The 72,089-nt window shown below is 38.7% G+C and overlaps 1 long non-coding RNA gene across 3 annotated transcripts; it reads right to left on the bottom strand.

Moving 5' to 3' along the window:
• Positions 1 to 18,456: 18,456 nt before the first annotated feature.
• LOC134158701 (uncharacterized) lies at positions 18,457 to 65,548 on the bottom strand. 3 transcript variants are annotated; one of them, XR_009962873.1, is made up of 4 exons: positions 39,386 to 40,192; positions 37,212 to 37,553; positions 35,383 to 36,556; positions 18,457 to 18,534 (listed from the first exon to the last, which is right to left on the bottom strand). It is a non-coding gene; the product is annotated as an uncharacterized LOC134158701 (long non-coding RNA). The 3 variants fall into 3 exon arrangements; XR_009962871.1 differs by lacking the exons at positions 18,457 to 18,534; positions 39,386 to 40,192 and adding an exon at positions 65,424 to 65,548 and having other exon boundaries at positions 36,267 to 36,556; XR_009962872.1 differs by lacking the exons at positions 18,457 to 18,534; positions 39,386 to 40,192 and adding an exon at positions 45,210 to 45,276 and having other exon boundaries at positions 36,267 to 36,556.
• Positions 65,549 to 72,089: the final 6,541 nt, after the last annotated feature.

The following is a 72,089-nucleotide window of genomic DNA, read 5'->3' as shown; positions in this document are numbered from 1 at the left end:
TATTCAGAAACCACAGGCTTTTGTCTGGCAAGATCTAGTTTCCATTTTATACAAACCATCATAGCTCAGAGAACAGGCAAGGTCAACTCCCTCATGAATTCCAAGATCAATTTGTATATCTCAGTCAACTACAGAATCATGCTCACTCTCAGATATTCTTTAAAGCATTTCTTCTTTAGATTTGAAGCATTAAACTAAGATAGTGGGAAAAATTCTGTTTCCAGTAATCTTAATATAAATTTAAAGGACCTGTACTTGTACTAATGAAAAATAAGATAGATGGCTTTTTTCTTCTGTTTGTGACAGGGATTCTAACACAGTTTGAAAAGCTGCAAAATGAAATTTACTCAGCTTATCTAATTGATTAACCTAATTCTTCAAATAACTTGTACCGAGAACACAAGTAAAATTTTTTTTTTCCTGGAAAACACAGATCAAGTAGTTAGAAATTACAAATATATCATCAACATCTCAATACACAGCCTGTATTTCAGTGCTTTGTAGATGAAGTCCTCCAATACTTGGCCCTGCGCACATGAAGGAAAGTGTGCAATTGTCAAATTTTCCTTGTCTTGAATTTGAGAACCTTAACCATAAAGATGGCTTGTCATAGCCTGTTAAGTCCCCAAGATAAACTAGCTGGTTTATACATAGGGTAAATCAGTTAGTGATTTCATAGCCATTTCACTTCCAGAAGTGTCAGATATGCAAGTGGGTGAGGCCACCCACATGGTCCAGTGTTGTGGTCTGATTGCTCTGTTGGAAAAAGTGGTATAAAGTCATTTTTTTGGCTTCTGCCAGTGCATCCAGATGATTTCAATTTGTTAGGATTCCACTAGAGTGGTCAGCATTACTTTGATGAAGCTGTGCCAACAGACAACTCTTTCTGCAGGCTTAAGAACCTCAGTACACTTTGGGACCAGGCAGAGGTACAAACCTATCTGCTTTATAGTCTATTACCCATATGGCTTCTTGAATTTGCATCCATTAAGTAGCTCACATATATATGAGTGTTTATTATGTGGCTTACACGCAATAAACACTTGACTGATCTTGAATTTCTGCTGATGGAGTAAGGAAAAATTATGACAATATCCATACCTTAGGGAACCATATATTGAACTCACTTTTAAGTACAATTCAGGCTCCTGAAACAAAGAATAAGACATTAGACTGAACTTGTTCATTATTAGTCAAATCAGTAAATGCCAAAAAAAAAAATTTGACACTACAATTTTTATGCTCGTTTCTAAATAACTGACATTTTATATGTAAGACACCAGTACCACAGAGGTCATTCTCATTTTCAGCTTATGTTTGGCAACTCGGACTACAAGGACTCAAAGTTATTTGGATCATATAAGATTATCTGCTGATCACGATACAGTTAAATTATTCAAAAGGTGCTCCTTGAATTTTCTGATGAAGTTTTACTATGCAGTAAAAGAGAGGAAATAGTCTTGGCACTTCTTATGTTCCTGATGTTCAACAAGTTAACCATCAGCATGAGTCCAACCTCACATTGGCAAGAATCTCATGTTCTCAGAATTTCCATCTACTAGTTTCTATTAATGAAATAATCTCTATTTCATTAGAGAGATGGTGTGTGGAGAGCAAATGGGTTCTCTTTCTAGACATTCAGACAGTTGTATAGGTTGTTAAATAATCAGAGGAATTAAGTGTTTTAAAAGTCTTTGGGACTAAGACTGCAGTGCATAACATATAAGAAACATTTCTTAGCTAAGTACTGTATGTACTTGGAAAAGCAGATAACATTGCTGATGCCACTGATTAACTCATTACGTGCAACAGAATTTCCAGTTTTGAAACCAGGCCCCAAGCCGCAGTTTACTACTTGGAATTGACAGGAAATCTTTTTCCTTTTACTTCCTCACTTTGCCATTCTACGTTCACTGAACTGTAATGATGACTTAGAGAAAATGAAATGTATCGATAACAAAGCGTAATACACAAGTTGAGTTCCTGGACAGAGACAAATACAATTTCATAACACAATTTCCAGCATTCAGGGAACAAACCCATCAACTAACAGTAACCCAACTGGTAGGCACACACATACTTTCTTGATTTTTACTGAATTTATAGGCTTCCTGAACCAATTAAGATTATTATGTGTACAGGACTGCTAAAGGCTTGGCAGATTTTACAGACCTTAACACTGAATTGATATTCTACCCAAGTTAATAAAAGTCTGTTGCATAATGTAAGTGGATTTTCCTATCCAGTTACAACTTGGCTCATTTAACAATAGGAAGTCAGGATCGTCTCAATGGCTTTGCCTGTTTCTTTTGGAAGATACAGACAACAAGTAACAAGTACTGTCCTGCTGGACAGTAGCGAAGGGGAAAGGCACCTGGGGGTCCTGGTGAATAGGAGGGTGACCATGAGCCAACAATGTGCCCTTGTGGCCAAGAAGGCCAATGGCATCCTAGGGTGCATTAGAAAGGGTGTGGTTAGTAGGTCAAGAGAGGTTCTCCTCCCCCTCTACTCTGCCTTGGTGAGGCGGCATCTGGAATATTGTGTCCAGTTCTGGGCCCCACAGTTCAAGAAGGACAGGGAATTGCTTGAAAGAGTCCAGCGCAGAGCCACAAAGATGATCAAGGGAATGGAATATCTCCCTTATGAGGAGAGGCTGTGGGAGCTGGGACTCTTTAGCTTGGAGAAGAGGAGACTGAGGGGTGACCTCATCAGTGTTTACAAATATGTAAAGGGTGAGTGTCAGCATGATGGAGCTAGGGTTTTTTTAGTGATGTCCAGTGATAGGACAAGGGGCAATGGGTGTAAACTGGAGCATAGGAGGTTCCATGTGAACATCAGGAAAAATTTCTTTACTGTGAGAGTGACAGATCACTGGAACAGGTTGCCCGGGGGGGTGTGAAGTCTCCTACATTGGAGATATTCAAGGCCCACCTGGACAAGTGCCTGTGTGATGTACTCTAGGTTACCCTGCTCTTGTAGGGGGGTTGGACTAGATGATCTTTTGAGGTCTCTTCCAACCCTTGGGATTCTGTGATTCTGTGAAATAGTCATGAATTGACTGTTGTATGCTGCAGCAGAAAGGACCAAACAGATAGTACTTCAGCTCAATATGGAGCTGAAGTCCAAACAGAGCATTAACAGGCAAAACTATTATAGTAGTTCAGTTTCGTGAACAGTTAGCTTCTGTGGTATCTTCTCAAAATTAAGTGGGGAAATAATTGGTTTCACAATCGGAAATTCTGCTACTTGCAGGAGATATGCAAAGACCAAAACTCAATCCCCCATCTTAAACAAATATGAGAAAGCCATAGGCTACAAAGTCAAAAATATTCTCCTTCTGGCAGTGTAAAAATCCATATAGAAAAAAAGTAAAAGCCATGCTCCTATCCAATAACTTAAAAACATAAAACCAGTATTAGTCTTCACATATATGTAGAAACTAATAGATCTGCAGATCAAGTCACCAAAACAAACAGTAAGTTCTTCTCAGAGCTGAAGCTGTAACTCTTAAGCACTTAGTATCTACAATACACTGTTAAATTCTCTGAAGTCCCAAGAGACTCATGAGAGGTCCCAAGTACCTCTGTGTTCAAAGAAGGCAAAGGTCTTCATCCTTTCTGAAGTCATTCAGCATTTACCTATGCTTACAGTGTTCAAACTGTTCAGTAAAAAGATATAAATTATGATCTGTTTATTTCAAACAAATGGACAAAGTCAGCCTATGTTTCATTAGCAAGGAATGATTTCCTGAGAAGTGTTCTCATCTCAAACTAAAGAGCTGCCAGCTGTACAGAAAACCTTGCTTAAAGAAATATCATTTGGGGAAAACTTAAAATATCCCTATACCCCTTCCACCTCCTTACGTGTATTTAAATGAGAAGCAACATACCAAATCTGAACTCCTAAAAGTCTGAACAATGTAATTTCTATATTTAGCATACTAGTAGTTTGATGCCAAGATTTAGTCTTTGGAATATTTGCTGCATATGTACCACATACATGTTGCTACATGTATGTAACAAATATGTAACATCTGACATTTTTTGTGTTCCAGTCTTGAAACATGAAAAGTAAACGCAGCAATTTTACACAATGCTTAATAGTAGTACATCTAGGCTTAGTTCAGGAAGTGATCTAATTGCTAGCACAGGCTATTCCCCCGTCTCGTGAACACAGGACTTTTTGAAAGCGCTGAGCCCCAGATCTTAGTTTAGCCAAGCCTGTCTGATCTGTTTTTGCAGCAGCAAGCTCCTAGGACAGTGGACTTTGCTACTTTTTGCTCACAGGGGACAAATCTTTCTCTTCTTAAAGGTCCATCCAACAGTTTTAGTATTTGTACCAACAGAATTGTTAGTTTTAGTTCCCATTAAATGTCATTCTATTCAAAGAGAAAAGGAAAAAAAGATATTTTAAAGTATCTAGTCTTCACCTAACAGTGCCTGGACTTTAAAAAAGATCATGAAAGTGCTATGCCAGTGTCTTTAATATGACATCCTGCAAAATACCTTTTTCTAAGCTTTCTATTTTTCTCTTCCATAGGATGAGGAAGGTACAGATGCTGTCATCAGGAAGTGAAGTAAGGACAGATAAGGCAGAAGGATCTGAATCTCAAAAAAGTGTGTTCAGATGGCAAACACAAGAGACTTCAAAACCAACATAGTCAGTACATCCATCACTAGGATTCAAAAAGAGAACTGATAAGAATGATTAATTTCTGATTTGATAATTTCAATTAGAAATTATTGAAAGCATAAAGGAGACAAACTAAATCCAAATAGAATTTACAAAGAAGATCATAAAGTGTTTAAAATTGCACCTTTGTCTAAAAGTTATAGCACTGGCTACTGCCTAATGGAATGTGCACATTAAGCTTGTTTTCCAGTTTTGGAGGTTTTAGTGTTCAGCTTTTTTTTGTGGGTTTGGATTTATTTTTTTGTTGTTGTTTGGGTTTGTTTTGGTTTTTTGTGGGTTTTTTTTTGGTTGGTGGTTTTACGTTTTTTTTGTTGTTGTTGTTGTTTTGTGTTTTTTTTCAAGCCAATCACAAGCTTTATTATCAATACTGTATATTTGGAGCTGATTGGAAAAATTCTGTGTGACTTCTTGCCGGATACAAATCATATGCCTTGAATAAGGATTAGCTGGATAACTCACAAGTTCCCTAGGGAAAATATGTTGTACAGACTACCCCTTGTAAGAGGGGATTAATATCAAATCCCACAGGAAGTCATGTACTGCAGTGTTTGTTTTCATTTCATTTTATATTTACTGGCAGTTTATACTGTTCTTTCAGCTTGTGTTTAACAGACATTGCAGCATGACAGATTTTTCAGCACATGTAACATCATGTCTCACATCTTGGCCATCTGATAATATTTACTAGGTATAATTATTGTCCGGTGGGTCTTACAAAATTGAAGATGGCATGAACTCAATTTTTCCACACGGAATGTGCTCCTTACAGACTTTTTATGCTTAAAACACTTTCAAACTTAATATAGTATTGACGTGGCAACTGTGGCCACTGCTCACCATTAATCTCATTGCTGATGTTCTCACCCTCACACAGTCTTCACTCATTTTTTTTTCTTGTATTTCTTGATTCTTTCCCTGTATCTGTAAGATTCCCTATCTCTTTAGCTTAAAGCTTAGTTTATGCTAGTTCTGGCCAGCTCTCATTACCTTTCCCCACATCTTCAGAACTCAGTTTTTCTTACCTATCCCATCACCAGCCTGTCCTTTGAAATTAGAAAACAAGTTATCATTAATATAGCTGTGAAAAGGAAAGCATATCATTCAAACCATTGTTCAGTAAATCTCAGCACCGATAGTACAAAATCACAGAATCATAGAATCATAGAATAGTTAGAGTTGGAAAGGACCTTAAGATCATCTAGGTCCAGGCCCCCTGGCATGGGCAGGGACACCTCACACTAAACCACGTCACCCAAGGCTCTGTCCAACCTGGCCTTGAACACCACCAGGGATGGAGCATTCACAACTTCTCTGGGCAACCTATTCCAGTGCCTCACCACCCTCACAGTAAAGAACTTCCTCCTTATATCCAATCTAAACTTCCCCTGTTTAAGTTTTAACCTGTTACCCCTTGTCCTGTCACTATAGTCCCTAATGAAGAGTCCCTACCCAGCATCCCTATAGACCCCCTTCAGATACTGGAAGGCTGCTATGAGGTCTCCACACAGCCTTCTCTTCTCCAGGCTGAACAGCCCCAACTTTCTCAGCTCATCACGCTCTTAGCATTCAAACTGGAGGAATTCTTTGAGATATCTAATCCAGTATTCTATTATCAGCTAATTTTAGATACTTCTGTCATTAGCATAAAACCAAACAATCCAATAGCAGGCAATTTCTACTAACAGTTTCCTCATAACTCTTAAATGAAACCTGACTGGGTGTGGTTTGCACTAGCCTGATCTAGTATTCCACTCTGCTTTGAGTGGAAAGACGATGCAAAGTGGCTGACCTCAGGAGATCCCTTCTTTTCTATGAGTCTATTAATTAACTACAACCTCCCTAATACACTGTATTGTATCTCAAATCATAAATTTATGATTATAGTCATAGCAAGATCCTTTTATTTAGTGTCTTGGGTAAGACATAAGAACAGATGCATAAACCAGACTGCTTATTACTGAGGTTAAATGAAAGTCAAACATTACCCTTCAGAGCTTCTCAAGAAAGGGAAGAGGATAAAGTGATTGTGCTACTGGTACTTCCTGTGTACAATATTTTGACATGGAAACCTTTGTAAAAAAAGCAGCAGTAGGGAGTGTAGAAGATCTGTTCATCTACTTCTGAAAACTACAGCGTTTGTGAATGGATAGTACCAACTACTTTACCTACTAATAAATGCCAGTGTGGTAGACAAATACTCCATCATGTTACCTGAGGCTCAATGTTTATAAGTGCCCATTTGACTTACTAGTCTTATATTTATGAAATACTCATATGCATCAATGTTATAACATTGTATAGACCACCTGTGTCTGCACACACATTTATCATTTGGATTCTTCTAAGTTTACTTTAGTGATCTTTCCAAATTCTCTCTTTCGCAGTAATCTGTCTTGCCTCATTTGTGAAAGGCTATTGGTATGCTTTACAGGAATCTGTTACTGCACATTTTGTATATCTTGCTCTTTCAGTCTCTCCAGGAAAAGATCACTGAGCGATGGTATAAACTGAAATATATTTGATTGATAAATGATGTTGTGCCAACATACAGAAAATGCCCTTGTACAAAACTAAAAGTGTAGCTGTGCACGGAGTATTACAACAACAGGCAAAAACCCTGTGCCTAGAAAAGTAAAATTTAGGTCATGGTAGTTCACCTCTGCTAACTTAATGTAAGTAGCATACGCAAAGGAGAGCAAAGGCAGTGACAGACTCCAGTATATGCTAACATGTCCTTAAAACTTTGCAAGCACAAGCTAAAACATTGCATGCAAGTGCAAAACATGGTAGAAACCTTAAAAAAAATTTCCTGCTCAGTAAGATCTCTTGTGAATTTAACCTGCAGTGTCCTTCATTCCATGACTGCTTGAAAACCTTTGTAATATTTTAGTCAATAATTTATCTTTTATTACAATATTTTTATTGCAAACAATAAGAAATCCTTTGTGATCACCAGAGTTGGTCATCTTTGAGTCTTTCTCAGAGTTGGTCATGATAAGTCATTCTCTCATCAGTGTGGCAAGCACCCACACTGCTTCAAATTATGTTCATTAGCCATACTTAAGGGGATAAAGGAGGGGGGCAAGGAGGACGCAAAGGAAACACAGCACCTTTTTGAGCAGTGGTTTGCATCTAAAATATTAAATGTTGCCTGTGACCCATCAATATTAACGTTACAGCCACCTACAAGTAGAGACAGTTTTTATTTGCTCCTTGCAGGTCTGAAGTGGAGATTTGCTTTTTAATTGCTTTTTCACAGTTAGATTTTCCAGTAGCAATTTTAACTACTACCCTTAGACATCATAAAACAATTGGATAGAGTTGAGAAAATACACCTATTCATCTATAAATTGCCAAAATACCTTGGCTACTTATAAAGACAGGTAACAATATTCAGGCCTTGAAATTGATTATGAAGTAGTCAGCATTTAATTTGTTCTGTTCAGATTTTAATTATATACCATGTGCCTTCCTGAGAGAACACTACCAAAAAGTATAGCTGTCAGATGGAAATTAATTTCCTAGTAGATGACCACATACTTCATGAATTATACATGAAACTTTGTCTCATGGTGGCTGTTGCCAAAAGACTCTTTCATCACTCTTATGTTTAAACAAACCACAATAGTTTTTAAAGAAGTCTGATCCACAGTAAGAAGATTATGATAAAGTGCTAAGAATGACTTTTAAAATTGTATTTGAGGCACATTTCATATTGATGTGCTTTGCTGCAATTTGGGTCATGTTCCTCTGCTCTTAGTTGTTAGCAGAATGATGGGCAGACCATTGCATTTGCTTTCAAATACAACACTGATAGCTGGATTTACATTTCTTTTTAAGACTCAGCTTTTGCAAACAAGCCTTAGATTTCAGACATAATTCTGTTATTCAAATGGGAGAAGAGTTTGATAGCTATGCTAATCACTTTTATCTGAGAAAACATAACTAATAGCTTGGTTTACATTTGCCTGCATTTACGAGCATAATTTTAGCACATAATTTTATTGCACTATAAAATATAATACTGCATTAGCCTGCTCTTAAAAAAAAAAAAGTTACCTTAGAGTGATTTGCACTTAAACCTTCATACTACATTTAATAACACTATCATTTTAAAATTCTGAAGTTTTATTTTTTTTTTTTTAATTCTTTATAACAATTAATCCTAAAAGGCTACTTTCTGTAGAAATAATATTCAGTGAATGTATTTAAGGTAGTCACATTGATAACAGGACTGTTTTGAGTCATTTATTCTCATGTATAAATTGGACTGAATTAAGAAAATTTGTTCTTACATTGCATCAAAAGGACCTCTAAGTTGTTCATTGCTGTATGCATTAACAAAGTGTGTGGAAGAAAAGAGGAATGATCCACACAATTACTTTTATGTACTTTCAGTATTTTCAGCATTGGAAACTTCAAAGGAAATAATGCCTTATATTTTAAGAGGGTCAGTTATTACTTTCAGTGGTGCACAAACATAAAGGAAACATGCGTAGAAGAGCTCCATTTTGTAGTATTCTACAGTCCTGGGTTCAGCAGTAGCAGTTATTTTTCTCCTTCTTAGTAGATGGCACAGTGCTGTGGTTTTGACTTTTGGCCTGGGAACAGCACCGATAACACCGATGTTTTCAGTTGCTGCTCAGTAATGTTTACTCTGACCAAGGACTTTGTGATTCTCACGCTCTGCCAGGGAGGGGGGGAAGCCAGGAGGAAGCAGAGACAGGACACCTGACCCAAACTAACCAAAGAGGTATTCCATACCACAGCACGTCATGCCCACTATATAAACTGGGGGCAGTTACCAAGAAAGGCTAGATCAGTGCTCGAGTTGGGCTGGGTTACTGGTCAGCAGGTGGTGAGCGGTTGTATTCTCTTCCGTTGTTATTTCCCTTATCATTATTATTATTATTGGTGGTGTGATTTGTGTTATACCTTAGTTACTGGACTGTTCTTATCTCAGCACGTGGGAGTTACATTCTTTCGATTCTCCTCCCCATCCCTCCAGGAGTGGGGTGGAGGAAGGGGGAGGAGTGGGAGAGAGAGAGACTGCGTGGCTGACCGAGTTTAAACCACAACATCTACTTAATGTTTTCTTTTGGAATAGTCATAGCTAGTAATGATATGAGAACTATATTCTGGGACACAACTATGCCAATTGGCACAAATCAACAATATTAATAATACTTTGCACATACACAGCATGTTTCCTCTCAGAATTTGAAAATACATTTTCAGATTTAACCTTCCCATTCTGGGGGGTGGGGGCTGGGGGGTGGGGGTGGTGTGAGAAAATAAAATAACACCAAGGTACAGAAATGCCAGACTCCCTGTGATACCAAGAAACAACCTATGACAGCACCTGGATTTTCACATACTTCTCGTTTTCTAGCTAGTCATAGACCTTGTCTAAGAAAGGACTTAAAGAGTCAACAATTGGTCTTGTAATTGCCTGCAGTATGCAATGCATTTTGTTCCTCACCAAGCCCCTTCTCCCTCAGAATAGGTTTTCTCCTGCAATACAGATTATTACCACATTAATATACCTGTTCAAATAAACAGATATCCAGAAGGTTAACCTTAACTATATGAGTAAGCCCACATACATTGTATCTCAAACAAAGGCATGGTAAGGGGATGTTTTGTCTTCCCTAATATTACAGAAAAGTTGTTTTGAAATGGCTTGCTTGCTTACTGACTGCAAATTAATTTATAATACTAAGCTATATTTTTTTTTACTTGGTTTGATAAGGTTTTTTTTATTTGTTCTTTTATTTTAGATGATGTTGGTGCTCATTGAATACTTCATATGATATATTGCATTGACTATAATACTAATATGGCTCAATTGTAGAATTATTCCATGACATTCACAGGCAGATAGAAACATCAAGAAATCTGCATGCAGAAATAAGCATTAAACAGAACCTTTTTACATTGTACCAGAGCACAATGAATTCACAGTAATGAACAGGAAAAATTTAGACATATTATTATAGTTTAAGTACAAGCCCCCCCCCAAGTGAATTAGGCAAGTTAAAACACTAAGAATTTCTAACCCAGAAAATACAAACTGTATTTTCTGCAAATACAGCTTTTGATTCATTTCATTAAATAACACTACCAAATCTCAACTTTAGGTAGATCTTCACTGCTTCTGAAGATAGTGTGGCCTAGCTGTAGATGTCCAAAACTTAACTGCTTAGATCCTGCTAATGGTCTATTCAGCCCATATTGCTAAAAAATATGGCACTCACCAGTGATGTTTCTGCCTCAATCAACTGTAGAGTTCAACAAGACTAGGTATTTAACTAAAGTCATATCAATTAAGATGAAATCCACCAATCTTTTCCTTTCAAATGCCATTTCTTGTTCACATCATTTCACAAAATCCCATTTTTGGGGTTGGTTTTTTTTTGTTTTGCTTTGTTGTTTTTTTTTTTTTTAAGAAGAAGAACAAAGTTCATAGCTTCACAATTTTTAAAAAGAGCCTTGAAAACATGACCAAAAGCCAATTAACCAGCACAGAATGAAGAAAGGTAATAGAAATACTAATAAATAATTCAAATAAAAAAGCATAATTTTAATCTTACAGTATGACTTCTGGCATTCAAACCCAAATACCTGGAATACTAAATCTTATTTCAAATCTGTTACTGATAATAACGTCAAAACTGTGAAAAGCAGGTGAAGAGTAGCCCCGAGTATCATAGCACAGGTCAAAAAGGTTAACAAAAAGGACAGCAGGAAATATCTATTTTTAGTGGCTCAGAGGTGAAAAAACTAAAAGGTTTTTCTCTCCATAAAGTAGCATGAGATTCTCTAAAAACTTCAAGACAGTGCAAAATAATTTTAAAATTAGTACAGATGTGTGTGGAGTATAGATTTACTTCTGGTCCTTTACTTTTCCCTATTACACCTGCAGGAAGGTAGGAAAAATGGAATAAAAATCTTATTCCTCTGAAACAACATTAGCATGCCCTCTTTCTCCAAACTGGCTAGAGAGACCGGTTAAACTGTTGGTGGAGCAACCACTCTGTCATGAACAATTTCTTGAGTTACATCATAACACAGCCTACAGAATTGGTCTTTATCCGCAATATGCTAGACAGGATTGTGATGGCTTCCATGTAAATTTGACTTAAGACGATGCTGGGACTCAATTATTGCATTTGCACAAATTTGTTCATATTCCTTCATATCTAATACTAGACCTGTGGTAGGTAAGAATCAGACAGTAGTCTTTTCCTTCTGTGGTCAGTCTGTAGTGGCCAACGTGGTTAATGACCTCAGGCACAAAGGCACTATTAAATCTTCCACCAATAGGAAAGATACAATGCAAAAGTGCATGTCTAGAAGAAGGGCTCATTTACTGACTGTCATAGTTTAAGGCCAGCCAGTAACTCAGAACCACACAGCCACTAGCTCATTCCCCTCCCACTCCTGAAGGGATGGGGAGGAGAATCGAAACAATGTAAATCCCACAGATTGAGATAAGAGCAGTCCAGTAACTAAGGTTACATAAACCACTACTGCTACCACCAGTAATAATAATGATAAGGGAAATAACACAGGAAGAGAATATAAAACTAAAAGGGGAAAGGAAAAGACAACAAACACAAGTGATGTACAATACAATTGCTCACCACCTGCTGACCAATACCTAGCCTGACTGGAGCAGCGATCTGACTTTCCAGGTAACTCCCCCTAGTTTATATACTATGCATGATATGCTGTGGTATGGAATACCCCTTTGGCTAGTTTTGGTCAGGTGTCCTGTCTCTGCTTCCTCCTGGCTTCCTGTGCCCCTCCTCACTGGCAGAGCATGAGACTGAAAAGTCCTTGATCAAGGTAAGCATTACTTAGCAACAACTAAAACAACTGGTGTGTTATCAGCATTGTTCCCAGACTAAAGTCAAAAACACAGCACTGCACCTGCTACTAAGGAGAAAAATAACTGTTACAGCTGAACCCAGGACACAGACACAATAAGCATATCCTTCACATACATACATACACACACAAACCACATTATATTTTTATATATTTATATATAAAAATACAGACACCCTTTTGAATTCCTGAAAATTCCCAAACAAACAGATTCTTATACTTCACTAAAACCTTCAGTTTAAAGCCTATGTTTCCCCACCATTTAAAAAGGAGCAACTGGATTTTTTAGATGGGGAGGGTTTGCTGACACCAGTATACACCCTCTTTTGAGTTGTTGGAAACCTTTTATTCACTTACTACCCCCAAAGAATTAATGTTTGAAAATCAAGCATGTGAGTCATCACGTGTCAGCAGAAAGTCACAAAATTCCAATTCAAGATTGATGTTCCAGTGTTAATTCAGGTAACTGTGTACACTGTGGTGCTGAGGGGATTACAACAGGAAAAAAGCCAAAAATGATGGCAAAAATATCATCCTTAAATTTCAGTTCCATAGCTACCGTTACCTTAAGCAAGTCCTGTATCAATTCCAAAGTCAACAAAATTGCGTTTGCTCTGTGCTGTGAATGACACTGCCTCAGTATGTCATTAACAATTAGCTTTATTTCCTCCTTAGGCATTTTATTTGACTGAAGACTGGTATCCTTTAAAAATAGAAATGATCATTCTTTTCCATGAACAATGCTTCTCAGAGATACAATCTTTTAGCATCACTGGATTTTTTAAATATCCATAATTATATGCTTAAAATTGGTCATTGTTAATTAAGACATTTTCAATATTTATTTCTAATGCCGGAATCCAACAAGAAGCAACCTCACCAACCAATTTCCACAAATAATAAAATCAAATTACTTAATTATCACATAAATGCCTTTAAACTGAGAACTTTGGTGACACCATCTAGCACTGAAACTATAGGAGCTTGGGATGGGGCAGACAACTCTACTTTTTATATGGTGGAATCACTAGCTTAGAAAAACAGCCTGCTGTTGCAGCAACTTGTTCAGCAAGTCTTTTAAAGGTCTCATTCAGTAGTTCCTGGAAAAATTTATTACACAAAGACTTTCAGTTTCTAGGCCAGAGTCTTAGCACTGTCCTTAGTGAGCATTATCTATCCATCTATCACTCTGAAATAGCTTTAACATATGAACTTTGATCAACACTTTACCAAAATGAGGGTCTCAAGCATAATAAATTAACTTAGTGCTGACTGATACTTGGAGAGGTCAGATGTCAGTGCCCCAGATAATTGTAGTTTCACACTCATATTCACCTGAGAAAATAAAACTGTTCTATGAAAACGAGGCATGGAGTTATAAAAGACTTGCAGCAAAATTACACAGGAAGTCTATCAGATTTGGGAGCAAAGCCTCAACTAAAGCAAAGTTTCCAGAAACACATTCCTTTAAGGTTGCATTTGTCCATTTAATTCCCATCCCCCCCCCCCCAAATTATCTCCTAGACTCAGTTTGGTGTATAAAATAATTTTTATCACTTAAAATAATCAGACTCTTTAAGATAATAAAGCCAGCATGTTTCCTGTCATCCTGATTTTTTCCTATACTAAATTTGATAAGTATGACAAAACCTTTTAGAATCTTCAAACTTCAAAATGTAGATATTGCTACCTTCAACATAACAGGATGATATAATATGGACAGGATAATATCTAGCTAAGTAGCTGTTCACTTAGCAGTTAATAGTTCATTCATTTCTATAAGAACTAGGTTTATTTCCAGATGATTATAAAGCTTCCAGTCAGAGAAAAGTGAATAGCAGCTGAGGTATAAGAATATAAGAAAGTTAGAAAAAGGGGAAACTGGGAAAGCCATTTTTGCTGTGATGGGCCAGCTAATTATTTCCTAAATGGGAAAATGCTTTTGCCATAACTGGCTGGCCACTGTGCACATTTGGTATGAAAAATGCTTCCTAACATCTGTTCTGAATTTTCGTCTTGCTTCCACGTATGCTCCTTTGTCCTGTCGTTTGTGTCAGCCTGCAAACAAGAACGTGAAATGACAGGTTCTAATCACCTAAATATTGAAAATTGTCCTTTTTCCTTTTTTTTTTTTTTTTTTAAGACTAGGTTTCAGTAGCATACTGTTTTCTCTCAGTTAAGTGTCTTCTAATTGCTGTCATGTGACAAAGTTCAGTTTGTGACAGGATTAAACAAAGGTTTCTAACTGAGAAAATATGGTCTGCAAGACACAAAGAGTGAAATTCAGATTTCCCAAATGGAAATTGGGCTCAATGGAAACACAGATTACCCACCCCTTTCCACCAGACAAAACACTTCCTAGCATGAATACTTATTTGTGGGTCTCTTGCATATCTAAATTGCCAATTACTACTATTACTATCACTCCTGGCACTGACACAAAGAGACTACATAGCCTGAAGAGAGGCTAAAGTTGCAGAGGATAAGTCTCATAACTCAAAGTCTTCCTGCATTAACTTCATACTAACACAGGCCAATGCCAGGAGATAAAACTGTGATGCCTTCAAAACTCTCAGAGCTCAAAACATACCCGGTTTAGTTCATGTCTCTGTGAGAACCAGGAGACTGAAAGAAGCTAACAAGCATACGGATTGCTCCTAGTATTTTAAAATAGGAAGGATTCCAAATGCTGGTTATTTCTGTGACAAAAAGGTAAGGTTTGCAGTCAGTCTGTTTTGAAGACTCTATTGAGAGTCTCTTGCTAGGTGAACCATAAGAAGAATGAGGCACAAATATCCAGATCATTTTCGCAGGCTTGGGCAATTAGATTTCCAGTTCATGCTAATATATGGAGATGTGGATAATAGAACTAAACAGCCACATTCCCTTATGAAGACAAGACTTGACTTAAATGAGCAAGTATTTTTCTGAACCAAGACTGGCATGCAGGTCAGCTTGCCATGATGTTTCACCAAAAAACTCGAGATAAGCCTGACAAACCTAAGGTCAGGATTTGATTCCAGCCCTGTCCCCCCCCCTCCCCCTTCATAAAAAGTCCAAATAAACTTAACATGAGACCTGGTGACTACTACAAATTCAGATAATCTACTTGGTTGCAAAGTAGTCATTAAAATATTTACACTGTTCTTTAGTATATCCTATTCAGTATGTGCTATTTGTTAATCTCACAAGTAAAATCTGCATAAGCATCTCTAGCCCCAATTCAATGAAAAGTAAGTTTCAGACACAGTCTATAAATTATCTTCTGTCCAGTAGCCAACAGCATAATTATTTTACTTCCCACAAATGAAATATGGATACCTGAAAGTTTTCTTTTTTAATCTGCAAGAAAACCAGTATTATGTTCGTAGCTGGAATTTCCATCTGGCATAACAACAGCTATCATTGTGTGGCTCTGTTGCAGTAAGCATATTCTGAAGGAGACCAAGCATTCCCCTTTCATCTTCTTCTTGCATCCTCTCCCACCCTAAGTCTTAGGCCCCAGTCCTGAGGAAAGAAATGTACTGACTGATCTCTTCCCCCTCATCCCGCAGAGGTCTGTAGGGTTTTATGTGCATGTATCTCCCAGTTTGAGTTTCTAATTGAAGAAGGCCATAGTAAGGGTTTTTGTTCTCTACCAGAGTTGGCCCATGTTTTTTGGTAAGTTTAGCAGTCGAGCTTGCAGGTTTCCACTTACAACAACTTCAGGCCTGGCAGAAATAAACTGATTCGTAAGTGTTGGGTATAGAATGATCAGCACTGCAAGACATGATGTCTGTGTCTGTTGTTGTAGAGTTGGCAGGGTACATTATGGAACCGTTGCTGCTATAACAGCAACATAACATATTGGGCATAGCTGGAGGCCATATTTGATGATCTACTGTGGTTAGACATACTTCTCTAAATACATTAAGACATTAAGACTCAAAGACTTGAAAGGCTTTTTGGTTTGTTTCTTTTAATACCCAATATAAGAGATCCTTTGGCAAGAGTTTATGAAGCTGAAAATGGTGATGCAGAAAGATGTATGATTAAAAAGCAAAGCAGGAAGGTTGACTCATAAAGTGACTTATAAGAGCAGCTAAGGTGTGTCAAAATGTGTTCGTTTCAAAACTAGATAGTCTTTACCTAAAATACCTGAACTGCTTTGGTTGTATTGCAATTTCTGATTATTAAAAAACAATTTATTTAACTTCATATTAATTAAAAAATAATTCCTTTTGCTGAACAGCATGGACAAAGTACAGCTTTGACCCAGCTTTAAATGGAAATTAGCATCTCAATTTTTTGGTTTGCTCAAAATCCTACAGTATGCAGCAGGTGAGTTTTCGCAAACCTGAGTTTTGGATCAGGCCCAAAAATATGATTTTTTTTCTTCTCTCTCATTATGATACAGCTTTTGAGTGATCTTTTGGTGTTTCAGGAAGGAGCCATTTTTCAGTAGAAGAAAGGACGAGGGAAACAGTTTCATTAACTGCAAAATCAACCTAAGTCTTTGATGCAGGCTTCACTTTTGTCACGAATTTACACATTTATAGAGCACAGTCCCCAGAGAACAGAAATAGACGGTGTCTAAGTTGCTCCTGAGTTAAGACCTTAGTCATAAACATAATACTGTGAAAAATTCAGTCTGTAGGTAACAATGAAAAGTTAATACAAATGATCATTGACTTCATCATAGAACTCTTTGGGAGCAACTTTTCCAGACTCACGTTGAGCCTTGAGAGGGAAATGTTTCAGCACAGAACCACACAGCCTTTCATATGAATGAAAATGAGTGCAAACAGAATGCTGAGATGGTTTTAAGATCACCTCTTTTTTCTTGTACAGAATACCCACCATAATTACATTTTCTTTGTCAGTTCATAAATTTTGCTTATTACAAAACAGGCATTATTGATTACTTTTTAAAAGTACTAAAACTAAGCTAAAAGCAGCAGATCTCTCAGCAAATTCAAAACATACTATCTTCCAAGATAATCACTGGCAAAGGGACTGTGGAAAAACCATCCAAGTTTATTGTAAGCCTAATGCAAAAAATTGAAGTTACCATGAGTTTTAGGTTAGTAACTTGGCTTTGGGTTTAGCATGCTTCAAGCCACAATGAAAAAAAAAAGATAAACTTATTTGGCAAAGCGAGACACTTTTAAAGCCCACATCCTGTAATTGTTTCCTCATTTGGACTGGCAGCTTAAGCAAAAAGAGAAAAGAAAAAAGGAAAGGGGGCAGGGGACGGGAGGAGGGAAGGGAGGGGAGGGAAGGAAAAAAAAAAAAAAAAGGAAGAGGGGAAAGAAAATAGTAAAAATGCAAAACATTTTGAGAAAAAAATGGAGGGGAACAAATAAATCAACGTATTTGTCTCATTTGTAGCAAATGAATATATAAATTATGTATTTGCTTCTTTTGTTCCCCTCTTAGGTAACATTCAACAATATAAATGAAGGAAACTCACTAGTCTTGTCAGAAAAGCTTGAATTGAGTAGAATTAGTGCAAACAGTGAATTTTCTAACACAGAAGAGCCAGAGCAATAGCAGGCAGCATAAGAGGACTCAGCCTCTTTGAGATCAGTTGATTAAACATCTCCAAGTGAGATTAATATACACTGGGAATATCCGTATCTAGAACCAGTTAGAAATAAATGCTATCAGAAGGGATTTAGAACTGCCATTCTTATTAAAATAAGGTTAGAGGCTGACACCTACAAATAGTTATAGGAGAGGGAAAGGAAATCTTGCAAAAATGAAATTAACAATGTTTGCTATTGGATTAGATCTAAACAATCTCTGAGCATACTTAAGCTTTTACTTCTTTTAACTGCTGTATTGTTGCAAATCCTGAACTAGTACTGAAAAAAATCCATATGGTAGCTACTGATCTGGGCTGGGAAACAATGTCCTATTCAAAGTTGGTATCTGCTCTAAGTATCAAGCAACAAAACTAACTGTCCTCTGTAAAGAGGAGGAGAAAAAGAGAACATTTATGTCAGTGTCAAGCCAGAAAAACAGGTTTCTACCAACCTAAGTTAATAAAATAGAATACATGAAAGTATTTTTAAAGTGGAAATAATTTAAGAATGTTAACAGTGCACTTGGCTACACTTTGATTTAGGAAGCAATATTTTACCTGCAGCAGTAGGTTATTATTTTTATTTTTATTTTTTTTACAGCTTTAAATCCAAAGAGGCTGCGCTCCATCAAGAAATGACAACAGCAACCTTAATGCCACTGTGAAAGTCCCAGATGAAATTTGGAAGTAGCCAGAAAGCGGCCAGATAATAAGGCTATGACTCAACAGGTACTGTGAGGGAAGCTGTGTTCAAAACAGTTGCAGACATATGGTCCCAGTGTCAGATGAGAGACAGCTGGAAAAGCCTTTGTTCATGATGCTTTTAAAGACAGCACAGCAACTATGCAATTATCTATGAAACATATTGCAAGAACAAAACATATGCAAAATGCTTTTGCAGCACCAGTCAGGGGAAGAAAAGAAAAGAATGAAAAAAGGAAGACTTAGTTTCACGCTACTGTCCTTTGCACTCTTCTGGTGATCTAAAGAGAATACCATGGTGGTACCATTATACTGTAACAGATAACTGTAATAAAGGTAAATGACCTACTGATATACTGGAATCGAAAATAAACTCTCCATATTTTCCACATTAGCAATTCAAGAACAGAAAATTACTAATATGTAGCCTAGTAAGAAGCTTATTTTTCTCAGAATAAACCATGAACTATGTATCTGGACTGAGAATAAAGACTACCCTAGAAATAAATAGCAGGAGTATGTTGAGAAGTGAGTCAAGGTCTGCTTCTCTGTGTGCTGTGCTCCTGAATTTCCTCTCCCTAGTAACTGAGTCACAAGGAACAGAAACTCACATGTGCCCAGAAAGCTCAGGTGTTCAGAGATCTGTCCTTTCCTTTGCCTTTAACTTGGCATCTGCCCTCAAGGAGACAGAGGTGGTAGAAGAAATCAGTTCTGTCCCCTATGAAGACCCTTAAGCTACAGAATGACAGACAAAACAAACTGGAAATTTAACTAGTTTTTTTATGCACTTTGGGGCAACAAAGTAGAACAAAGAGTTGACAGACTGCTAGGTTATCTGCCAGGTTGCCTTTTAAGTGTATGGGCCACATTCATTGGTAAACTGCTGCTGCATGTTGTTGGAAATTAGCCTGCCCTTGGGACAATGTCCTGGCCAAAGGATTCATTAGGTAAGGTGGTTTCCCAAACTGGCAGTTCTAGCTTTCATACAAATTGGTATTTTCTATTATTTCACATGGTGTCTACCAGTCTTACAATTATGATACATAGTTGTATCTTTGTCCTGAGTTCAGCAGTAGCAGTCATTTTTTTTCTCATTCTTAGTAGCTGGTGCAGTGCTGTGTTTTTTACTTTCGGCCTGGGAACAGCACTGATAACACCGATGTTTTTAGTTACTGCTCAGATGTTTACTCTGACCAAGGACTTTGTGAGTCTCATGCTCTGCCAGGGAGGAGGGGAAGCCGGGAGGAAGCAGAGACAGGACACCTGACCCAAACTAACCAAAGAGGTATTCCATACCACAGCACGTCATGCCCACTATATAAACTGGGGGCAGTTACCCAGAAGGGCTAGATCACTGCTGGGTGGGGTGAGGTATTGGTCTGCAGGTGGTGAGGTGTTGTATTCTATTCCCTTGTTATTTCCTTTATCATTATTATTATTAGTGGTAGCAGTAGTGGTTTGTGTTATACCTTAGTTACTAAACTGTTCTTATCTCAACCCGTGGGAGTCACATTCTTCTCACTTCTCCTTCCCATCCCTCCAGGACTGGGGGGAAGAAAGGGCTGGGGCAGGCGGGGAGGGGGGAGTAGACTGTGTGGTTCTGATTTACAGCCTGGGCTTAAACCACGATAGTGGTTTATATAACAGTCCTCCATCTTGTGCCGTATCATAATGCCAATAAGATTAGATGTACCAGTGATGGTGTTTTTAGTCTGGGAAGGCAGTTAAATCACCAGTTAAAATCAGCAGTTAAAGATGCAAGGTTAGCCTGTTGCAGTCTTATTTTCTATTAATGTTGGTAACTAACCTTTCCTCAAAAATTTGTGCATGCCAGCATAACAGACCAGATGCTCCAAAGACTATCACCACCATCTTACATACCATGCCATTCTCCAGCCATCTGGTGCCATTCATAGGCATGTTAAAAACTCTTGAAACAAGATTTTTAATTCTTTCAGTGTTCTAGATGGAAGAAATCTAGTTCCCCAAATCTAAGCATATTCAGCTCTTCCAATTTTAGTTGCACCTTGGTTAATTTCTATTTCCATTATATTACTCCCTAGTCATTTTGCCTTTATTTCTGTATTAAACAGCTTCAAATTATTATCACTCCCAACTTGACAAATCTTGTCTTAAATAGATTATATTAGAATATATTATTGTAGGAATTAATTATAAATATGCAGCCATTACCCATGTTACGTGAAAGAACTCTGTGGCTACTAAAAGAACTACGGAACAGCTTTGCAGTGAACAGTGAGAAAAAACACTGAAGACATTTTTCTGTCTTGAATATTACCTGCCAACGGAACAAGTTAATCTGATCCAGGTAAGTAAAACTTAGACTGCCAATACCACAAGGATCTACACAATCCAGCAAATGTTTGAGAGTTTAGAGAGCAGACTTTAGCCTCTTCAGGAACCTGCTTAGTAAGGTTTCATGGGATATAGCCCTAGAGGGCAGGGGGGCCCAAGACTGTTGGATGATATTCAAGGATCACCTGCTACAAGCTCAGGACTGTTGCATCCCAACTAGAAGGAAGTGCAGCAGGAGGGCCAGGAGACCTCCTTGGATGGATTAGTCGCTCCTGAGGAAATTTAGAGGGAACAAAGAGGCTCATATAAGGCAAAAGTGGGGACAGGCAGCCTCAGAAGAATACAGAGGTGTTGTCCAGAAAGCTAGGGACTGGGTTATTAAAGCTAAGGGCCAGTTAGAATTAAACTTGGCTAGGGATATGAAAGATAACAGGAAGGGATTCTACAGGTACATAGCAAATAAAAAACAGACTAGGGAGAACGTAGGCCCCCTCCGGAAGGTATCGGGAGAGCTGGCTGCACAGGATTTGGAGAAGGCTGAGGTTCTGAATGATTTCTTTGCCTCGGTCTTCACTGGCAAAGGCTCTGACCGCACCACCCAAGTCTTGGAAGGCAGGTGCAGGGACTGTGAGAATGAAGACATTGGGCCCACTGTAGGAGAGGATCTGGTTCAAGACCATCTTAAAAACCTGAACGTACACAAGTCTGTGGGACCTGCTGAAATCCATCCATGGGTCCTGAAGGAGCTGGTGAATGAAGTTGCTAAGCCGCTGGCCGTCATATTTGAAAAATCATGGCAGTCAGGTGAAGTTCCCGATGGAAAAAGGGAAATATAACCCCCATTTTCAAGAAGGGGAAAATGGATGACCCAGGGAATTACAGACCAGTCAGTCTCACCCCTGTGCCTGCCAAAATCTTGGAGCAGATTCTGCTGGAAGGCATGCTAAGGCACATGAAAAACAACAAGGTGCTTGGTGACAGCCAGCATGGCTTCACTAAGGGGAAATCCTGCCTGACCAATTTGGTGGCCTTCTATGATGGGGCTACAGAACTGATGGACAGGGGTAGAGCAGTTGATGTCATCTACCTGGACTTGTGCAAAGCGTTCGACACTGTCCCACACGACATCTTTGTCTCTAAATTGGAGAGACATCAATTTGATGGATGGACCACTCGGTGGATAAAGAATTGGCTGGATGGCTGCATTCAAAGAGTTGTGGTCAATGGCTCAATGTCCATCTGGAGACCAGTAACGAGTGGTGTCCCTCAGGGATTGGTGTTGGGACCGGTCTTGTTCAACATCTTTGTCGCTGATGTGGACAGTGGGATTGAGTGTGCCCTCAGCAAGTTTGCCGATGACACCCAGCTGTGTGGTTCGGTTGATACACTGGAGGGAAGGAATGCCATCCAGAGGGACCTCGACACGCTTGTGAGGTGGGCTGATGCCAGCCTTATGAAGTTTAACCATGACAAGTGCAAGGTCCTACATCTGGGTCGGAGGAATCCCAGGCACAGCTACAGGCTGGGCAGAGAAGAGATTCAGAGCAGCCCTGCACAGAAGGACTTGGGGGTGCTGATCGATGAGAAAATGAACATGAGCTGGCAGTGTGCGCTTGCAGCCCAGAAAGCCAACCATATCCTGGGCTGCATCAAAAGGAGTGTGACCAGCAGGTCGAAGGAGGTGATCCTGCCCCTCTACTCTGCTCTTCTGAGACCTCACTTGGAACACTGTGTGCAGTTCTGGTGTCCTCAACATAAAAAGGACATGGAACTGTTGGAACAAGTCCAGAGAAGGGCCACGAGGATGATCAGGGGACTGGAGCACCTCCCATATGAAGACAGGCTGAGGAAGTTGGGGCTGTTCAGCCTGGAGAAGAGAAGGCTGCGTGGAGACCTCATAGCAGCCTTCCAGTATCTGAAGAGGGCCTATAGGGATGCTGGGGATGGACTCTTCATTAGGGACTGTAGTGATAGGACAAGTGGTAATGGGTTAAAACTGAACCAGGGGAAGTTTAGATTGGATATAAGGAAGAAGTTCTTTCCTGTTAGGGTGGTGAGGCACTGGAATGGGTTGCCCAGGGAGGTTGTGAATGCTCCATCCCTGGTGGTGTTCAAGGCCAGGTTGGACAGAGCCTTGGGTGACATGGTTTAGTGTGAGGTGTCTCTGCCCATGGCAGGGGGTTTGGAACTAGATGATCTTAAGGTCCTTTCCAACCCTAACTATTCTATGATTGTATAAAATGTGTCATAACTGCAGTAGTTTTCTGGTTTTGTTTGCATGCATCTATGTATCAGACATCTTCATTTCCCTGCAGCTTCCACATCACGTTACTGTGCTCAAGTCAGTATTCTGGGAGACTCTAGGCAACATACGTTCAGAATGTTCTTGGCTGCTTAGAATACAGCAGAGGAGTGCGATTTTTTTACTTGGGGACAGTATAGGATTATTTTGTACAGAGATGAATCCTGTTACAGTTTCATTGTTACCAGCTTGGTTAAAATATATATTCAATACAGTTAAATACTTAGCATGAAATCTGCACGTTAATTCCGTAGTGTACATAGGGTCTTATGCCACTCTCAAGTTGCATTATTAGCAAAAATCCTCTGTTGCTTTAACTGTGTTGAAAACGCAAAACGTTTTGAATGTCAGCCACAACCTCTTTCACAGCAATTTTCCAACACAGTGTTTCAGTAGAGGATTAGTAGGATCAGCTATGTTACTTTTCATTACAAAGCTGTTAGAGGACTCATCTGTGCAAAAGTTTACCTCAAGTAAATCCTACAAAGTGTATCACAGAAAGAAATACCATGTAACACCAGTATATTTAGTTACTTTGACTAAAGCCCGAAGTACAAATATACTTGATGGTAATAGAAAAAAACCTGAAAGCTGAAAAATAACTCCTTTTACAAAAGGAAAGGATTCCCCTCCTCCATTTTGAGGATCTTCTCAATAAAGAAGCCTGTTCTTAACTGAGACTGTAGCTGACTAAATTAAAATCTAGGCACTGGCCTCTGGATAAGCAGAATGAAATATTTGGGAATTTAAGTCTGTGGGTTTTTATTACCAAGCTTTGAGGTCAGAAGCCAAAGATGAAAATCCTGTTCTTAAAAAAAAAAGGGGAGTAAGGACAAAAAACAAAAACAGCAAACACTACACTAGAGAAAAAGAGTGTGGTGTCATCAGGCTGTCTTAGAAGGCCTGTAGGATTTCCCATGGAACAGGACTGAATTCCAAGGCTTCATGCATTTTGTAAAAAAAGTCTATGGTAACCCCCATAGAGCAGAACTAAAAATCCAATAAATAAACTCAGAAGAAAGGCACGCAGGTGGGCAGTGATGGCAACTCTTTTTGCTATCAAAAAGATTGCCAAGCTAGTAAAATAGAAATAAAGATATCTTATAGGGAAAAAGAAAAAATCTTACCACAGTGTGTATTTTGACAGTTTATTGCAAGACTTTAAAGCAGCCAGACTATACTATTGGGAGTTGGTGTCCCATAGAAAAGTAATCACAATGTTACACCATGACAAATCTCTAAATTTTCTGCGAAGATACCGGGTTTGCTGTTTCAGGGGGTGTTGAACTGAATTCCCATAAATTGAAGTGGAAGAAGCAAGATCTGGCCTAATCCATGGTTCAGGAATAGGCTATGCTTGCAACAGAACACAGGGATGACAGGGCTCAGTTCTCAGGCTGGTGAAAGGCTGTTCTGGTTGACAGATTATGCTAGCAGCTTCTGTGCTGAGAGTCTGTCAAAAGGCTTCAGGGAAACTGTCTTTTTGCTTTCATTCATATTTTATATAAGTTATATATATACACACAGAGAATGCTGCATGTATTAGCCTGTAATTTTCTCTCACAATCATGGTCATCACACTATGTATGTGAGTAGTCATTGCTAAGAAGGGATATCTCAGATCTTATTTAATAGTCTCTATTCTTGCATTCTGGCAAGGAGATGTGAGAAACATTACCTTACAATGTTAAGCAGTGTTCCCTCTCGTGCAGCAGATACCACTTCCAGTGCAAATACATGTGCTTACAAGTTTAATGTTAACTGTCAGTAGGTACTCAAGCATGAAAAGTTAACATTTGCTTTCTATCAGGATTCACGTGACCAGTGTTCAGTGGCTTGAGTGTCGGGAGAAAAGCAAGCACAGAAAGTCCTTGACACTAGAGTAATAAAACTTTTAGATTTAAAATAAAGTTTTACAGATGTTTTGGCATCTCCCCAGTACAATCTAAAGACAATAACAACAAAACCAAGCAAATAGGCAGGTGGTTGACTAATTAGAAATGTTTTTCAGTTGCATTTCAGTTTAAACTTCACTCATCTGGTAGTTGACTGAAAGCCAGAAATAGCCGATGTTGAATACTGTGATACTGAGGGCGTTGCTCACTAGCAGTCCCCCCAGAAAGTCCGAAAGGACCCAAGGCTGTTTCTATACTTATTTACAATAGCAGAATTTTAGGAGTGTATAAAAAAACCCCTGGCTGATCCAACGTATAGATGATCCATCTTGGATTCAAAAGTTGCCTTCCATTATTCACAAATATATCCAACGTCAGATCAAATCTAACATTTAAGCCACAGAAACTCACAATAAATTCCCATGTTGAACCAGCTTTCCTTTTCAATTGCTTAGAAATTTTTTATGTTGCAAACTCTTGAAAAAAAGTTTTTACTTCCAAATTGAATGCAAAAAGTTTTCAAAGTTTCAAAATGTTAAAAATTAAAAAAAGGCATTCTAGGTTAGACTGGCAACCAGATGTAAAATGCAGGACTGTGAGCTGACTACGTGTACTCAACTGGAAGTCAGAAAATTTACAGAGAATGGAGTTATATAAATATTAGCTCAGTAGCAGTCAAAAAAGGAAATTAAAGGTTAGAAATGTTGAAGCTGAAAGGGTAGTGGTCCGTACTTCAAAGACTAATGGCAGCTGGTTATGAGGAGTTTTCCTCAGGTGCTGCTACCTGGGTAATTGTTTAATGTCTCCATCAGTGACTAACTCTAAAATAGAGAACACCCTCACCAGCTTCACAAATGACACCACACTGTGGGGAGCAGTAGATAAACTGAAGACAGGGCTGCCATTCAGGAACACCTCAAACAGCTCAAGGAGAGGGCCAGCGTGAGCCTCATGAAAACTAAAAAGACAATGCAAATTCTGGAAGAAAGACCCCAGTGCAAAAGTAGAGGCTAGGAAGCATTTGACTAAAAATAGCTCTGCAGAAAGGGAGTTGGGGGTCAAGTTTAAATGAGTTCCTGTGGCAAAGAAGGTCAACAACCTACTTGTTTGCATTAGCAAGAATATAGCCAGCTGGTCAAGAGAAGGTGCTCAGCACTTGAGAGGCTACACCTGGAATACTGTGTCCAGTCTTCCACAAACTCCTGAGAGTGCAGAAGAAGGGCCCTAATATGGGTAGGGGCTGGAGGAAATGATACAACACAGGCTGAAGGATCAGTATTTAGCCAGAAGTCTCTAGAGGGATCTAACTGCAGTCATCCAGAGTGCCTGTGGAACCTCTACCTTAGGAATTTTTTATAACTCAGCTTGATAAGGCCCTGAACGACCTGATCTTTATGTTAGCCCGCATTTAACAGGTCAGACTGGATGACTGCAGTTGTCCCATCCTAAGATTTTCTTAAATATTGCTGCAGGACAGGGCAAGTGACCGCATTCAAACCCCTCCGTATAAATTCATTTACTTATTCCTCAACTACACTGTGCTATTTGGCTTTCAGTATTGAAAATGATACTTTAGAAGTATCTCCTTCTATATAGAAGGAAGAGACTGATTACAGTAGGACTGTTCAGCATGAAAGACAGTGTTTAGAAGGTGGTATGATAAGGCTACAACATCATGAGTGGCATGAAAAAAGTGGATAAGAATAATATGTTGACTTTTTCCTAATACAAGTACAAGGGACTACCAAACAAAGCTAGAAAACAAAGTTTATTAAAGAAAAAAGCAGGGGGAGGGAGACATGACAAAAAACAGCAAACAAGATAGTAGACCAGCTGAATGTTTTTCAAGCAAGAGCACACCAGCACCTTACACTTAAAAGAAGAAATACACTGCAAGTTACTAAACAAACACACAACGTGAGACTCAGAAATTCTGAGCTGAAAAATAGAGGCTAGTGGAAGGCTGGGTTAAAAATATCCTACATATTATTCCTGTTCTTAATCTATGCTGTGGCTTATTAGCATTGTTGAATAAATGATGCTTGGCCTTAATCGGTGCTGTCACTCTTGCAAGGTTCCTAAGCACGTGTTGGCCATCCACTTGTAATCCTGCAACTTTTGAGTTCTAGCCATTACTAAAAAGAATTATCTTCATATGATGGTCAGAGCCCTTTGAGTTCTTCATGAGAGATTTCAGTAATGCATACATGCACAGCAACCGGGCATCTTACGAAGAGCTTAAGACACGAGTAGTATTCTGGCACCATGTTCTGTGATACCAGACCATATAAAATGACAGAAATACTCACAAAACGTGAAACACCAGAAGATGAAGCCACATGAGTAAGTTCGATAGAGATATGCTGATTTATATAAGACAGAGATCTATCTGAGTGATGGTTTAGATCAATAAACCCACCACTGTTTTATCGTAAATGCTCTGCCACAGAAGTAAAAATTACAATACAGTGTGAAACCAACAAACCTTATAGATAGACAGATGATGAAACATGATTAAACACATGAAGCAAGTAAAAAAGGTCACACCAAGTATCGAATGTATGCAAAACCAGAGGTCATGTCAGTTGTGTTAATATACAAACTGTTGCCACTTGTATTTTACATAATAGGGTGATCAGGCAAAGTTAGTTCTTACAGATGAATAGAACTGATTGTCATTGATTACAGACACACTACTTAACTCAATTTGTTCCAAAACTCTATTAATAATCATTACAAAGATTTGGGCAGCCACATGCAATTTGGCATAGTTTTAATCACCAGAGAGAACTGCAGCAGTCCCTTCAAAGAATAATGAAGGGACAGGAAAAATGCCCAAGAAAAACAAACCTTTGGCAGACAACAAGTGTGCTTAAAATAGGCCACTTTTCAACTTAAGCAGCTTGCTAATCACGTTAAGCATCCTGACAATTTAGGCAATGAGGATTTAGAATTCATCCCATAAAACAATGTTTAAATGAGAGGTGTGAAACTGTGCCAGAGCTATTTTATATAAAAGCTAGGGAGGCCATGTTTGTGCTTTGTTGGGGAAAAAAAGAAAACAAACAAACACCCCACCCCACAAAAAAAATATCCCTCACCCAAAAACCACCAAACTAAAAACTTGCCCAGATATATACTGTCCTGGTTTAAGTGAGCAAAAGCTGCCATTGAGAATCAGTCATAAGTCTGGAAATACCTTTTCTTTACCCATAAAAGGACTGACAATATAGGCACAGTCAGGGGTTAAACAGGGAATGACTGCCGTTATATGATAGCTAGAGTTATGCCAGCATTTACTTTTCAAACACTCATAAGCCAGAGACTTATAGTAGAACCATGAACATTCTGTCTATCCCAAGACTAAGCTTTGCCTTGAGATCTTATCTCTTTTGCCATTTCTGGACCAACACACGCACACACTGTTCAGTTATGCATGTCTGAAGAGAAAATGGAATTTGCTGCACTGAAAAGCTTTTACAGATTTTTATCTTGAGGGGTGGAGATGGGGGTGCATGAAGAGGAGGGGTGGTAGTGGTAAGGGGAATAGTTCCGGCATGAAAAAAAGGCCCTTGGCAAGACATTAGTCCATAGTCTCCTCTACTATCTGCTAGCATTTCCAAAGAGAAGCAAAGTCTAGTTAAGCTACTGAGATTTCTATAATCACAGTAACATTTTCCTCTCAAAGCTTTCAGGGGGATTTCACAACCCAGGGTAGATATAATTATTACTCTCAAAAACACTTACTTTTTTTAAACTGTCTATACAGAGATTTGCATGAGCACTCACTTCCACTCTATCAAACCTAGGTATTCTATCTCAGAATTTAGTAAACCAAATAAGGTTTGACCTAGTGTTCATGACAAATAAGTTCTGAGCCAGATATAAATTGAATAGGCTGATCCTGTAAAGATTCTTGAAATAAATAAAGACAAGAAAGCAAATGGCTATAATGTAAAGGTATTTTTACTGCATGTTGTCTTTATTTGATTTTCACACTAGTTTGACCCAGGTATAACTCTAGGTACTACAACAGATCTGCACTGGGCCTTGGGAAATCAACTGTTTCTGCAGTACCCTTTTACACTCTAGGTTATCACATGGGAGAAACAAACCACAATAAAAATAAACCCACCATGCAAAATCCCCTTCTCTTTCACTCACCTACAGAACCATGTCCTGAATCTGCCAACTTCTTTTTAAAGTATGCCTTTTCTGATGAAATTACACCAAAATAAGAGACAATAAGTGGTAAGTACAGCTGATATTAAGCTATTAACGGGACACAGGGCTGAAGAATCTCACTGAATAAAAAGCAGGAATAAGATGCAATGACCAGTGAACTTAATAGGTTAAATCACATGGAAAATACAGAAGACACCAAAATCTGTGTCTGCTGGATAACTTACTAAGTTCCCGCTGCTTAATAATGAAAGCAACTTTGGGTATGGAGCACACCACTTGTGCAAGACCTCACCAAGTCTGTCCTTTCACATGTCTAGCCTTGTAGCTTTACTGCATAGGGCCATATTATTTGGCATCTTGGAAAATTAAGCCTATTTGTGAGAAGCTGCTTTTACCCTTCATCCACAGAAGGGTGAGGTAAATAACAGAGAGGATGCAAGTTGACAAAAGATACTCTTGGTTGACCAGTAAAATGTACCCAGAACAATGTATTACACTTTCAGAAAACAGACAAGATGAAAGCATAATTAAGAAAGAGGTGAAGAGCAGATGCTCTATGCCATTTCCCCTTCATCTCCAACTGCTATGCCTACGAACCACTCAACGTCATCTATTCTTTAGAACAGCAACCAGAAGTCACGCAGGTTCTGAAAATCCTACAGAAGGAAATAGAGAACATTTCCAAGCAGTTTTCTTGCATATTGGATGCAGAGTAATTCCTCTCTTAGCAATGATGGATGTGGGCAGTCCTTGAACTTTCTAGGAGGTGCTAAGAAAAGACTCTGCTGCATCTTCATCAAAATTACAGCAAGAAGCATAGCTAAACAGCAATCTTTGCTTTTGTCATAATCATTATTCCATTCCTTTTCACATGTGAGAGGACAGCACAGATGCCTGCGTGACTTCCCCTGGTTTACAAACTTGCTGGCCTGAATCTTTTTTCCAGCCTACGGATTATCAGTCCATTTTAGGTTCACTCAGTCTTACTGTAATTCTGAGCAGTTGATGGTCTGTCCAGCCAGCTTTTCTGTGCAGTTCTGATGTCATCAGCATAAAAATATCATGGAACTGTTGGAACAAGTCCAGAGAAGGGCCACAAGGCTGATAAAGGGGCTCAAGCGCCTCCCGTATGAAGACAGGCTGAGGAAGTTGGGGCTGTTCAGTCTGGAGAAGAGAAGGCTGTGTGGAGACCTCATAGCAGCCTTCCAGTATCTGAAGGGGGGCCTATAGGGATGCTGGAGAGGGACTCTTCCTTAGGGAATTGTAGTGATAGGACAAGGGGTCATGGGTTAAAACTTAAACAGGGGAAGTTTAGATTGGATATAAGGAAGAAGTTCTTTCCTGTTAGGGTGGTGAGGCACTGGAATGGGTTGCCCAAGGAAGTTGTGAATGTTCCACCCCTGGGAGTGTTCAAGGCCAGGTTGGATAGAGCCTTGGGTGACATGGTTTAGTGTGAAGTGTCCCTGCCCATGGCAGGGGCTTGGTCCTTTCCTACCCTAACTATTCTATGATTCTATGATTCTGGCAATTATTAAAAATCTTCTAAACAAACCAATGTATGCTTATTGTGACCCATTATTAATGGGCTTTGAATTTCATTCAGTCTCTGTGAACTATAATAAATAGGAGGAACAAAAAGCAACCAAATCCAAAACAGTACAGTGTTTAGGGCCAGCTGGCAACCCAGAACCACACAGCCACTTGCTCACTCCCCCGCTTTCGTTCCCCTGCTCCCGGAGGGATTGAGAGGAGAACTGAAAAATGTAAGTCCCACAGGCTGAAATAAGAACAGCCCAGTGACTAAGGTATAACACAAACCACTACTGCAACCACCAGTAATAATAAAAAGGGAAATAACAAGGGAAGAGAATACAACCGCTCACCACCCGCCGACTGATACCCAGCCCGACCTGAGCACTGATCTTGCCCTTCTGGGTAACCGCCCCCAGTTTAAATAGTGGGCATGACGTGCTGTGGTATGGAATACCTCTTTGGTTAGTTTGGGTCAGGTGTTCTGTCTCTGCTTCCTTCCGGCTTCCCCCCCCCTCCCTGGCAGAGCATGAGACTCACAAAGTCCTTGGTCAGAGTAAACATTACTGAGCAACAACTAAAAACATCGGTGTTATCAGTGCTGTTCCCAGGCTGAAAGTCAAAAACACAGCACTGCACCAGCTACTGAGAAGCAGAAAAATGACTGCTACTGCTGAACCCAGGACATACAGACTACAGAGGAATTTTGAGATAGAAGCCCAATAGGTGCCAGATACCATTCAGACATAAAAGAGGAACGGGTGGTCCCTGTGTGGTTTGGGGCCTAACCATCCCCAAAATGTAGATGTCACAGAGTTGGAATGCAGCTGTCTAATTCAAGAGAAGACAGTTTAAAACTGGAAAAGAGAAAAAACACTGTGCCAATGGTGACTGCAGGGCAGCTTAGACAAGCAAATGTAATCAATTGTAAATTCGGCTGGAATACCAGCATGAAATGCCTCAGCGCTTACAGAGTGCCAAAGGATCCAGAGTTCACTCAGAGGCCTGGTTTCACATGTGTTCATCACCATATGAAAATGCAGTGAAGAAACGTGTATAATTACTTGTGACCACTCATTTCAGTGACTTAGACAACAAAAAACCTCAATCTGGAAAACTAACAATAATGCATAAATATATAGATGCATAATCTTAAGGGAAACAACAGATTTTCACAGAATACTGGGTTCTTCTTTGTACCAATGGTCAGGATTAGAATTTTACATCTTCCCTAGGCAGCTTTTCCTTACACTTTCTTTGATTTTCAAAGTTGCTGACAGAATATTCCAAGTAAAAGCTGGAAATTAAAGAACTCTGTTCTTATAAATATTAAAAATCTTTTTTAATACTTTTAAAAAGTTTTACAACAAAAGGTAATTGCACTTAATTTGTCTGCCACACTACTGGAGCTAAGTTAATGTCAAAAAACATCTGATTTCCTCCACCCTCAGTAATGGTTTATTACACATCCTTGTCTGGCATGAAATAATTCTGTAAAAAATAAACCAAGCATGAATCTTATTTGGGTTACAGAAAGGTCTGAATCGTTTATAACTGAATTAATTGCTAGTAAGGCTTATGAGCAGCCAATTAGTAATATTTGTATTTGGATCTGCCAGTTGGCCCAGAACTGAAAATTAATATTAGTTTCAACATAAAGACTGTAGTGTTCACAGATAAAAAACATTCAATAAAAAAAATCAAGAATATCCTTGAGAATTACTGTCTTGAATGGAACATGTCTGATAACTGGCCAGATAATTCTATTAGCCAAAACTGCCTAAGATCTTTCCCAACTGCTGATTCAAAAACTGATTCTGTATTCCTCATACAACATAATAAATTCTTGGTGCTACACCTGAAACCTGTATAGATGCTAGTCACTTGTGTCCATTAGACTTCCACATGACTCTGAGGACTGAATTTTCCCCACTGATGTCCTGCAGAAGCATCCTTTCAAAGACTATTAAGGAAAACTCATGTTCCGTCATCACTGCTTACAAGATGGAAACACAGGCTAAGATGTGGCTATACCACAGCTAATGGCTTCCAGGGGGACAATAACACTCTTCAGTTATTCTTTGCTCCACATCCTCTTCTCAAGCTGAATGTAACCCAGCAGAATGGGGCACCAGAGAAAACTGCAATTTCTGGAAAAGAAATGTATTTTTGAGCTTCCTTATGACTGAGCAAAGACTGCTCTCTGTGAACCTTGTTTCCTTTAGCTTGTCATCTTCCCATCACCCAAGTCTGATAAGACTCAGCCCAAAATTAAATATGAGCAGAGAAATAAATAGATGGAGAAGCACAGAAAAGAAGCTACCACAAAATAAAAGAGGAAGGATAAATATTGACAAAGCATTCACTCCAATCAGAAACTTGTGTGTTAGGCAAGCATCTCTTAAGTTATTCTGTAGCTCCTGATCAGAATATGTATATCGTGAGTCATGGCAATTTAAAAATTTTTCACTTAATGGAAAAGTAAATAATTGTATAACATGTCAAGGCACAATTCTGGGTGTCCTCAGGCACTTAAGCTCCTGGACTGTGTTTTTCCTCTTCCTTGAATGATCTTTAGCAGTGAACTGTTTTTTAATGTATTCTGTGTTCTTTACTACATACTGTGCTCTCTTTTAGGTTACAAACTTGAGAAGTTGTATAGCCAAAGGGGTTTTTCAGAAATTCAAAGTAACATATTTTGCCCATGAAGAATGCATTCACACTTTCTTGAAGTAAATTACAACAAAATCCTATATAATTAGAGCATAAACTTTAATGTATTAGTACCAGTAAGGAATGTTAGAAAAGGAAGACAGTGGAACACTCTGTAATGCTTAGAGGGGTATTTGAAAGCTTTTAAGCTAAGCATCATTTAAAACAGATTGTAATTAAGGATTTTTCTTTTTTTTTTATTACATATTAAGGTCTCTAAGACCATAACTTCCATAAATAGTCAAGAATAAACTACATTCAGACGTACATATAAGCACATTTCTTGGCACAGAGAAATGAAAACTGTGATTGCTGACATCTCTTTGAAGGAAGATTTTTCCCTTTTTTTTTTTCTTCATCCCAGCCCTTGTTTTATTTATATGGCTCTGCACACTTTTTATTTTTAATTATCCTAAGGAAAAGAAGGGGTGGAGAGAAAGAGATCTTTGTTTTCCAACTGAGACAGTGAAATACATTCCAAAGCTGCTTTTGTTTTTAATTTACAGAAGCCCTCATGTCTAATCTACTAAGCCAACGAATAATCTGTTTGCTAGGTTTTACATGACAGTCATGAAAAGTGCATACAGTTGCTGACTTCATTCTTTTTTAGGATATGGATTCATTCTCTGCCACAGACTTGAAAAAGATTCTTTTGGAGAACTTTTCACAATTAATTTATTTTTAATTATGCATTTTGTTTCTCAGGAGTTACTTCTTTTTTACCCAGTTGCTTGATATCTTTGGCTCTCTTTTCCTTAATACAACAAAAGGAGTGTGTGCCTATCTGAAAGATAATATAGCTAGGTCTGTACCCTTCCCCAACAAAAGCAGCTGTTTAAAAGCAAAAAGAAGGGTACTGAGAAATGTGTTCCCCTCAAAAAAAAGGTACAGAGCAGATGAGCATTCCCACATATTTCCATACACAGGGAAAATTGCAATTTTCATCCTTCTGTCCTTTCAGAATAACTCTATATCCTACTTTTCCTAATACTTAAGGTGAATCTCAGTATTTAAATACTTAATGTGTATCCTGAGATCCATCAAGAAATTCCATGAGATTATGGGGGAAAACTGGAGAAAGCAGGGCAGCAACACAAAAATACAGTGTCTCTACACTGCTGTAAATATCTTCTCAGAAATTCATGTATGCAGGCAAAGCAGAAGCACTGTTATCCAGTCAGATTTTTGGATGGTATGATCTATTGCAAGGAAATTTCTTCTGGTGCAAAGGAGTACACAGTTACATTTTATTTACTTCCCTCCTCTCAATTCTAGTACGTCTCTTCCACTAGAGCACCATAAATCTAAGAAAGCAGTATCAATGTACTTCAAGGACAGAAAGATCAGTACCTGCCAGCTTCCCCAAAACTGAGTTTTGCCAGGATTTTCACAGGTGATGCCAGGGCTCAGAATGCATTGTGTTCCTCTGGAAATGCTAATTTATCATTTGTCCCTCTCTTTCTTTTAAAGGATATAGGGCTTGAACAACCCTGAAGCTAATAACATAACTGGTACATTTCTTGTCTTCAAAATGGCCCATTTATTGATGTCTTAAGGGTATTCAAACTGTACTTAGAAGTGGAACTTACTTTGGAGAGAAAAGGGAACAGGATGAAAATATCCCAGGTAAAAAAATTCTGCTCCAGATGTGCATCTTACTTTCCATAGAGTTACTCCATTCACAAGTATTAACCAATCTTTTCCACTTTATGCACATTCCCAGAGCATTGTGCTGAATGCTGTGAAGATCCTGGCTATATGACTTTAGCCCAACAGAAGCAAAGAAAACAAACAAAAAAAGGCAAAGAGACTGCAAATAAACAACCTTTTTAATATGCTAGACATGCAAACAAGAATTTGAGGAAAGTGTAGAAGTATTACTAGCATTTTAATTAAACTCACATCTATCTTGTTTGTAAATATATATGAAGGATGTTCATAGTCCCAGCCTTTGGGTGGTAGTCCCTAACTTACATAAACTAGAACAAAGGTATCCATTGTCTACCAGCTGTAGGGAAAAGGCTTTGGCCACAGCTTTTACTGCAAAATTATGGGTGTAGCCAAATAGAGCATTACTCAGTTGAAAAACAAATAAAGTTTAAAGTTATTTGTATAAATTTCTTCACAGGCAGTTGTTGATTTTAGATACATTGCAGAGTGAGCAGATGAAAAGCTCCCCATTTAATCTTACTGCTGTGAATTCTCATTTAATTCAAGGGGCTTATTTTACCGAATACTTTCCTTCTATTTTATTCTTGTTGAGTTCTGTATTACTGTACAAGTCAACCGACTCTCATGCTAGCCAGAAAATAAAGAGGCATTCTGTGCTAGTGAGATTCAGAATTTATAATTTTTTTAAAGCCATCATAACAGATGCAATTTTTCAAGTTTTGTTAATGAATTTCTTGAGAAGAAAAAGCAACCAACAATCCAGAATCAGAATTTTTTCTTAATTTGTCTATTTACGTTATGTTCACATATCTTTTTTACTCAGAGATTTAGAATCTGTATTCACCGAGTCCGTCTTGCAAAACTGTCAGTGCCCCTTCATGAAGTAACTCGTTTCTCCACCTCTCAAATACCTTCAACTCTCTTGGATGAAATAAGGAGATGCAAATTCTTTCTCAGACCCATATAAATATATATGGAGGGAAAAAACCCTATTCAAAGTAGTTTGCATGGAGTCAGAACATGAGCTCAAACCCTCTTTGTCCTGTATCGTTTACCTCCACAGTAGAGCAGCCTCAAGCAATGTTGATGGATCTGGCATAAGAAGAATGAAAAAAGTTTCTTAATGAGGGCAAACTGTGGCACAGGCAGTCAAGCTATAGGATTAAATGTGAACAACTCAAATACGTGGCACTGCCACCATTCCCCGTAAGTACTGTAACTGAGACAGCTTGCATTGTCCTGCATTTCCCCTCCATTGCATCCTTCAGCCAATGTAGTGATGTAGTGTAGTAAAATTAGATGGAATGATTGCAAGAAACTGGTTTGCAGGAGGCTGGGGAAAAAAATATTTTTTTTTCTATCACGTGCCACCATAACTTTGCCAGCGGCTCCCAGGCCACACCTACAGGCAAAGACAATTTAAGAAAGTAATGCAGCCTCCCTCTCAATGCTCCTGGTCAGGCTGCTGTGCTTTTCATTCTTTTTTTTTTTTTCCTGCCTTTACAACCCCCGTGAGGCACATGTTCCTCAAAGCGAGAACTACTCAAATATAGTTTACGTTACCCCACAGAACATTATAAAGAGGCAAGAAAATTGTCAAGCAAGGTGACAAGTTTTACACCAAAAATTATTTTGTAAACTCTCCGAGATGCTGTCACAACAAACCCAGAGGAAGAATTCTACTTTCTCAGCAGCCTATATTGGAGAAGGTGACAGAAGAGCAGAAAGGGAAAAGGAAGACTCTCACATGTGCTTGGGATGCTTTTCAGATCCTCAGCTTTGTCTATACTTAGGCTGCTAGATGACTTATGATTGCTAGTCTCTACTGCCAGTGCAACTGTTCACTTCAATTCTGCATGTTCCTTGATGGGTTGGTTACATTTTCACAGATGCTATCATCACATCTTAACTGTAATAATCATTTGTTTGAGTTGTGCTGTTACTGTGCTAAGGCTGCCAGCCAGCTCTTCTGTACTGAAATGTCCAGTGCTGGTGAATAGTGCAACTGCCTGATAGCAAGCCTAGAAACTCCTTCTTAAAATGTTTCTTAACTTAGCACTGCTTTGTAGGGAGTGATTATTTCCATGACCTGATGAGAGAAAATATGATGGAAAGAATGAGTGCCCAACAAAGCAGCAAATAAGGGTATGGACAGGTGACTGCAAACTACAGTTAGCACAGCTTAACAAATTCCCACTTAGTAGACAAACTGTTAAGGGACCACACCATATTTGTGATTCACTGTTATTACAAAGGAAAGTAGATTAGATTAAACCAGTTGTCAGTTGAAATCATGACATTCTAATATGTAATACCTCTTATCTTGGAATTATAGGCTAGAAGCATGCACATGAGTAATTAGGAATAACTCCTTAAGTTATGAAAGCCCAATTACTCACCTCTCCCTGTTCTCTAAAGTTCTACCCATTTGTTGCAAACCAGTGCTTGGACTACAATTTCCATCCTAAAAGCACTCATAGTTCTCACATGTACTTTACACAAATAAACAGAAATATAAAATTTTCAGCCGTAAGTTGGTATCCACAGCAGTCAGTAGGACTAGATCAACAGAAGTGCTTCTGCTCATAAGATGAGACCAAGGGGAATATACCTGCATCTATACTCAGGCCTATTACAGACCTATTTGTCTCAGAGGACTTAACCAGAGCACAGTGTAACTTCCTTCCTCCTTGTGCACCAAATTTCCTTTTCAAAAGGAATCCAGGTTCACAAGGGGACTGTGCATCACATTGCATTCTGACTCCCAGTTAAGCTGGGATAGTCTGTATTCTGGAGCACAAACACAGCCAGCAGTATCTTGGAAAAGACCAGCCAATATATTCAAGGCTCTAAGGTTTATTAACACGAGATACTGCCAGCTCAAGCTGAAAATTAACACATTCAGCAGTGACCTACAGGTTCAGGAAATGGTGGATTACACAATTTCTGTCGCTTGATTTTACCATTACCTATTTCACTTTGAGATCCCAAACTATGACTTAAGCACACACACACACCCCCCCCCCCCCCCCAGCACTGTATTTTATTTCCACAGCTCACTATGTTTAAATGAAACCAGTCTCCTCCCACAAGTATGCACAAATATCCTCAAAATTATTTTAGAGTAAGAAATTGTTTACAACAGCCTTAAGCTTAAGAAGAAGTTGTAATCAGGAAGGATAATGTCCTGGGTTCAGCAGTAGCAGTCTTGTTCAGATAGCATCTACCACTTTAGCACATCAAGTAAAAAAAACAGACAAAGTTGGCTGCAGCATGCAAGCTTTCTAATTAGGAAGGTTTTCTGCCTGATACTAGGAATTCAGTGCATACTCCTCCCCTCAAACAAGTCATGAGAACAGAGTTGGACTCCCCTTTACTTCTCCTTCACTGACATAGATGCTCCTGCTAAGCCATGGTAATACTGTGTCACATGAGGCAGCACATAAGTAGAGAAAGGAAATGGATTACTGCACTGATATGAAGCTTTTCATTAGAAGAAACCCACAGGAATTGGGTACCTTAACAAATAGGTATATTTGTTATATATATAATATAACAAATCAGGCAAGAGGTACCCTAATCCCTGCACCAAGATGCAGACTAAAGCCTATCAGGCATGAATACTTCTGTGTCTACTAGAGTACAATCAGAAAAGAACTGAATTTGTAAAATTAGACCAGAAAAGACAGAACCAATTAGACATTAGGAACCAATGACAATATATATCAGCTAAACAGAACATTTACCCTCTTTTTTTCTTTAACCCTTTGTTCACTCAGGATGCTCTTTATTCCATGGCATTTTTATTAGCTCAGATCAGAGTTTAACAACTGATCATGCTTTTATTCTTTCTGAAAAACAGATGTTATTATTTACTGGCTTTTTTAGAAATATTAATATATTTCTAAATAACATACATACTTGTGTAACAATATGTTTCTTCATAGCAGTATTTCAAAATTTTATAGTAGTTTGAAATCCTTTTTAAATCACAAAATGTATAACATGTGGACAGTAGCAGGATGAACTCCTCTATGCTGCCATCACCTGCTTTTTTATCTCCCATGCTTTCAAATGCCAGTTTCTCCACTGGAAGCTGTAACGCAAGTGCCAGTTCCAAGAAGCTCATGATTCTTCACAAACTGTTAAATGTATGTATTCACCAGCACAAAGTTACTGAGGATCTTATTGCCCTATGTGAAAATTCATCTTGGCTGAGTCAAAGAATTTTCCCATCTTGACCTGGACTGAAAGTACTGAATTCTGAATATGAAGAAATAGCTATGATTATTACACTGAATAACATTAAAGAGCCTACAAGGTAAGCAAATGAAGCAGGTATTATACAACATACCATAAAGCAAACAATATAAGCTAAACATTATGAGAATTGGTCAGTGTCTCACAAGTATGTTTCTCATTTTAAAATCAGAATTTTGCCTTTTTAATCTTATGAAAGTTTTAGGGGCATGATGCTCTGTGACACTTAATGGGAAGCCAATTCTTTTTTCAGCTCAAAGAAGAATGGCACTGCTATGCAACCACTTTGTGGCCCATGTGACAAGATCTAAGCAAGGCACAGAGAAATCAGCCTTCCTTCTTTTAAACACTACTCTCATTAACAAAAGCATCTGGAGCTAGTCTGGTTATTAAATATACTCATAGGGAGATCACATTGCCTAGGTGGCACTAAATAAGTAGTTCTGTATTGTCTTTGTTTTACAGCTGCCAAAACCAACCAACCAAACAAACAAAAAAAATAAACAACATCCCCCCAAACAAAACAAGCAAACAAAAAAAAACAACCCAGAAAACCAACCAAACAAACAAAAAACCACCCCACCAACAAAACAAAACACTCAACCCCCCAAAAAACACAAATAAGCCTCAGTTACCAGCTACCACCTTAACAGTGGTACTGTTACTACTTCTTAGTAAACTAGTTCACTGAAAACGTCTGGCTTAAAGTAGCTGGGTTGAAATATGGAGGTGGTACACTTGCTTGCTTGTCAACTGAGAACAGTTTACCAATCCAGTTTACAGTGTGGTTACACAGAGATACATAGACACAAGTAGGACAGCAAGATACAGCAATACCAGGGCATCTTTTGATACTGTAGCAAGCCCATCAAGGAACTACACTTTCTACATACCCCAAGGAGAGGCTAAGGCCTGTAAGAGCAGTTTGGATTCTTAGAAAAACAGAACATTGCATTTTTATAAAAAAATTTACTTAGCATTTATAACACTTCACACATTACATCAAAATACCCAGGACACTACACAGGAGCCCATGTGCTGACTTGATTAACTAATAGCAGGACACTAATCTACTTAATTAATGCATCCTCTGAAGCGCAGATAGGAAAACAGAACACAGAGGGATGAAGTTTCTTGAAAACAGAAATGGAGCAAATGACAAAATATTCTTGCAGGAATATCCAGGTCCCTAGTGAGTAAAAAGGTGAAGCCCTGTATTATTCTTTAAGAAAGTGAATTTACAAGCCACACACCTTGAGAATCTATTTTTTCTTATGGCTTTTAACTGCTCCCCCCACCACAACTCCAAGCCCCTTAGCACCACATAACCAAACTCAGATTTTCTTTTAGCCTTTTAACACTCCTGCTCTATTATTGTAAAGGTCATGTCCTCAAAGCAGGACCCTTATCCCATCCTTTCCTAACTCTGACTACCCCATCAATTCAGCACCTTTTCCTCTACCTCCCAACCCACCTGAGTATATGCAATATATACAAGATAGCTTATTCCTTTTTCAGGACAGCCAGTGTAAGGTAGTCTGATATGAGAAGGCTCTCCAGGCTAGTTTTCCAAAACTCCAGGCAGTCACTTTGACTGCTAATGTCAAAGACAAAGCTTGTGTATTAATAAAACTGGAAACTACTACCTTGTCTCACATGGTGAAATCCTGCTCTCCTGGGTTTGGGAATGAAGATTAAAGATGGTGTGGTCAGAACTGAAAGGCATAAAACCAAACACCTTCACACCAAGTAGTTACTTTTTTTGTGACCTTGACTACTAACTCAAGGAACTGTTTCCAAGCTCACCTTAGTGATGACACACGGAATTTCATGGCTGGGGGAAGAGATATTATTCAGCCCCTCACTTGCTCCTCCACCACATATTTAAGAAACAGAACCTGAATAGCAACTAAAGGCTTGGTATATTCAGTCGAGATTAAAGGCTGCATGTTCAAATAGGCACTAACTTGGGTGGGTTGGTTGAATTCTCCCTACAGTTGTTTTATTCTGGGAACCCCACAATGGAGAAAAGAATTCTTTTGATATTCACATTTCAAAGAGCACACTTTTGTGAATGTTTTCAGTAGATGATAGCACTACTGATTTATATAGACTGTGTATAAACCTACACATGCATATGCACAAACATACATGCACAGCATATACGTAAATATATGTAGAACTGTCTGTAACAAAGAAGGAGATCCTTTCATTTTGCCTTTTTTGCTTCTCACTCCAGGAATCTATCCTTGATCTTGACAGAACTGATAGTTTATAATGAATACTTTTCCAGCTTTCATGACTGGCATCACAGAAACACCTGGGACTAAGATTTGTTCACCACGGGTTTATTTATTTTTTAGACATAGCTACTGTGCTGTTTGCCTCTAATAAACATTTTTATTGTGTTTAAATATTTTATTGGTTCAGGCAAAAACAAAGCAAAAGAAAACAAACAAGTAAACAAAAGGGTCTGCTGTGTTTCTACAAGTGGAAAGAGACCCTGAAAGGATAAACTGGGCCAAAGTCACAATACATGCCGCTGACTGCACTGCAGACAGTCACACAGCTACACATGACATAGTAGCACTTCATTTTCCCTTTAGTTACCTATACAGAGAGATACAGGAAAATGGTGATAGCTCTCAAGAAAACCCTGATTCCTATTTAAAGTACTTGGACGGTGCTCAGAAATGTGGCATTCACTTTGTATTACACTCATCTCTACAACAACCCTGTGAGGTTCTGAATATATTATTCTCATCTAACAGGAACCAATAAATTAAAAAGGTAAATGATCTACTGAGGGTGACACCAGAAACTTCTGTCAAAGCTCCAGGAATCTCACATTTACGACTACAACATGTTTTGTTGCATCAGTTTAATACAACTGGTAACAATCCCACAAATAATATCAAAAGGTGAATAAAACATCAGATGTACAGCACAGTAAACCATATTTCCGAAGAAGAAATTTAAAGATGCAATACCCCATTAATTTTATTTGAAGGAACCAAGTCATCGCAGTCAGAGAACATTCAGGATCTCCACTGATGTGGTCAGACTTCCTTTGTCATTATGACATCCCTTCCTACTTTCTTTCTTCCTATTTGTCTGCTTAAGATTTGAAACCTCTTGAATTAAGATATTAGACTTAAAACTGCCTATTCCATGATTTTAACTATTTCCAATTACAACTACTCTTCTAAGTAAATTATAGAGATTAGAAATAGAACTATCTGAAAAAGTATGATTTGTTTTAGTTAATCTCTTTACAAATGCTCTTGACTAGCCCTGTAAACAGGGGGAAAAAAAAACGAAGAATCAAATATCTCACAAAATTAAGAACATTTGTTCTACAGGTGAGGCTTTGTTATTTAATCTAAATAGAGAATGTGTAACCTACAGTTAAAGCCTTGGTTTGCTATCTTCTTTGTACATATGAATAATTCATGTTAAATTGTCTTAAAACACAATCAATGATCAATGTCTTATTTGATAACCTTTTTGCAAAAGTATAAACTCCACACAGGGTAGAAAACAGTGAAGAGTCACTCTCTTGTTTGCATGCAGATTAGCACGAAGAAGCTATTTTGAAGCCACTGAAACACTTACATGAAAGTGCTAGTGCTTACGTAGGCAGTTTAAGAGTGCAACTATGGAGTCTGTAAACCTCAACATCCCCCTATAGTCTGCTGCTCCAGCTGAGTGCGGAGAGGAATAGCATTCTACAGAGTATTTTTGCTTCTTTCAGTACCTTGCATTTTAGTCTAGCCCATCTCGGGAAAGAAGCTTCACTGGAAGTTCAATCAATTCCACAGCTTCAGATGCGCTTAAAACCAGCGTACATGAAGAGGTGAATAAAAGGGAGCCTGACCCAAACTAGCCAAAGGGGTATTCCATACCACAGCACTTCATGCCCACTATATAAACTGGGGGAAATTACCAAGAAGGCCAGTGCCAGATCAGTGCTCAGGTCAGACTGGCTATCAGTTGGCAGGTGGTGAGCAACTGTATTCTCTCCCATTGTTATTTCCCTTATCATTACTATTATTGGTAGTAATGGTTTTGTGTTATACGGTAGTTACTGGACTGTTCTTATCTTAGCCCATGGAGTTACATTCTTTTGATTCTCTTCCTCATTCCTCTGGGAGAGGGGGTGGGGGGAAGAAGGGAGGAAGTGAGCAAGCAGCTGCATGGTTCCGAGTTACTGGCTGGGCTTAAACCACAACACACTAAAAACTCCAATAAGTAGCCAGGAATTTCACAAAACTCAAATCAGGGTAATGGCATGCTTTCACTTCTGTTGCATATCAGTTCTTTCTGGACATGTATTTTGAGAAGAATGAAATAACTAGGTGGGATCTCAGGAAAAAGGGAATCATTTCCCAGTTCTGGCACATTTTAAACAAATAGTTTAATCTTCAAGTCTTAGCTCCCCAGCAGTAAAAAAAAACAGGTATCAGTTCATTTATTCGTTCTCATTTACATAGGTTGTAAATGCTGAAGGGCAGAGGCCATCTCTTATTATGGATTTGTGTAGTGTCTAATACAATAGAAGTATGAACACAGCAGGACCTTTAAGAGCTATCTCATGTTTGAAGTACATTCAAAAATATATTGTTCCATGCTGTATGCCCCCAGAGCTTATTACAGCAACAGCTAAATAAAGGATTCACAAGCACCGAGCATAATTTAGTGCCAGAAATTAAGGGGTCAAAAAAAGTATCTATTAATACTTGCCTGTCTTCATTCCTTCCCTACATAGATTGCCAGCATTACAGCATGTGAAGAGAGAAGGAGAAACAAAATCTAGATCTGTTTTTGGTTAATAAAGAATAACAAAAAGCTCCTAAGAAATCTCAATACAAGTTCTTCAGCCCTAAATTGCGCCCCCCCCCCCCCCCCAAAAAAAAAAAAAAAAACAACAAAAACACATAAATTGGCATTAATGAATAACAATCCTTTTGCTTTGTCTGGCAGGAAGAGCCACCTTTTCTAAGGGAGAAATACACAATAATCTAGAAATCCTGTTAATAACATAGAGTCCTGAACTTTAATTTATTAATGAATGGACGTGCACCCATGCTGTAATCAGGAATTTCAGCATCGCCTTTGATGCTTCATTGGTCACAAAGCTCTTACAAAATGTTTGAAGTGTCTGGCTGTGTAATAATGATTTATAATTCTCTTGAACCAAAGCAAAATTTCCTAGTAAAAATCATTTTTGAAATAAAAAATAAATTGTGACTGGAGGGTCTGGGTTTGTTTCAAAAAGAGATCACCCACAAGCAGCAAATTATTTAAAAAGCCACTGGTTCTAGTGTTTTGAGATAGCGTACAACTCAGAATTTCAAAGTAGTGTTAATTAAGATCAGTTTATTAAAATGTCAATCTTGCTAACCAAAAAATTCTCTACCATGAATACTAGCTGCAAGTTCCTTTATGTTCAACTTTTCATGAAGAAAATTATTTTTCCTCGCACCATATATTCAGCTTTATCCCTTTTCCTACTCCTCCTTCCTTCCTCCCCCCTTTTTGTTGGGGTTTACCTGCAGAATAAGTAGTCTTCGTATGTTTGTCAGATTAATGCTTCTTTCCTCCCCCCATTCTATCAGAAAGGTCTCTGAATCATGTTAAAACAGATCTTAAAAAAAAAAAAATCTTAAAAAATGTTAAGGTTTCATGACCTTTTCAGGTCATTTTCCTTTTCTGTTCAGTCCAATGCCTACCAGAATAATTTTTTTTTTCTTTTTACTTCAGAACAATGTGGATCAGGCCCATATTTTAAATTCATTTCATAGCTTTATTATTATGAGTGCTTCCATTCCAAGACTTTTCTCAGAAAGCACAAGGAAAAGGAGTGGACAGAAATGAAGCTGGCAAGAATGTCCTTATCACTCTCAAAAGTTTTGGCAAAAATATTTAGCAGAACAGTCCAATATTACAAAAAGTCTGCCAAGGAAAAAAGAATGGACATCGTACAACTGGAGACATCCCTCTGCATTACTCAGGATATTGCAGCCAAAGACAATGAGGGGGGGAGGGAAGGTTTTGGAAAAACATCTTAACTTTCCTCAAGTTCTTCCAAGTCCTCACACCAAATAGGGGGCTTTATTTTGCAAAATATTGTTGTTCCTTCTCTGAATACATAGTAGCTGTGAAAAGTGTTGAGTCAGATAATTAACCGTTTAGGGTATATGTTGTAGCTGATCTGCTCACACCAGCTGTGGAGCCAAGCAGAGTGATTCTGCCCTGGCCTAAGATAATGTTTCTTCTACTTATGCTAAAACAGGAAGAGGAACTGAATTTATTCACAGGTAAGCAGCCTGTAACCATATGCAGCACTTGCACGTGGCTGCAATCATACTCACGTTAAGTATACTTGTGTTATATTTAGTTCAAATTTTAGCAAAAGGAACCTGGTGAAGGCAAGAGCAAGATATCAGCTTCCCTTGGGGCAGGTACCAAAAACAGTTTGGAGTTCACAAAACCAGAAGCACCATATAATAAATAAGCTTGTAAGCATCCAAAACCACATCTTAGGTGCCACTGTTACCGTGGTCAGCTCACAGACAACCAAGACTCTTCTAGCTCTTTCACACAGCCTACTTTCCTCCAGAGGCAGATAACATCACTTTGGTTAAAAGGTGTAATTGATGTCTTCTTACACTGTTAAATTACCAAAACTCAACCCCATTGGCTTTAACTGGTCTTTATGTAAATTTATCTAAAATGTCTATTGCTACGCTTATATTCCATACAGATTAAATCCGTTTCTTCTGTATTTGAACCAGGTGCAATAACAGTTTCCACCCAAATTTCTGAGTTTAAGTCATGGATAAGCATCAGAGCATAAGCTCCTACTCTGCTTCCCATGGAAGAACAAGGACTCTGATGATCACTGGTCAATTCAAGAGAACTGATACATGACAGAAAGCACTGAAGTCTGGGATCCACCACTGCAGGGAAAAACTGTTCTCACAGATACCATGTTTCTTAAATGATAGTGTATCCCAGATCATAAACTGTTTAATCAGCTATCTTCTGATAGGCTTCTAGTTTGTAAAGGGAAAATTCCTTTTCTGCCGATTTCCACCAGGTTTCCCTGTACAGACCTTGCTTGCTTGGGCATAGTCACAGCTCAGTGTAATGTAAATAAACCTTCAGTCTGTTAATTTAGCTTCCTCTCACTGAAGTTAATGCAATTCTTGCCCAGAAGAAGAATCTTAGTCCTTTCACTTTGAGACTAAACATTTCCTGCCTCTACTCCAAGACTTTGGGTTTTTTTTTTGGGTTGTTTTTTTTTGGTTTTCCTGTGTAGAAGAAAGCAACTAAGGCTGGCAAAATGCTTTATCAGTTTACACTCCAAAAAACAATAAAATCCTTAGTCACAATAACAAGCCACCATTTGCAAAGTATGATCTGTAAGCACATTCCCTAAAGCTGTTTATTGAATTTGAGGGGAAAAAACAAAACAAACCTTAACCTAACAAAAACACACAATAAACCAAAACATTAAAAAAAATAATACATCTAAAACCTGTAGGAAGTAAATTATGCAACTCCTCCTATGCTATCATGGGGACAGGGGAATGGAGCAATCCTCATTAAAATCTGACAAACATAGCAAGACTAAGCTTCCAGTTGCACTTTGCTTTCACTAAAGGTACAAAATTCTATTGTCCATCTTTCCAAAACTTTCTTCATAATACAATACATTTTTGTTAGCTGATCCTACATTATAATAAATATTTTGCAAAGACTTTAGAAAATTACTTTTTATAATTTTTATTATAGTTATTACTAAATTATAAATACAAATAGTTCAAATCCTGTTTCACCACAAATACCTGCAAAAGACTTTATCACCATTTGAAATGCTACAAATCAAATGCCAGTCGAACAGTCAAGCAGCCTGTTTTCCAAAATTAAGACAGAGCATAATCAGATAATAAATTGTTTAGAAAGCAAAACAACCAGATACAGAATAAGTTGGCCAAATTTTAAAATTCCAAGATGTTAACAGTTTGTTGTTGTTTTTTTTTAAACTGAGTTTTAAGTATCTATAATTTTTCATTTTTCATTTTTATTTCTGCATGTTTAGGTATTTTATATATTCATTTCTTTACATGTCTTTATGCAGAAATGTCACATTTATATGTATAAACACTATGTGTATAAAAAGAATAATTCATATCATGGTTATATAGAAAGATGCAGCACCCAAATTCCTTCTGATCACATGAATTGATTAACATCAGTAGAAGTAAGAGAATGAAGACCATTATAATGAGATCCCTAATTCCAGTAAAATACAATACTGACACAGTAATCTAACAACTGTAACATTTATAAAGGCACCAAGGAGCCAGTCTGCATGAAATCAGATTTGAATACATCATCTACACAAAAAAATTAAGTCAATACAGCAGGTTTTACAGAACTAGGATAGCCCTATCTAGATAAAACAGGGATGAAACAGAGGTGCCTTGAAGATACCAGTGCATTGAAGCCAAATATCACTTTTTTGAGCACCATTAGGCAAGCACAAAGAGACACTGTAAGCAGGATATGCTTAACTGAATAGTATAATGCAATTTTCATTGATTAAACACATATAAAATACAGTAAGAATTTAACAAGCTATAAAGCCAGGTGTTACAGCTAACCATCCCAATAAGTCAGCTGCACAGTGTTCCCAGTTCAGGCAGGCAATGATCTGCCTCTGAGCTCCCTAGAAGGCCTTCTGAGCCTGCCTGAGTTGCCACCTTTTACCAGCTCCATCAACACAGACTCTGCCCCTGCTTTGTGACACCCCTTTTCCTTTTAGGATTCTACACTTTTCCATGCTGGCTTTTTTTCTCTAATGACCCTGTCTCAACAATCATGAGTCTGCCCATGTTTATACCTTTCTTTTTTCTTTAGAAATTTTTATCGCAGGTCTTCTTTAGCACCTATAGTCCAGATTAAGCATCTATGCTCCATTAGAGCTGGGCCCTGAATCCTTGGTGTGCAGGGAATTTCACACACACACACAAACACAGAACCTTACAGCAAGAGCTGCTGGCAGGGCACTACACATCTCTGACAAATCCATGTCTCCAGTATAAAATGGTCTAGAATTTTGCAGGGATCTAGACGTCAACACTGTGACATCAGCTTCTTGCTATACGCAGCAGCTTTCATGATAGCATGTTTAGTACAGTTGTGTTCAGGGATTACAGTGAAGTGACACAATGATGTAATCTTCAACTTCTAAACTAGCTTCCTTCACCAGCCTGGAGCACACTGCCATTGTACTCCACAGTTTCCTTTGAGACTTCATGAGTTATTAAGCAAAGCCAAATAACTCATTTATAATAGCACATTATACAAAAAAAAAAAAAAAATCAAGATGTTCACCTGGATCTCACTGGGGAGAGCAGTGTCATGTGATAGATTTACACCATCTTCAGGAACTTTTTTTTTTTCTAATTGAGAAAAGGGGGGATTTTCATGTAACTAAGCTATCTATGAAATTTAAGCAAGGAGTCAAAAATCCATCCTACATTATTGCACAAACTCAGTGTAATGAAGTAATTTACTCACAAATCCATCCACAGTTAGTACCATAGAATCACAAAATGTTTAGGGTTGGAAGAGACCTTAAAGATCATCTAGTTGCAACCCCCCTGCCACGGGATCAATATATTACTGTCTAGATGTCAAACTGAGGACAGACTGGACAGACTTAGCTTCTCTGTGCATCTCTGGAAAATGAGAAAAAAAAATACTTCCCCTTTCAAAACACATACTCTGAAGTATGGTACCTTAATATTTCTTTAGCACTTACAGATTCTCAGGTAGAATGTATTGGCATTATGTAAGTCAAAGTATTAATCTATTATTACCTATTTAACACCTTGTTAAACATTACTTAACCCACTACTATAAACCAAATAAATCCCCATTAAGTTAAATATTGCTAATGCACTATTGTTTAAATTAAGCACTATTCTAAGCAGCAGTAAATGTCATTCACTGTCATTAGGGTAAATTGGTTCCCTGGGCAACATACCAGGAACACAGGTGTCCTGATTACGTGGGTCCTCATTAAATACAGTACACTATTTCTTCAAAAATGGAACTCAAGCTGATTGTGACAAGAAAAAAAAAAAACAAAACAAAACACCCCCCCAAAAAAAAAACAACCCATACAATAACAACAAAAAAAAAGCCACAAAGAGAAAAACAAAGAAAAAACAAACCCCCAAAACCCACAACCCTCCACTGTTTATTTTTGCAACAAGGGAGGATGCACAAACAACTACCAGAACATACACATGCTCATCTCCCTACAGTATTTACAGATCTCTTTGCAGAACAATGTTTGCCAATTGTGTCATGGTTTTGTCACAGGCCCCGAGCACAGAAGAATCTCTACCCAGATAGGGATCTATGCGAGGACAAGAAACTATTGAAGCCAGGCATCCTCCTGCAGAGAGCTCTTTATGTGACTGAAACCTTGAAGCAGATAAGGCTCCACACAGATGGAAGTACTGCTCCTATAGCAAATTGCGGAACTAGAGCTTGAGATGATAATCGCTTTCTATTCATCAAGGATTGTGTCTTCTGTAAAGACCCTAGTATCCCTCAGGGGGCTAAATAATAACGTGTACTGTATCTCACATACCTGAAGCATTACAGATCAGCTGTACTACACACATTCATGTTCTTATTGCATTTTTCAGTTACTAATGTGACCAAATAGCCTAAAGTGTAGCAGCTTAATAACCATAAAAACCCCCCATAGATTTAAAAACATGTGCTACTTTCCTTTTTAAAAGAAACCCAGGCTTTGAAATGGTAACTTCAGTATTTTTTTTCTGTTCAGTGAGGGATTCGTGCATTGGAAGAGTTAAGAAGTGACAGTAGTTCTGAGAATCAAATGAACTGCTCCTGTTAGTAACTACTTTATGGAACTGAAGGACAGCTGGTGATCCTTGCCTTGGGGTTAGCAATCCGATATCTATTTCGAAGGGTTTTTTTCTTCACAATATGAACCCCATACATCATTTACATAATGCAACACACTTGCATTCTTCTGCTGGGCCTCAGAATTTAGATTAATAACAGAAATATGAGTTACATTGGTTAAACAATATAGATATCATCCATTAAAATATTAGTTTTACTCATTGTCCCAGTGCAACCTAGACCATTTTCAGTCTGGAGAGGTAGTTCCTTCCACACAGCTCTTTCTAATAAAGTCTAATATGTAGACTGAATGACATCAAGAGGTTTATTGATTATACTTCTATTGGTAATGAAAACCAAAGCAATTCATTCTGTGGAACCTAGAGCAAAGCACAAATATTATGACTTTAAAACGTGACTGTGCAATAAACATTAAAGATTTGTATGTTAAGAAGCAACTAAGACACTGAAATTAAAAAAGGGATCATACAAAGAATGAAAGCATCCCATAGGTGTAAACTCACTAGCTGTAAGAGCGTGCACACGTGTAAAGAAGAGCAGCTTGGGAGAACTATGCTCCTTCATTAGCCGTTACTGAGGCCCTCAAAGCAGCATCATATGCTAAGATGTCAAAATGATGCTCTCCTTCCCCCATCATTCCTCTTAACTAGCAAAGCAAATAATCAGGCAACAAATTTATGATAAAAATATAGTAAATCTTACACAAAAGTTTACCTGTAAGCTTTTATATGCATAAGAGATACAAGGAGGATTCTGAAGGTGACTGCTATGAGTAAGTTTGGTTGAAGAGCATTATACTTGGAAAGCAGGCAAGTCATTCTACTTAACTCTCAGCACTGCTTGAGCTCTGCCAAATGCATGCAGCAAAACCACAGAAAAATTGAAAAATTGCCTGTTTTTGAATTTTAAGCTTGAAAATCATTGTGTCTTTATGAAAAGATTTGCTAAGAGACTCATGAACAGCACACACACGATTTTAGGTATGTCAAGCCTGAGTAGTAAGTGACAAGAGGATGCTACTATAGAAAATCTTACACAATTTGCCAACGTCTTAACATGCAGGTAGCTAGATGTAGGAGGGAGCTCCATCTCCTCAGATACTGGGAAATTCTGCTGTTAATTGTAATATATTGTTAATGGAATCTAGAATTGCCAAACACAAACAGTTAGAAAGCTTAAGCCAAATCATGAAACTGAACTAGAAATTCTGAATTTTAAATATACTCAATATGTATGTCTTCCCACTGACTCTCATTTTTAAGATTCCATCACATTCACATTACCACTTTGAGATGTTCATGGGCAACAACAAAAAAGGAAAAAAAGGGAGAGAAACAGAAGAGGGGGGGAAGAAAGCTTCTTGCCTCCAGAGTTAAAGAGAGATGAAGAAAAGTAGTAAGTGAAGTAGTAGCAGCTGACAGAAGAGCCTGTTCTCCCTGGATGAGTCCTTTAGACTATTTAGTTCACTATTGAGCAAACACTATGTTTGTAGCGCCTCCAAGAGTGCAATTGCAGTTCACAGAGCTACATGGGAAATAGTTTGCTGACAGAGCTGCACTAACAGCATACACAATAGGCCAGGCCAGAACCATTCATACAGTATTCCAGTCACAGTTTAGCAAAGCAAGCTCAGTGCTGAATTAATTTCGCAGCCGTGGATACTTGAAGTTTTTTAAAGTTAAAATTAATTTTAGCTAGGAGATGCTATATATAAAGAGTATAGCACATTCTATTAATTTCTTACAATGTCAGTTCCTTATGTAATTTGGAACAGTCCCTTTTTTCTTCATCTTTGCATTCATCTGTCTGATCACAGGAAATGATGTGTTATTTTTTGTTAATTTCATTTAGGGTTTGTTTCTTTCTTTTTTTTTTTTAATTAGATATATGGGAAACAAGATAAAGCTAAACTATGAGTGCTGTTTGCAGGCACAAAACTAACAAAACATAGCACAAGTGTATAAGACAGCTGTTGAAATCTAGTAAGAACTTACAATGTAAGTTCTATGTACCGAAGTCACCCACTACTATGGAAGGTGCTTACAAGCAGAGATGTGATTGGAATTTTGACCCTTTGCATAAAAAAATTGAGAGGTTTGGTGCAAACCAGAATCTGCGGCTTATATCTTCAAAACATCCTAGAAGTTTAGTGCTGATGCAGCTTCTCCCTACAGCAGAAATAACAGTAGTATTGATAAAATATGACAACATTATTTATTTACTAAGTAGAAATCTTAATATAAATGCAGAGATAGCCTACAACTTAAAGTAGCATTTTACACTCAGCTTTCTAGAAACAAATTCATGTGAGAAACTGCCAAAAAAAAGTCACATAAATTATTGTACCTGGTTAAACTACTTCTAACTTAACCAAAGAAGACATAGTAGCTACATAATAGACAGACCATATAAACTTGAAAACAAAGGACTGGAAGAACAGAAATGAGCAAAGGACACAAAGATAAACACAGAAAGGTCATTTCTATAAATGAGGAAAAAAAAAAACAAACCCCAATACCCTCTTTCTCAGTAGTATCATATTAGTGGCTCCTCCCATGATGGGCTTTAGCAACAATGCAGCCACTTGGAATACATTCAGCCACGACTTTTTCAGACAAACAAAAGAAGTGGAAGAGAAAAAAGAGGAGACACACACAATAGAATGCCACGTGGCACAAGAGCATCTATCTCTTCCACTGCTAAATGCTGATGACTTTTGTATTTGTGCTTATGGGCAGAAAATCCTAGCTTATTTGCCAAGGAGCACATCATACTGTGATTATGGAAGGAGGTGATACCCATCTGCCTTATTCCCATAACAACTCAGGCTACTTTCAGAAAATACATGGAAGAGTTCAAAAAGACTACATTGTGTGAACACAGTTCTATCGGAATGCAATCAGTATGCCTATTTACTGTGAGAACACTCAAATTATTTCCATACCTGGTGTTTGTTTGTTGGGGGGGTTTTGTTGTGATCATCCCATTTCCCTGCTCCCTCCCCCCAGATGTACTGTGTCCCTGTGTTGCCCGCTGCTCTGAAGAGGTGCAGAATTTCTGACCTCAGTGCATTTTTTACTTGATAATGGATTGGTATGCACTAAAAACCTACCGCATCTCACCAGGTGATAAAAATTGCTCCAAACAGTTGAAAAGCTAGCACTTACAAATACTCGATTATGGAATGCATTTCTAATCTTAACAATCATTCAGAACAGCCTAAGTTTTTCTGAACCTGGACAACCATTGAAACTGTTGCAGTGGCCTCCTCCTGCAACATGGCATCAGTAACAGTGGTCTGAGTTCTTACATACAAGAGCCCCCTGTTCCAGAACAGGGGCAGAACAAGACTCCAACAAATAGCAACGTACAGGCTTACATTTCTCAAGAAAAAGAATGTGGCTGAATTTGACCATAGGTCTACAAAAGTGCCAGGAATTACACCCACCTCCAAATGCTGAACATCTAGTCCCAACTCCCCTTTCAAATGAACTGGGACAGGGCAGGCTTGTGGTTGGAACATACTGCATTTATGGCTCACCCCAATTCTCACAAAAGAAAGTTCTCTATCCTGTGGTGCAGTCAGGGCTGGCACTAGGAGAATGGCTGAGCCATAAATCAGTCCCCTCCTCCTTCCTTGTGCCAAACTCTCTGCACAGCAGAGAAGAGAAACTGAACCCTGTTCCTTTGATATTCTAGAGGGCCTAAATCCTAATTCATTAGTCAAAAATGTCTTTTTGCCTTTCCCTGGCCCTTACCCAACACCATGCATGCTTTGAAACCTCTCATTTACTCACTCATTCACAGACCAACTTTGCTCATAGCTTTGTACAACACTCTAGATGAGCTAGAACAGTTACCTGGGAATCAAACAGTATGCATGACACAGGAAATTTATGATTGGAAAATAAATATATAAATAGATAATTGCTAGGCTGTCAACCAAGACAAATGCCATAAACTATTGTGTTTGCAATATCACACTGTAAGTTTCAGTACTTGAAGTCATACAGTATATACTTTACTGATCGATTTGCATACCATATCGATCTCAAGGGTTGTATAATGCATTTGATTTGGCACTTCTGCATAATTTTCTGATTAAGTTACTTATTTAACCTATTGACCTTTACTGTTAATTAAAGAGCCTATGTAAATGTTGAGCCGTAATCAACTTGCACACTACCAAGTGGAATTTACATCTCATGGAATTTACTTACTCTAAGGTTTTACACTCTCACTGTGTGGTGTGCAATGGACATTTTCATCCTTTGCAGTTAAAATTTGTGAAGCATCCTAGGAATCTAACTTTCTTCCAACAACTTTCAAATAAAATTCTGACTGATATTTGGTCATTAAAAAAAAAAAGTTCACACAACAAATTCCCATGTTGAAAGCATAAAAGAGAAATAGCAAGTTAAATCTGTGTTTAGTTTTCTTATGCAACTGGTCACTTGTAGTAACACCTGTTGAATACTCAAGAATTCAATCTGGGATCAGATGTCTATTGTGTGTAACACGTAGACCTGTGTTATATATACCCAAAAAGAAGTCTCTGCTCTACAGAGCTGGCAGCATGTTACATTCAGCATTGGTTCTCACGAACACAGAATCCTAATTTGAGCAAATCAGTTGGTGAACAAAGCAAAATGACACAATATATCACAGTCATTGCATTGCACTACACTCTGTTCATTATTGTTGAGAAAATTTAATTTAGCTTTAGTAATTTATGGCACTTAGGTGATCTTACTAAGTGTAGTATAGTATTTTACTGATTAATTGTAAAGCTAGAGGACATCTCAATAATTCAGTTAAAAAACAAACCACAATGTTTCATGAGTGTGAAAAGTGTTATACTGATAGCTTGGAAAGTCAGCAGTTTGACAACATACATAAACTAAGTATTTAGAAGCTGACTGCAGTTATAACTTCCTTACAATCGCATCTCCTCCTGCATATACCCCAACAAAGGAGTTCAGTAATCACTGTGAGCCAAAGAGTATGACAGTGCTATGCCTCTTCAGACAGTTCTTACTCCTCTACAGTGAGCAGCTGGGGTTGGGGGGAATAAAAAATCCACCAACTTGCTCAATGAACGATGGCCTCAAGCTAGGCCAGTTTGGTTAAATCCAAAGGACAAGTCAAAAAAGTAACAGGTATAAACATATATAAAACAAGCTAGTGAACTGTAGCCAAGTAGGTTGTACTCCATGCAGACTGAACAAAAGTAAAGGCATTTCCAAACAATTGAAACCAAACCCCCAACCTTTCTATACAACTGCTTCCTTTCCAATACCACTCTACATTGAGTTTACACATAAGAAAGTCTGTTTTCACAATCTTAGTTCCCTTTTTATTATTTAAAGCTCAGAAATCTTTTCCCGACTGGAGATTTTACTTTACTTACCTTGTTTCCATACAGACAGCTGCAATCACAGACCTTTTCTCAAAGCCGATTTTTTTTTTATCTTATGCCATTAATTAAGTTGCTGAAACACAGACTGAAATCTTTCCTCACTGTACAATGCAACTCTACACTGTTGACCACACGTGCCCCTACATTAAAATCCACAAAGTGAAGCAAATAAAATGGCAGAAGGAGGCTTAACACAGATCAAAGTAATATGTTTTTCCCTGCAATACATGCAAATGAGTCCATCAGCATTTTGCAAACAGGAAGAATCTATTTCTACATTAGATCCAGAAGACCACCAACGCTAGAACATGTTAACTTGCAATACAGACAAGATATTTACTGGCCTTAATTATTACATGCAGATGCAGAGTAGAAATTTGTGGAATTACTTGAGTTTTCAGTATTCTCTTTCTCTCTCTTCCACCTTCAGCTCTACTTCCTACCTGTATGCTTCACTTTGCCATCTTAGTCTCCTTAATTGCACACTTTACCATTATTCCCTAAACTAATTAGAAAGCATTGTTATGTTGGCTCTGTGTAGCTTGTTCAATCCTAGCGCTGAATGACGCTGCTACCAAACTTTCTGCAGCAACTGTTTTTTCCTCCATGGGTTCATACATATTTCCCAGTATGTTATGTCTGCTATTGGTAAGAGAGGAAAACACAAAACTACCATTCTTCTATCTTTGTCAATTAAAGATGCGACTGAAATGCAGTGCAGTTCAGATTGAATTAAGGTTACCTGAATGAGGACAATAATAATCATGAGAGGGATTTAAAGATCAGTTACTTTATGAGAAACCTGCAGACCAAATTGAGGTACAAGAGTCATATGGAACACATGCACCCTTCCTATTGGTGGGAACTGCTATGGCAGGAATGTGTTCCAGTGTAATCTAATGAGACTTATCAAAGGGAAATAGTGTCATTTACTCACTAGGGCTAATTTTGATTACATCTTCCCTAAGCTTCACTGGAACAAGTATCAAAGTGAAAACACACATTCCTTCCATTGTCAGTAATGGAATAGCTCCTGCTGGCTTTTTGCTGGCCACGTAGTAGGCAATAAGAGGTCTCCAAGCCAGTTACCAGAGTATATAAAAAAACTCTACATTTAAAATATTCAGCTTGCTCAACAAAGAATTCACCTTGATTAGTAGAGTGTATTAAATTTCACCTACTTAGCTTTGCAGCTTGATTAGTGAAGTATGTAGCTTAATCAGCACAGCATGCAATTCATGACAACATGTACCACCTTAAACTGAAACTAATGCTAGGACCCAACAGAATCCCCAGTATATGTCTCTAAGGAAAACATGTAGGTCAGGAGATTCAAAGCAGGCTCCTAGGTCCATAAAAGAACAATTAAAGTCTTCAGTGTAAGCAGCAACCTCGTGGCTTTGTAAGATGTATGATTTAGGCTGTAAAGTTTCAACTGTCCAGTATCTGGGGTAGTCAGGCAACACACCACTTCTTTCAGTGCTAAACCAAGCAGCGCCCTCATATGTAATAGTGCTCACTGTAACCGCAACATCCTTTTACTTATCCATGGGCAGTACATGGCCAAATCCAACTTTCAGTATTTAATGTTAAGGACACCTGAGATAGTATGCAAATTGTAATGATAATTTACCTCAATTGCTGATATGCTTGCTATCTTCAAATATCTTTCCTAATTTCCCTGGGATAATGAAATCATGTTTTGGAAGGCCAGCGATACTATCAAACTAAACTTAAGAACTAGAAAGGGGTTTGACCCTACACAGTTAGGATCTGGAGGCATTTCAGATATGAACCAAGTCTGGATTTTAAATACTCCTAAAATGTAAGATAGTTCAGACACAGTGTTTTGGATTGGACTTTTTGCTGCCCAGAAATTAACTAACATAAATAGGAAGTAACTTCACTTTCAGTAGATTATAACTACATGTTCTGTCCCTAACCTGTGAAGAAATGCAGTTATAGCTGTAGCTTTCTGTAACTATCACTTTACATAGCATTTCCTTGATGACTTCCCCCCCCCCCCCCCATGGTTATTCTATATGGTGTGAACATGTGAAATAAACTCAGTGTTATTATTTATGGTACAGATTCTAAGACTGATGCAGTTAACAGAAACAAATGTTGTCTACAGGGGAGTTGTGCAGAGTATGTGGCATTTACCAGAGCATAAATCTTAACAATAGAGGTACCTGTACTAATGTAATTCTTAACTAACATCCTTTCCTTTGGATAATACACATTCACTAAGAAAAAGAAAAATAGTTATGTCTCAAACTCCAGATACTCAGCTGTTTCTCAGCAGACCTGGATGCCATTCCCATCTCAACAAACCTAGAGCTATTAATAGTCTAGGTTTTGGCTTCCACAGCACTTAAAAAAAAAAAAAAATTATTCAAACTTTGACAACTGTGAGACAAATAAAGTACAGAGACTACTACTTAAAATGCTCTGTGTAAAACAAACCTCCAAACCCCTCAAACCCACCCAGGAAAACAAACAAACAACAAAAAAAAAAAAACCCACACAACAGAAGAACTAACAAAATTTAATCTTTTTAATTCCTCAGAAAGGCTCACATTACTAAGGAAAGCAAGTGAATACCAAACAGCATTGAACTTTGATTGTTTACATTTCTACACAGCAAATATAAACACACATATCTCAATATCTCAATCTTTCAATTAAGTAGTTTAGTCAGGTAAGACCAACCAAAAGCTGCACTGTTCACCAATCTTAAACCACATACCTAAACACCCAGTATAGTGATAGAAGTATGCTAGCATCAATTCAGACCCACTTCCCACAGATGATGCCAGTAGAAGCAAAGAGGATAAAAGGCTTCACAGTCTGGGAATCAGAATCACAGCAGCCAACCCAAATCCAAAGGTTAATTTTCAGACTGCATCCATTCTATTACAGCTTGCTAGACTGGGATTCATCTTCTATCATGTTTCTGGAAAAAAATTAAAGCTGCATTTAGAAGTCCTGTGTTGCTCCATTAATCACTGTGTTAGGCCCTTCAATATCCTTAAACCATTTTACTCAAACCATTCATAACCCTGTGCCAGCTGGTTGGTACTGTCCCTGTTACTCATTGCTGTACATCTACACAAATACTTTTGTCACATCTTTCAAAAACAGTAGTAGAAATTTTTATATTTCCAAATATAAATATAAAAATATATTTATATTTCCAAATATAAATATAAAATAGCTTAGTTTGAAAAATGTCATATTTTTAGCACCTATATTTTAACTCAAAGTATTTTCTTATTGAACACTAATTGGAGTAGCAAATTAAAATAAATATTGTTTGCTTTCTAAAGCATTCCACTGATCACTTCCTGGTACAGTAAAAGATGTTAAGTTTTCATTCTATGAATTTAAGTAGGAGAACTTGCAGTAAAACTTGAAGTGTATTCAACGTTAGATTGAGTGAATTAGGAAAACACATTAGATACATACTATAGGTCTTTGTGAATTCAAAACACCACTGTCTACATCATTCTAATTCAGAAGACTCAGAACTTTGTAAGCCTAAAAACAGTACTCCAACAAAGCAAAGCAAAACCAGGATGGCCATCTTATTAGCTATGAATATCAATGTGAAGCAGTTTTAACCTGTATTTTTTCACTCAGACCCATTTTACACCATACTCTATTCATATATCCTTCTTCCAAACACACAGCAATATGACCCACTGAAGAATCCTGCTGTTCTTTTAATTTGGCAGCCAGAGGATTTTACATAAGTTTTTGGTTGTTCTGAATGTCAAGCAAAAGATTACCGTAAAAAGATCAATGTAACAGCATTATTTGAAGTACACTATTTCCCCTATTTGAAACATTGCCAGTTAGTCTCTATCCATTCCTGAAACTACAGACATTAAAACAGCAAGTATCTTATTAACTTCAGTTGAAGTATAAATATTAACCTGTCAATCACCCCTCTCAATTGTGTACCATAGCTGCAGAACTTCTGTACTGGATTTTAAACTGACAACAGAAAAATCCTTTGAAAGTTAATTTTGGAAGAACAATGCAAGTTTAGCATACATTCTGAATATAAAATTTAACCTGATTATGATGTAGGCAATATCCTTTTCCTGTAAAATGGTGTCCAAGACGAAGCTTTGGAAAACGTAGCAATTTCAGCAAGTTGATAGTTGGCATTGCTATTTATATGTCCCCTGGAAATCTGCTGTTCCCCTAAGCAAGGTGAAGATGGCATTTCCATCTGTTATAGCCTAGGACTAGTCAAGAGTTAAGAGGCTATTCTGAACTCCCCTTTTCTGAAAATACTCCCAGGTTGTATTTTGAAGCCCTATCAAGCTATGAAATAATACAATGGCTATTATTGCAACTGGTATAATTTACCAAATCTTTTTACACAGCAGTAAAACAGGAGTCCTGAGCAGGGACACGATGACAGATACCTAACATTACTGAACAATATCTAGTCATGAGACACAGCAGAATAGGAGAGAGAACAGAGCTGGGAAAATACGTTTCCTCTCCCACAGGTACTTCCCATCCTGTTCAAAGAAGTAGCTGCAGTACCACAGAATCCACCATGTGGTGTCTGTTAGCAAATGTTGACTTTTTCATGGCAACTGGTGTAGGTACATCTAGATTGTGTATTTAAACATCACAGTTTTGTTTTCATTTCTTGCAAGAAGCATTTGACTGAGGTTAATGTTTTATATCAACAGAGTAAAAATAGCTAATTCTGGGCCCAAAGGTCATACACATCAGCACAACTTGAGTTCTGAAGTGCTTTTAACCTTGATTTTTCCTTGTAAGCCAGGTCCTTTAAAATATACAACACATTTAAACCCAATCTCACAAACACAGAGGAAAATAAAAAACAAAAAAAAAACCCAAAAAAAAAAAAAAAAAAAAAAAAACAAAAAACAAAAACCCCACATCTTCCCCATCTGCTTCATTAGATTTTTGGCACCCCAGTTAAGTTCTGACAAGCTAGTATTCCAGGCACAGTAAAATATTGTTGTTCCACTAGGCTGGCTCCAATGTTTAGTCATAAGATCCATACAATAATAACAGAACAGTGGCCTATCTTGACCAACAGTACATTAGTTATTATCTGCAGCACAAACACCTACCACTTTATACTAACATTTTGGCAGTTAATCTAAACATAGCACTTAAAGCTACATCATAATTTTGAGATCTAACTGGGTCATTTTCCTTCCAGCTGGCACCAGTAAAAAGTATTTTATAACAAAAAAGTAAATGAAACTTTTATTTTTTATGAGGGTAGGGTTTTGTTTTTTTTTTTTTTTGTTTTTTTTTTATTTTTATTCTTTAATGGCAGGAGCACAAGTATAATTTTAAGCACACAAGACACATTTTTCAAGGCCTGTTAGCAGTGATGCTAGCTCAGTGAATTACAATAAGATTTATTGTGCAGTGGTGTATGTCTAATTTTCCGTCTACTGCTGGGAGCTTCAGTTGGCGGGAACTAACAGAGACACCCATTATGTACAGCCTGGTTTAAACTGTGGTTTTGGTGCAAACTCTCAGGGACAGGAACTTACTGCACATGCTGGCAAGTGGTCAGGGAGAAAAGTTATGAAAAGAAAAAAAGAAAAAAAAATGAACTTTTTAAATGACTTTTTAAATATTTGGTATCCCATACCTTCTCCAAAATTTTTGTGGCAAAGGGAGAGAGTGGAAAAGGGAAAACTCACAACAGATTTTCTTGTGAAAATTGTGTCATCTTCAATGGATATAAAACAAGGCAGCTAGTGACTTATTAGAGCAAATTTCACTGCTGACAGGATTCAAAATGAACAGAAGCTCACTGGAGCAGAATTCTCAGTACTTACTACTTTACTCCCCCCAACCTTTTTTCCTTTTTTTATTCCCTCTCCCCCTAAGTACTGGAAACACTTTTTAAACAACCATCTAGAAATTTCATTCCCTTCCCTTCCTCTACCTTATTCTGGTTTTCTCAAATGTTCCATGTACACTCCAAGCTAGCTGACTTAACATAGTCCATGCAAAGTGAAGGTGGAGAGTGGAAATAACAGAAGGAAGGTATGAGAAACAAACAGACACAACAAGAAAAAACAAAGTCCTGGAGGGGTAAGAGAGAAGAGCAACTGTGGAACTCAGGGTTGCCAGCAAGTGATACATGCAGGTTAGTGGGGAGGCAGAAAGCACTTGATGTAATGAAAAGCTTAGAAAGAAAAGCTTTAAAATGGGAGTGGGAAAACCAGTATGAATAATGGGGGTGGGTGGGCAATAACAGAGTAAATAACTTAGAGCAGAGCTGGGGTCTGTCTCACTAAACCACAAAGCACAACAACATTGTTTTAATACACTGAGCACCTTACCGCAGAAAGGTGGCTGAAGACAAGCTCCATAATCACATCCTTGCTTCTTAAGGAGCAGCTTATCAGGGAGAGAGAAACTGTATAACACACCATGCTTCTTCTATACCAGAATAAAGAAGAAAAAAAAAAAAAAAAAGGTTTGCATAGTCTGCTCCACAACTGGCACTCAGAAAAGGCATTTTGCTATAACAATGCAAATCAAACAAAATGTGAAAAATATACAACCGTCCATAAACCTAATGCTCTTCCTCACTGGTTTGCAAACATTCATATATCCAAACACAGTATTATGCTTCATGTTTACAGTACAGAGTGATGACCTAGAAATAATACTTTTTTCTGTCTTCTGGTTTATATTAGGTGTTATTTACTATCCTCACAAAATCTGCTTCAACTATCCAATTTAATGCCATCTTTTCAATTTTCTCAAGGATGCTAGTTCACAATCTATAACAGTGTAGTTCCGTAGCCACACACGGGATGGCACTGTTAAAATAAATCCTCATACACCAAATCTCTCTTCCACTCTTGACTGTGGGCAGCAGATATAAGGGACAAGTACGTTTTTATTCCCCATAATAGTATTTATCCACCACAAACTGACATCACGTATTTTTATGCCTGGGTACTCAGTTATATTTTTACTTTGTTTCAAGCATGGAAAGCCAGTACCCATAAAACTATTAATGCTATGTTACGATTTTTGGAAGAATTGGCAGAGAGAAGCAAGTGATTAGATGCAGTATTGCAATGGGCGCTGTGGTATTTCATCCTCTCTAGAGACTGTAATTTTATGCATGTTTTAAAAAAATGTTAAGGAAACAATGTACAGAACATAAGGAACCAATTTTCTTCCTTGAGAAAAACACCAAAACAACAACAACAAAAAATCCACAACAACAAAATAACACCTTTGGGCTGTAAGCATTAAAAACACCAGCAAAACAGAATGGGGAATACAGAGGGTAGGCAGTGGTAAGAAATAGCCATTATTTTTTGCTTGCCTCCTCTTTGCAGCCATATCTCTCTTGACCATCACTCAATTCATTAGTGCTCTATAATAGTATGTCAATAAATTCTATAAATGGACAACAGGACATGAAGACTCCTTTATAACATATTGACTGGCTCCAAACACAAGATACCACAATAGGTGCTTTTTTTGTTGTTATAGAACTGCATAGAGAGAACAAGGTCCAAAAAGACAAACTACAGCTAGAGCCCACCTAAAGCTAAGTGCCAAAAAGGCAAGCTTTCTTCAGATTTCTGCTATTACACCCTTGCCAAAAATCCCCTTCTGATCTCTAATCAAGCAGTCAGCTCAACATATGCAGGGTAGCAAAAGTGACCCTATACTGTCATCAAGCAAACAACATGGTATTGTACAGCACAGCACTGTTCTATGTCCCAACATAGAAGCATTGGTCCAAAAATAGCATACACCTCTAGGTGATATTTAAAAAGAAAACCCACACACATGCTTTCAAGGATCTTTAGTACAACATACACATTGTGTGGACTGTAGTCTGGAACAGCACATTATATAATACACTGCCAGACAGGCTTCTCAGCACTTCAATTCAAAAGCAAGTACTAGACATAGCACATCCTTGATGCCAGTGCCTTTTTTAGCCAGTAGAAAGGGGTACAGAACTTAGTGTTGTAGAAAATGGTTATTAACATCTGTCCATTGACAGCAGGGAGCTGGAATTGCATATTCTTTAGGCATAATTTTTACCCAGTCTTGCATAAGAGCTAATGGTAACTGCAGCCCCCTCTTCTCTTACTTCTCAAGAAGCCTTCACATTATACTTGAGAAACAGACTAACTGCACACTGCTGTACTTGCCACTAGCATAAAATAGCACCTCCACATCAATAATAAATCCTTCCAGATAACTGGGTAAGGTCTCTGCTGCCTTCTAGACAGGAAGAAGTTCCACACCCAGAAAAATTCCCTTGAGATGTCGTCAGAGATCTTTGAGAGATACCGATTTGGTAGAAGACATAGTAAGGAGGGCATAATTATCTCAAGCATCCAATGGACTCTCAGCACACAAACCAAAATAGGCAAGCTCACATAACCTCAAAGGTTGCCGGCATTATTTTCTACAGACTATCACCCACATCCTTAAATATTTCTCTATCTTTTTTTTTTTTTGATGGTTCAACACAAGGAGCCAGGAAAACTGCCCTCCCATGACACTGGCACAAGGAAATCCAGCTATGCTTATGGCTCTCTAGACTTTAAAGATCTTGCTCCACATAAGTCTTGTCAACTCACCATGACCAAAAGAGATGGAAAAGAAATGGGTGGAGAATGGTGTGCACTAACAAACTAATTTCACAAAACATCCAGCTGGTTAGGGTCAGTATTTTAGGGCAACAGATCTCCTTCAGGAATTCTACTTGAAGTCTTACAGAGATTTTAGCATGCCTGGAATTAGTGACTTGGGCCTTAGTTTCTACTCACGAGAGATCCATCAATATCTGCTGGAAACCGGACAAAAACAAGAACACAAACCACAAACTTTCTTGAAAGTGTTCTTGCTCACATGAACAAAAGAAATTCTTCTTCCAACTAGTATTACATGCATAATTTTTAAGCTTATAAACCAGAAAAAGAAATTTTCAAAAGTCACTTACTCCATCAACCACTGGCCTTTGTGCTGGAAACTCTCCACATAATGTCAAAGATAAATTTCCCCTGCATTTAATTATGAGTTGCGTTAAACTTCACTACCACAACATATACTGGTAGAAGTACTATTGCCATCATATATAAAGCCAGAGGAGCATGCATTTCTAATAAGAGTAATAAAAGGAACAGGTATCACTCTATTGTGAAAAACGCAAAATAAACCCACCTAATAAACCAGTTTACTGAGGAAAAAAACTCGTAATAACCCAAGGACAGAATATTAAAAGCACCAGCTTACACTACATAAACTGAACAAACACAGGACACAGAGTTCACCTTAAGATGCCACAGATTTCAGAAACAGCAGCGCAAGGTTTTAGCAGTGCTTGTAGTAAAGCCTTCTAGTTGCACGGATGTAAGCCCTCCTTCCACAAGGTCAAAAAGCAGAGTTCTACCTCTTTTATGGAAAACAGGTGCAATACCTTCTTAACATTCTTGCATGTGTGAGACCTTTATGTGGAACAATGGAGTCTTCCAATGAGGGGGATTCTTAGCTAAACAGAGGTTTGAGACACCTGTGGCAACATTTCAGGTCCCTAGGTGTATCTCCTTCCTCACTCACATCCACCTGGTCAGCACACAGATTGAGGGGGTTTTCTCCTTCCTGAAAAGCTGTCAATGTAGTAAGACAAGGACAGATTGGGCTCACTTGTACTTTAACATACTAGGTCTGTAGTGCCATCCCAACACCAAGAAGCAAACCCCACTAATGGCAAGTCAAGCACTGTGCTGCTTGCAATCCCTGCTGATGCAAGCCTTGCCATTCTTCACTGTTTGACAACTGTGCAGGTACCTGGGCCCTGCTTTACACATGTCCAGCCTTGGATTTACTATGACAGCTGGCTTTGGTGAAGTCAAGATACGAAACATTCCCAAGACACTGGTGGTGCAGTTAGATTGTTCATTCATCATCCAGTCCTACATTTTCAATATAAAACAATCTGACTGGAAAGTTCTGGAAGACAGGCAAGAATAGTTGGAAACAAAAAACAAAACCATAAGAATCCCCACCTTTGCTCTAATGTGAGAGTCCTGCTAAACCAATGTTTAGCAGGGTGGGAAGGTAGGAGAAGGAAAAGTTCTCATTCTAATACATCTCTAGCAGTCACATTATCCACTGATTAGCTGGCATGTTTATCCTTAAAAAGAAACTATAAAAGGAATCACAGACAAAAATGACATTTTATGAAAAAGAAGAAAGTGAGAATGGGTTCCCATTTCTGATACTCTGACACATTTCACTGTACTGAGCAACATCAGCTCATTATTGATAGACCACTAATTTACCAGGGTTTTTTTTTTTTGCTTTTGCAGTGTAGCAAGGCAGGCTTAAAGTGACTCCCTGAAATCATCAAGCAGCCCTAGACCTCAGTATGCAGTGGAATTTTGTGCTCCGTGGAAGGAAGTAGAAACATTGCAAGTTAAGAAAAGCCACTTCCAAAAGTTAAGAACTCAAAGAGTTTACTGTTCTTTTTCTAAAAAACATCAAGCATCTAAAGGCTGGGATCTCAAAGAGGCCTAAGAGAATTAAGTACTTCTAAACCTACTGCACTTCAGTAGTATTTAAATACCTCTATTTTCAAGGCTGCCCAGAAAAATTTAAGATGGGGCTTTTCCTTTTGATTTACCATTCTCAAACTTGCTGCCTTATTTTCAGTGGGCACTGTGAGACATAATATAGGTTCCTCAGTCAAAGCCTTACAGGGCATCAGGAATTTACTACTGTTGTGGCTGTTGCAGGACTAGAATGTCTCTTAGAAATTTTTCAGGGTTTTTTTTCAGTCATTTGTACTGTAAATTACTGACTGTCTTGTACTGGAAGGAAAAAAAAGCAAGCACAAGAAGAATACACCATTCAGAAATACAAGCAGATGAAATTCCTGATTAACATGAGGTAAAATCCCAACATCCATTACCCTAACAAGAACCCCGTTTGCACTTTAAAAAAAAAACAAACAAACAAACAAAAGTGAGAAATTACACATCTGTTCCCACCAACAGCAGTAAAAGCTAGTAACAGGCTTGCACCCAGATAGGTACATTTTGGGTGCCAATATTATATTAATTACATTAAAAATGGAAAAGCAGAAACCCTTCTGCCTTCTTCATTTAGCTCATAACCACTTTTTTCCTTTTTTTTCTAGAAAATGAGTGTTTTTCCATTTAAAAGGTGAGAGCCACTCTGTAGTTACAAGTGGTACTTTTTGACTTTCTTAATACAACCCTGTGGCTACAATTAACACAACGGATAAATAGCAGATCAAATTAAGGTCTGATCCTGTTTTACTTATAGGTGCAAACCTTGCAATAAATTGCAGGTTAAGCTGTTGGAGGTAAATGAGGAGAGATGGAAAGAGTGATCTATGATGCCTGAATTTTAAGTGTTCAGACATTTAAAGCGTGTGACAGACTATACACAAATATCCAGACAGAAAATTTCAAAATTTTGTTATTTCTCTATATGAGCTATTAAATGCTGACTTTAATCCTTCACATGGGAATATTATTTTCGAAAGAGGAAAAAGAACATAATTTTTCTTCTCATTATTTCAGAATGCTTTATGTTCATTTCACAACTTCATTGTCTTTGCAGTTTGAGGAATAAGGGAATGCAGACTGTTGCCATGTATGGCCTTATTGTTGTGGAAATCCACTATTTCATCCACATAATAATGAATAAATAACTGAACCAATCTAAAGTCCTTCACAACCTGCGACTCTTACAGGCATCTTAAAACTGCATACTGCCTGATCTATTTTGTTTGCAATTCAATCACAAATTCCTTGCAGTATAAAAATCAAAACATTGTAAAAGAAGTGTATACTGTCTTTAAGGGTGATTAGTCTAAGGATTTTTACAAAGGGATCAAATCAAGAAAGGTAGCTTCATGAATCATTATCTGAGGCATATAGTGTCTAATATGAATCCTTAGATTGTATCTGGAAAAATAGTGTGCACATACTGCCAAGTGCCAAACCAACTATCCACTTCCTGTGACATGTGTGGGAACAGGACATACTCAGAACTTCAAAGTAGCAACCTGCTATCTGGAGAAAAAAAAAAAAAAGAATAACCAGATAATCATTCACTGTCCTTTATACCATAAGGGATGACCAAACAATATATTTTTGTAATTCCACTCTTCCTACTCATCAGAGAAATTATCAAAAGAGACAGTGAGATCTTCTACATTCTCCATCACAGCCTTTTCCAATCCCCCTGTTTTGTAGGGTGTCTACCAAGGTTGCCTGTTATGCTACAGCACTTATTTCCTTCTGGTTTCAGTTTTTAGTTTCTTGTTCTTTTCCCATTATACTTTAGAGAATGCAGTTAAGAAAACATAGAAATATACTCTAACCTCCACAATTTCCTTCTACTATGAGACAGAAAGAACAGTACAAATTATTAGCCCTCAATATCCCAGATAATCTTCAATCAATGTGTGAAGATTGTTTCAATGAGCAGTCTTCGCACAGGCCAGGTCTGTCCCATGAGACCAGAAGTTCACCAGCTGGGGGCAGTTTGCCCATTTGGCCTCTTGCATCAGCTCACAGTCCAAGAATCACTTGTGTGGTAAAGCCATATGGGCAGGATCCATACCTGTTCTGCTCAGACTGCATCACCAACAGCCTGAGGGTCCTGTTAAAAGGGGGTAACTACATTTAAGGCAGATTTGTCAGTGGCAAAGGCTATAATAGGAAAAAAATGTAGACTGGGTCAAAATGTAAAGTTGTGAGGTTGGGCGTTAAATTTTCTCCAACTGTTCCTACCTTATGATTACTGAATTACACAAAGAAGAAAAACTAAGCTTTCAAACTCCCATTCTGAGGTCTTTCTGAAAGCACGTCTGCTTCCAAGCAGCACCATGAGAGTCACAACACTCGGTTTGTACTCCACGCACCCCTTCCCGGTGACACAAACCCTCCTCAGCCTCTCCCAGGAGGCTGCCCACAGCTCCAGCCACCCAGCGCCAGCACCCACGGCTGATGCGATGGAGTAAATGCTTTAACCACCACCTGCTTCCCTTCAGATCAAACCAAGCCCGGAGCTCCACCTGGTCGAGGAGACCTGAAGAGTCCGGGAGGGTGTCAGGGCCGGGTGGGTACTTGAGGGGTGTGCTGCGCCGCGCCGCGCCGCGCCGTCTTCCCCTGCAGTCACTCCCCTGCAGCAGGCTGGGGAGCTGCCGAGGAGCGGGATCGCAGCGGCGGCAGAGGCGGGCGGCAGCCCTCCCGCCGGACAGGCGCGGAGGCGGGGCACGCCGTTACTAACGGTTCGCCGCCCAGGGCTCGCGCGGGGCTGGCGGGCGGCCGCCACTGAGGGACCGCGCGGGGGCAGGAGGCGCGTGGCGCCTGCACGCCGTGCTGGTCCCGCACACGCGGCCGCGGTTAGAGGTCGCGCGGAGGGACACCGGCAGGGACCCCTCTCGTGGAGCCGAGCGGCGGTGGCGCGGGCTCAGCTGAGGCAGCACAAGTACCGTGGTTACGAGTCTGTGAGGGTGCCGGAGAGAAACGTTCCAACCGCGTGTTGGGCCACGGACTGCCGTAGCAGAGACCTGTGGGTGTTACAGCTGGTTGAACTTTGCAGACTTGCTGCCCACTGCAACAGTCTTCCTCACAGGCCGTGGGAGTAGTTGGTGAATTTAATAATTACATTTAATCACAGAATGGTTTGGGTTGGAAAGAACCTTAAGATCACAGAATCACAGAATCCTAAGTGTTGGAAGGGACCCCAAAAGATCATCTAGTCCAACCCCCCTGCAAGAGCAGGGTAACCTAGAGTACATCACACAGGAACTTGTCCAGGCGGGCCTTGAATACCTCCAACGTAGGAGACTGCACAACCCCCCTGGGCAACCTGTTCCAGTGATCTGTCACTCTCACAGTACAGAAATTTTTCCTGATGTTCACATGGAACCTCCTATGCTCCAGTTTACACCCATTGCCCCTTGTCCTATCACTGGACATCACTGAAAAAAAACCTAGCTCCATCATCCTGACACTCACCCTTTATATATTTGTAAACATTGATGAGGTCACCCCTCAGTCTCCCCTTCTCCAAGCTAAAGAGACCCAGCTCCCTCAGCCTCTCCTCATAAGGGAGATGTTCCATTCCCTTGATCATCTTTGTAGCTCTGCGCTGGACTCTTTCAAGCAATTCCCTGTCCTTCTTGAACTGTGGGGCCCAGAACTGGACACAATATTCCAGATGCGGTCTCACCAGGGCAGAGTAGAGGGGGAGGAGAACCTCTCTTGACCTACTAACCACACCCTTTCTAATGCACCCTAGGATGCCATTGGCCTTCTTGGCCATAAGGGCACATTGCTGGCTCATGGTCATCCTCCTATCCACCAGGACCCCCAGGTCCCTTTCCCCTTCGCTACTGTCCAGCAGGTCAACCCCCAGCCTGTACTGGTACATGGGGTTGTTCTTCCTCAGATGCAAGACTCTACACTTGCCCTTGTTGAATTTCATCAAGTTCCTCTCCGTCCAACTCTCCAACCTGTCCAGGTCTCACTGAATGGCAACACAGCCCTCTGGTGTGTCAGCCACTCCTCCCAGTTTAGTATCATCAGCAAACTTGCTGAGGGTACATTCAGTTCCCTCATCCAGGTCGTTGATGAAAATATTAAACAGCACTGGTCCCAGCACCAACCCCAGAGAGACTCCACTAGTCACAGACCTCCAGCTAGATTCTGCCCCACTGACCACAACTCTCTGCCTTCTTCCTTCCAACCAGTTCTTGATCCACCTCACTACCTGATCATCAAGCCTACACTTCCTTAGCTTATCGATGAGGATGCTGTGGGAGACAGTATCAAATGCCTTACTGAAATCAAGAAAACCCACATCTACTGCTCTACCGTCATCCATCCACCTAGTTACTTGCTCATAGAAGGCTATAAGGTTGGTCAAACATTACTCCCCCTTGGTAAAGCCATGTTGGCTGCTCTTAATGACCCCCTCATCCTTGATATGCCTAGAGATGGTGTCAAGAATAAGTTGTTCCATCACCTTTCCAGGGATGGAGGTAAGGCTGACCGGTCTATAATTACCCGGGTCTTCCTTCTTGCCCTTCTTATAGACCAGCGTGACATTTGCCATCCTCCAATCCTCAAGCACCTCACCTGTTTCAAGATCTTCTAGTTCCACCCCCTCCGGCACAGGCAGAGAGACCTTCCACTAGACCAGGTTGCTCAAAGCCCCATTTAGCCTGGCCTTGAACACTTCCAGGGATGGGGCAGACACAGCTTCTCTGGGCAACCTGTGTCTCGCCACCCTCATGGTAAAGTTCTTCCTAATATCTAGTCTAAATCTACCCTCTTTCAGTTTAAAGCCATTCCCTACATGCCCTCGTAAAAGTCCCTCTCCAGATTTCTTGTAGGCCCCTTTTAGATACTGGAAGGCCTCCCCTAAGGTCTTCATGGACCCTTCTCTTGTCCTGGCTGAACAACCCCAGCTCTCTCAGCCTGTCCTCATAGGAGAGGTGCTCCAGCCCTCTGACCATCTTTGTAGCCTGCTCTAGGCTCCCTCCAACAGGTCCATGTATTTCTTAGATAATCTGCTCATAATTTTGTAATGTTAGTGGTCCACCTTAAATAACTGAAAAAATCTAAGTACAGCAAATGGTCATTAAACAATTTGTTATAGGATAAAGAGCCATTTTTTATAAACTGTTACACATGTATGCATGGGAGAAGTGAAGCGATGCCATTCTTAGTTGATAAGGAGAAAACTCCAGGAACAAACTTGCCAACAAAGTTTTCAAGCTGACAAGCAGGTATTCTTTATTGCGGCGCCGGGAGACACGAGGGATAGCTCCTCCTAACGTGTGTCTCCCCATTGCCACACAAGCCTTCCTTTTATAGCCACTGGGCATACGTACATATTCATGAGGCTATGTAT

The sequence above is a fragment of the Pezoporus occidentalis genome, unplaced genomic scaffold (assembly GCF_034315485.1).
Source record: "Pezoporus occidentalis ecotype Australia unplaced genomic scaffold, CSIRO_AGI_Poc_V1 ctg131, whole genome shotgun sequence".
In the NCBI taxonomy this organism is placed as follows: Eukaryota; Metazoa; Chordata; class Aves; order Psittaciformes; family Psittacidae; genus Pezoporus; species Pezoporus occidentalis.
The sequence above is the reverse complement of the archived record's forward strand: the minus strand, read 5'-3'. Positions and strand labels throughout refer to the sequence as shown.